The sequence below is a fragment of the Gossypium hirsutum genome, chromosome D10, assembly GCF_007990345.1.
Source record: "Gossypium hirsutum isolate 1008001.06 chromosome D10, Gossypium_hirsutum_v2.1, whole genome shotgun sequence".
Classification (NCBI taxonomy): domain Eukaryota; kingdom Viridiplantae; phylum Streptophyta; class Magnoliopsida; order Malvales; family Malvaceae; genus Gossypium; species Gossypium hirsutum.
This window is the reverse complement of record NC_053446.1, coordinates 24935662-25007750: the sequence shown is the minus strand read 5'-3', so window position 1 is coordinate 25007750 and position 72089 is coordinate 24935662. Positions and strand designations below refer to the sequence as shown.

The 72089-nt window shown below is 34.0% G+C and overlaps 5 protein-coding genes and 3 long non-coding RNA genes across 15 annotated transcripts; 3 read left to right on the top strand and 5 right to left on the bottom strand.

The window, feature by feature from the left end:
• Positions 1–373: 373 nt before the first annotated feature.
• On the top strand, positions 374–6235 carry LOC121222191 (uncharacterized). Of its 3 annotated transcripts, none has more exons than XR_005919284.1 (3): positions 374–604; positions 2441–2767; positions 4011–6235. It is a non-coding gene; the product is annotated as an uncharacterized lncRNA (long non-coding RNA). The 3 variants fall into 3 exon arrangements; XR_005919283.1 differs by lacking the exon at positions 374–604 and having other exon boundaries at positions 1635–2767; positions 4011–4192; positions 4302–6235; XR_005919282.1 differs by lacking the exon at positions 374–604 and having other exon boundaries at positions 1630–2767.
• Positions 6236–10720: 4485 nt separating this feature from the next.
• On the bottom strand, positions 10721–11514 carry LOC121222190 (uncharacterized). Its single transcript, XR_005919281.1, has 2 exons — positions 11058–11514; positions 10721–10943 (listed from the first exon to the last, which is right to left on the bottom strand). It is a non-coding gene; the product is annotated as an uncharacterized lncRNA (long non-coding RNA).
• A 2163-nt stretch (positions 11515–13677) lies between these two features.
• LOC121222189 (uncharacterized) lies at positions 13678–14605 on the bottom strand. Its single transcript, XR_005919280.1, has 2 exons — positions 14345–14605; positions 13678–14186 (listed from the first exon to the last, which is right to left on the bottom strand). It is a non-coding gene; the product is annotated as an uncharacterized lncRNA (long non-coding RNA).
• Positions 14606–18781: 4176 nt separating this feature from the next.
• LOC107914720 (phosphoglucan, water dikinase, chloroplastic) lies at positions 18782–30919 on the bottom strand. Its single transcript, XM_016843738.2, has 19 exons — positions 30504–30919; positions 29624–30236; positions 28759–28845; positions 28547–28678; positions 27145–27270; positions 26184–26362; positions 25597–25681; positions 25104–25253; positions 24934–24986; positions 23532–23740; positions 23297–23415; positions 22893–22963; positions 22627–22744; positions 21356–21442; positions 21130–21216; positions 20953–21029; positions 20642–20807; positions 20431–20542; positions 18782–20200 (listed from the first exon to the last, which is right to left on the bottom strand). Exons 1-19 carry the CDS (start codon positions 30686–30688, stop codon positions 19296–19298), a joined length of 3561 nt encoding a protein of 1186 aa, XP_016699227.2. The 5' UTR covers positions 30689–30919; the 3' UTR covers positions 18782–19295.
• Positions 30920–34671: 3752 nt separating this feature from the next.
• Positions 34672–36891, top strand: LOC107914719 (protein TRIGALACTOSYLDIACYLGLYCEROL 1, chloroplastic). Of its 6 annotated transcripts, none has more exons than XM_041102270.1 (4): positions 34672–34809; positions 35487–35557; positions 35638–35830; positions 35924–36891. In XM_041102270.1, the coding sequence occupies exons 2-4, from the start codon at positions 35511–35513 to the stop codon at positions 36641–36643; spliced, it is 960 nt and encodes a 319-aa protein (XP_040958204.1). In that variant the 5' UTR covers positions 34672–34809; positions 35487–35510; the 3' UTR covers positions 36644–36891. The 6 variants fall into 6 exon arrangements, with proteins under 6 accessions (XP_040958204.1, XP_016699225.2, XP_016699223.2 ...); XM_041102269.1 differs by having other exon boundaries at positions 34687–34809; positions 35394–35557; XM_016843736.2 differs by having other exon boundaries at positions 35641–36891.
• Positions 36892–39469: 2578 nt separating this feature from the next.
• Positions 39470–40377, top strand: LOC107915416 (probable xyloglucan galactosyltransferase GT14). The gene has a single exon (XM_041102268.1). It carries the CDS (start codon positions 39473–39475, stop codon positions 40013–40015), a length of 543 nt encoding a protein of 180 aa, XP_040958202.1. The 5' UTR covers positions 39470–39472; the 3' UTR covers positions 40016–40377.
• Positions 40378–47787: 7410 nt separating this feature from the next.
• LOC107914717 (probable aldo-keto reductase 2) lies at positions 47788–49934 on the bottom strand. Its single transcript, XM_016843732.2, has 4 exons — positions 49247–49934; positions 48987–49159; positions 48792–48894; positions 47788–48338 (listed from the first exon to the last, which is right to left on the bottom strand). Exons 1-4 carry the CDS (start codon positions 49664–49666, stop codon positions 48003–48005), a joined length of 1032 nt encoding a protein of 343 aa, XP_016699221.1. The 5' UTR covers positions 49667–49934; the 3' UTR covers positions 47788–48002.
• A 2479-nt stretch (positions 49935–52413) lies between these two features.
• Positions 52414–53302, bottom strand: LOC121222060 (protein MAINTENANCE OF MERISTEMS-like). Its single transcript, XM_041101952.1, has 2 exons — positions 53246–53302; positions 52414–53133 (listed from the first exon to the last, which is right to left on the bottom strand). The coding sequence occupies exons 1-2, from the start codon at positions 53300–53302 to the stop codon at positions 52414–52416; spliced, it is 777 nt and encodes a 258-aa protein (XP_040957886.1).
• Positions 53303–72089: the final 18787 nt, after the last annotated feature.

Here is a 72089-nt window from a genome sequence, read left to right as displayed (position 1 = left end):
GGAATTAATATTATATATTAGTTTATATGACATTTTTAAATGCTTTAATTTTTTTTAAAAAAAATTTGACCCCACACTCCAAATTGTTTGGCTCTGTCATTGTATTTGGGAGAATGATTTGTAACAATTTGAATTCGACTTTGGAGTTGCAATTATTTATTGAGATATGTATATTGGGTTTAAGTCAGTGTATTGGGTTAATTGTAGCATAAAATCATTCTTTAAGCATGACTTTGCGGAGTAGGATTATTGATCTGAATTACGTTAACAAATATTGCATGTTATTACTTTCCTTACTTTATTTCTTGTTTTAGTTTGTTATAAATTGTATTGTCCCAACATTTGTTCAACAAAAGTTGCAACAACAAAGTTAGAATGGAGTGCAAAAAGAAGGATTTTTCATTTTCTATTAATCAACCACCGAATGTTGGCCCTCCGGCACCTACTCTTGTTCCTGACCTTATGACTCCTACTCCGAAAAAGTCGTTGATCATTGAAGTTTATTCTAGACGAAAAGAGATGCATGATACATATCCTCTACCGATGTCTTCGTTTTAAATTCTGACCCCAGGTGATGTTGATCTTCCCATTGCCCTAGGCAAAGGTAAATGCCAATATATCTATCCCCTTTCCAATTTTGTTTCATACAACCATTTGTCTCATTTATCCTATTCCTTAATTGCATCTCTAAACTATGTTTCTATTCCTAAAATAGTCACCTTGAGGTTAAACTTAATTATCATAATTCAAAATTTAAATAGTTAATGATAATTGTATCAAACTATGTTTATGTTATTAAAATAAAATTTTCTTATCATTTATATTAATATTTTATATAAATTTTAAACTTATATAATTACTTTACTATATAACCCTTTACTATAATTTATATAAAAATAATTAAAATGATATTCATTATATTAAATTATATAAAATTTTAAATTTAAATTCAAAATATGAATAAATATAAAAATTATTAAAGCATAATATCAATTAAAGGAAATATTTTTTTTCTTTATTTGAAAACTTTCTATATGCATTTACATGTGAATTATTTAGAATATAATTATTATAATATTTTATAATAAAATATTATTAATTAATTTGATGTAATACGTTAAAAAACGTAAAATTTGTAGTTTAACTATAAGTTTATTTTTAAAATTAAAATTATAATATAAATAAATAATATAGTTTCAATTAGGTATTATAAAAATGATAACTTTTTTAGTAATAATTTTTTTTAAAAAAATCCAACATCTAAAACAACAGGAGTTGAAAATAATTATGAGTTAACATATTAATAATTTTTTAATCTAAAAAAATACAATTTAATGAATTGACCTATTAAATACTACATTACAAACCTTAAACTTTGGTATTAAAAAAATTATGGTATGTATTCAACAATTTATTTATATACTTTCAAATATCTACGATGTACAATTATACATTTTTACTACAATTTTATTTGTTACTATTGTGTTATTAATCATTTACTTCTATTTATCAATAATTTATTTTTTTATATTATTTATCCTATTTTACTATTTTATAATTATTTAATTTTAGTTAAGAAGTTTATTATATGTTATGAATAAATTATTTAGATAATTATACAATAAATTGATGAGCTTGGACTCGATTGCCCAACTATTAAAATATCAATTTGAGCGTTAATATTAAGAACATAAAAATTTTGGTCACCTAAGTATTAAAAACTAGGTATAATGCCAAAAATAATATTTAACGTTTGGCTACTTGGTCATTTTGGCCCTTTATATTTTTTTAAAGCATTTTAACCGCTAACATTTTTTTTGTCAAATTAATTTATTTTTAACAAACATGCTGACGTTGCCGTTAGTTAACTAACGGTCAACATTAACTGTTAATGTGGCAGTCCAAATGTAATTAAATTTTGACGTGACACTATTTTATTTTATATATCATGTCATGATTTTAAAATTATTAAAATTATTTTAAAATCATCATCATCATAATCGTTTCTTCTTCTCCTTTGCTTCTTCCCATCGTTCACCGTTTCTGCTTTTTCATTGCTGATTTTTTGGGTTTTATTTGTGAATAGATTTGGGGGGGGGCAACTTAGGATAAAAAAAAGCTTATTAAAGCTTGTTAGAATACAAAATAACAGTAGTTAATTTGTTAATTAGCAGTTAGGTGTTATCGTTTGTTAATCTGGTAGCGGCAGTTGTAAAAGCTAACTCATGTTCTATAAATGTACGATAGGAGAAGAAGAGAGGGTACCAGTTTTCTTGATTAAATATAGAATAATCTTGTTTTCATTAAGTGGTTCTTAACATGGTATCAGTCGTCATGGTCCTAGGGTTCTTTTTTTTTTCAATTTCTTTCTTTTGATTTCTCTTCTCGCTTCCATAACTACTTCTACTAAGGCTTCCTTTGGTTTGTCATTACATACCAGTGAGGTGCAGTTGGGGGGAAAAATGGTAGCAGCCTCACTGGTCAGCCATTTGGTTCAGCATGCCAGTCCGGTGAGAAGCCATCTCCACCACGCTGGTCAGCCCCAAATCAACTGGAGATTTTTGGTCTAGTAAAAATTTAGCAACTTCAGTTGCTTTTTCTTTTCCTCTTTTACCCATATATTATTTCGTTTGTTTCTTCTGTTTGATAACTTGTAAAAGCTTACGGCTTTTCTGATGTTTGGTTACCCTTCTTCTCCCCTTTCCCCTTCCCCTTGGGTTGCAAATCAGTTTGGTCAAGGACCTCTTCCGGTTCCTTCTTCATCCAGGTAAGGCTCCTTCTCCTTCTTCCGTTCTTCATCTTCTCTTCTCAGCATTAGATTTACAGTTAAGATCAATGGATGAAAAGGATCTCAACATGCTTCAAGATTTAAATCATTTCAAAGAACCAAATGGTAGATAGGTGGAATCTTTGGCCTATATTGAATGGAGACGGAACATTTATCTTTGAACTGTCACCAAATAGTATAAGAAAATGCAGTCTTGAATTAGATAATTCACACATGCTAATATGAGACTTCTTCAGTATGATGGCCAGAATGTTCGGAATTGTTTAATTCAAGAAGAAAAATGAGAGCCTGGGATGCATTACTAGCTCTCTAAAGAATCATTTCAATTTATACTTCCCTTTTCATTGTGCTTCGACTATACTATATTCTACAGCTACACATAGATTGGAACCTTGCCATACAAATTTTAATGTTGCTTCTTACGTGCAAAAACAGTTAGATCATGTATTCTTGTACCTTTTGTCTTGTTTTTCTTTTCCCCCTCTTAAATTTGGCTGCTTGCCTCTTTAATCATTACCAAAAAAGATAATTTTATATCATCTATGGTTGCTGAGATAGTAGAAAAGATAAACATTTTACTTTCTGCATAACTCATGGAACACTAGGTGTATTGGAGGCAGGGATTTGGTGCCCTGAGCTAGAAACCTTGGCTCTTACTAGTTACTGCTACCCTGCTATGTTTGTAGGGTCTCAAATTTATAGCCTATTTTATGGTTTGCATTTCTGTATTCTCATTTTCTTCGAAGGAATAGGCTTGTAATTCTTTGTTTCTTTATTATAATATTTGTTGTTTTGCATAAATGGAATATTTTATTTCATTGTATGTACGATATCTTTCCATTTTAATCTTTAAGGTGATACAATTATGCTTGTTGACTTCTTGTTACATGCTTTCATGTTAGAAGGGTTAAACTTTATAGCAATATTCATTATTGCAAAACTAACAGTTTTGGCATTAAAAACCATTGGCATGGTGTCATTCTACTCTTAATGTCCCTGGTTATGCTGTAAACTTAAAGGAGATCGGTTTCTACATATTATGCTAAAAGGAAATGAAATTGCTTGAAAATTTGTACAACATTCGTAAAAAAAAGAAAAGAAAAGAAAAGCTTGAATATGAAGGCTTTCTATTATCTACCACATGATTTGGCATATCTAAGGACACACGTTGATAGAGATACATGTAATGGAAAATCCAATCGAGTTGTAATTCTTTCTCCAGATCTCTGAGGCTCCCTTGCTCAGACCAGGTCAAATGATGCAAATCCGAAATCATCCACTGGTTCAAAAGTCTACGCACTACAAGGATTTCCACCAAGAGCAGAAGAGAGCAGTGATGATAACATGGTGTTTTGGTGGCAAGCGAGTAGCTATTACTGGATCATGGGAAAATTGGAAGACCATGTACTGGAATCTCTATTATGGTGTCTATGTTTGAAGTTCCATTCTTTAGCTTGAGTAGTTTTCTTTTCACAATCTAAGTTGCAGTAACTTTTATTTCTTCTCCTTTCAGAGAACCCTTGCACTCTTTGGGTAAAGATTTCATTATCATTAAGATGCTCCCATTTGGTGTTTACCACTACCAATTCATTGTAGATGAGCTAAGGAGATATGCTCCAAACTTACCATGCGAATTTGATGAGTCTGGGAATGCTTATAACATTTTGGATTTGCACGTATTTTTAAACTTCGTTTTTCATTTGGATTGCAGATTCATCAAGCAGAGATAGGCTATCCCTGAATCGGGAGCCTGTCAGTTGTTATATAACAAGAAGGATAGATATATACATATTATTAGTATGTGAGTCTATTTTTAGCAGCTCCAGCTGCTGGACTTCCTCTTATGTTGTATCAGTAGCTGAAGAGCTTAAATGATCCAACAAGATAAAGTAATGATCACTGGTATCTGATAAATCGGTATAAAGGAAGGGAAATTGCAGTTGTATCTGTAGTCTGGAAGTTACTTTCAGCAAGGACTCCATTTTTGCTATCACGCTTGTGTTTTCAATGGTTTGATATAAATCTGCTACTTACATATCAATGACATTAGCCTATATATGATGCATGCTAGTTGCTAAGACTTTATAATGCATAATTATGATTTGGAAGTGTTCATGGCATCTCTATTGCTATCTTCTCAGCTTTCAAGACTAGGAAGTTGAGAGTATTCTTCATATATTTAAGTAGCTATGGTGTAATGATACTTTGATGCATTACTTAATTTGTTGCTTGAATACCAACATTAATTTGATGCATTACTTAATTTGTTGTAACAGGAAACCAGCAGCAAACCAGCATGCAGACCAGCATCCTAGCTGAACCAGATAAGCAGCAGCATTTTGTTTATTTTGTTCATTTGTAACTTGATTTAGTTGCAATGTAATTTATACTTAAAGTTAATAGAAGTAGTTGTTGATTTATGTTTGATGTTATAGCTGGTATGCCAGCTACATTTTATTTGTAATTCTATCTAGGGTTTGGGAGCAGTTATACATTAGTTAACTGCCATATTTCATTGTAACATAAATGCTTCTCAAGTCAATGAAAAAGATCTGATTTTTTGAAATCAAATTCAGTTTTCTTCTTATTCAAACTTCTTTGCATTCGTTTTTCTTTTTCTCCTAAATTTTCTGCTAAAAAAACCAACACATGTAATCTGGACTACATGTAATTCGTTTTTCTCCTATAATTAAATATATGATTAATTTTGAAATATTAAATAAAATATTTTTTTGAATTTTTCTCTAGTTTTAATTCATTTTTAATTATTTATTATTGAAAATAAATATAATTGTAATAATTTTTCATCATTTATTAATTTTGTAATTCTTAAATAATTTTAAAAAACTTCTATTATATATCATTTTTAATCATTTTTAATCTAATGTCTTTAAAAAGTCATTTTCTATTTTCACCTCACCGCTACAGTTGCGTTTGAATCCAAATACACACTCCACCGCTAATCTCACTGCTACAGTACCCAATCTCATCGCTACAGTAACTAATCTCACTGCCACCGCTGTTTTTAACCTCACCGGAACTAAACACATCGTCCATCCAAATTAAGCCTGAGTCTACTTCAGTCGAGCCTGCTTGCGTAGCGTTTACTGGAGACAGAGTCATTCATACATTTCCTTGTCATGACACAATCAAGTTGGATAATAACAGTTTTGTTCAGTGGCAGCAACACATTAGATTGATTGTAGAAGGATATGAATTAACAGGTTTTTTGGATGGGACATTACCTTCTCCGCCACGGTTTGTGCCATCAATAGATGGTTCCTTGGTTCCGAATCCACGAGCGTCGATCTACACTCAACAAGATCATCTCCTCGCTTCCTGGTTGCACTCTCCTCGTTCACTGATGCCCGAACAGCGTGTGATGTTTGGATTACGGCTACCCGTTTGTTCGCGGTAGTTACCGATGCCAAACTTTCCCGAGTTCGTCACAAATTACACTCTCTCAAGAAAGGTAATCTTTCGATTACTGAATATGTAGCACGGATTCAAAATAATTGTGTTTTGCTGGATGCCTCGAGCTCACGGGTGTCAGAGCCAAAAAAAGTCAAAATTATTTTGGCAAGTCTTTCACTGGAATTTGATACGGTGGTTACTTTGGTGTCATTTCTAGCTAAACCATTGCCTCTTCAATGTCTTGTGAACGTGCTTCTAGAGTATGAAAATCGACAATCGTGGATGATTCAAGAAGTTTCAATTCAGGCTAACCTTACGAAATCTGTACCGTCACCGGTGGTGGTAGACTCAGCTCGAGGTGGTCGTTTACATGGTGGGCGCGATCGTGGGTTTCGCTCTCGAATCCAGTGTCAAATTTGCGGTCGGTTTGGGCACATAGCTCAACACTATTTTTATTGCTACAACTGCGATTTTGAAGGTCCATTTCTGTGGCTAAGTGGCGGCAGTCTGGTTGTGCTAATGGTTATTCGCCGTCACCTAACAAAGATGCAGTTGGTGACTTCGGTGTGGCGCCTCAGATGGGACGTGAATTTGGTAGGGTTTCTAATCAGTTTGCTGGTGATAATTTTGGGCAAGCTGGGTTTAATGTGCATCTTGGGACTGCAAGTAAACAAAATAGATATGGGCCCTACGCTGCTGAATTTGGGTCTGGTGCTAGCCGGTTGGCTGTACATGGACATTATCGCCATCCTTATGAGTTTGGGCCTCAAGCAAATCATGTTTATCATGGGCCAGCTTCCAAATTGGACCAGTTTAATAACTTGTTTATGGGTTAGCATGGTAATGGGTTTTTTGGAGCGACTGCGTGTCCTAAACATGGGATTTCTATTCCGTGGCAAACCAAACCTCGGGCTCGAGTATACATTGGGTCTGATCCTTATATTGGACTTCCTAGCCAACCTGATTTATTTTCCTCTGATGTGTCGAATTCCACTGGGTCTAATATTCATGCTGCTCAGATAGGGTCCAATCTTGATGGTTCTGATTCCTATGTCTCGTTACCTGTTGGCACTACGTCTTGGTGTCCAGACTCAGGAGCCACACATCATGTTTGCCATGATACTTCTGCGTTAAATGGGTCTACTCCTTATTTAGGTACATCCTCTCTGTTAATGGGTGATGGAACTTCAACTCGAATCTCTTCTATTGGAAGTTCGGTAATACCTACATCGCATAAATTACTTCGTTTATCTAATGTCTTGTGTGTTCCAGCTATACGTAAGAATTTTCTGTCTGTATCTCATTTTTCCACTGACAACAATGTATTTTTTGAATTTCATCCAACTTTTTGTGTTGTTAAGGACATCCAAACTTGGAACATCTTGCTGAGGGGCCACATTTGTGATGGGCTCTATCATTTTTCTCCGTTCGCTAAGTCTATCACGTCTAGTGTGGAACCAAGTCTTTCCAATGTTGGATTTCAAAATCAATATGATGGTTGCGAAGTTTTTACGTTATGGCACAATCGTCTTAGTCATCTTGCTGCCGCTGTTGTCAAGGATGTTTTACATAATTGCAATATTGCTTGTATTAAATTTTGTCTTGATAATGTTTGTATTGCCTGCAAAAAAGGAAAGTCTCATAAGCTGTCTTTTCTGAATTCTACTACTGAATATAGTAATTGCTTTGATTTGGTAGTTTCAGACTTATGGGGACCTGCCTCAATTGCATGTGGTCAAAATTGGTATTATGTCTCGTTTATTGATATGTGTAGTCAATTTACTTGGCTATATCTTATTCGGCAGAAGTCTCAGGCACTGGAGTGCTTTAATCAATTTCAGTAGTTGGTTAAAACTCAGTTTGAAAAGACATTTAGCTATATGACATGGATTGATTTTATGATATATGATTTATATGAATTGAGGAATGAATTTGGATGCTAAAAGAATGTTATATGTTTGGTTTCATCTTTATGAATGGATGAATATATGGATGTGAAATGACTAACTTGTGAATGGTGATGTGAATAGGCTTTGTGGACAAATGAGTTGGTTTTAATTGCTTTAATGCTTAATGTTAAATTGGTAAGTTTAATTCTATATTATACGGGCTTACTAAGCTTAATGCTTACTTCGTTCATTTTCTTATGTCCTATAGATTTCGGAAGCTAGCTCGATTTTGAACGAGGTCGAAGATTTGCTATCACACTATCTAGATGATATTTGGTACTTTTGAATCTTATGTAGATAATGTAAATATGGCATGTATAAGTTAGTTTATGGATTGAATTATATGGTCACTTATGTTGGTGAATGTGGTATGAATTTTGGGGTTTGATCAAGCTATGTGATATGGCTTGAGTTGGAAATGTTTGGTTTGGTATGGAAGCATTATGTGTTATGCTCATTTTGCGGTAAATTTGATAAATGGTATTTTGGCATAAATGAGGTATGATTAGGGTTATATTGGTATGAACGATGATATGTGATTGAATTGTAAAGGGATATTTTGAGGCATATGTGTGACCAACCAAAATGGTCATTTTGGTATGTGTTTACTTATGAATTTGGTAAGATTTTGATATGGTTTAACAATGTTTTGGTATGTTTTATAATGTATTGAAATGAGATATGAACATCTGTTTGGATATGAAATTGATATATGAAATTGACATTGAATTTGTTATGTTTGAGATGGTATTTAGTAAATGTTTAATGTTTTACTGTTCCGAACTGAATTAAAGGTCCTGTAATGCTCCTTACCTATTCCGGCGACGATTACGGGATAGGGGTGTTACATATTTAAACTCAATGCCCTCTTAACTGAAGCTCTCGAGCCTTACTCAATTGAGGAAGCTTTTTCTACCTCAGACTGGCATGCTGCTGCTCAGGCTGAATATGATGCTCTTATTAACAATTCCACATGGGAACTTGTTCCATTACCACATGGTCGAAAGGTCATTGGGTGTAAGTGGCTCTTCAAAGTAAAAAAAAATCCAGATGGTACGATTTTCCGTCGACAAGCTCGGTTAGTGGCTAAAGGATGTTCTCAGGTACCTAGATGTGATTTCAAAGAGACGTTTAGTCCAGTGATCAAGCCTGCAACTATTTGAGTCGTACTAACAGTTGTTGTCTCAAGAGGTTGGCAGCTTCGTCAAGTAGACGTTAATAATGCTTTTTTAAATGGTGAGTTGACTGATGAAGTGTTTATGCAGCAACCTCTAGAGTATGTTTAGTTTAATTCTGATGTTAAACCTTTGGTGTGTCGTCTCAAGAAGGCGTTGTATGGTCTGCGGCAGGCTCCACGAGCTTGTTTTAACAAGTTAAAGTGTTTCTTATTCTCAATTAGGTTTCATATGTCAAAATTGGGTTCATCCTTGTTTGTTCAAGTTACACCTTCATCCACTATGTATGTTCTTGTATATGTGGATGATATTATTATTACTGGAAGTGTGTCTACATGTATAAACAGTTTTGTTCAGCAATTGCATAAGGAGTTTTCTCTTAAAGACATGGGTGATCTTCATTACTTTCTTGGAGTTAAGGTGACTCGTTCCCCTAATGGATGTATACATTTATGTCAGCAAAAGTACGTTCGTGATCTACTTGATAGGTGTGGTATGACTACTGCAAAGAGCATTCATACTCCTATGATTAGCTCCTTTTCTTTGTCTAAGGATAACGGGGTACGACTTTCTAATCCCACTGAATATAGAAGTATTACAAGGGCCCTACAGTATGTGGTCTTAACTCGACCTGATATTACTTACGCCGTAAATCGTGTTTGTCAGTTTATGCATGCACCCACTACTATACATCTAATTACATTAAAACACATATTGTGGTATTTGTGTGGTACTTTAGACTATGGGATTGTGTTTTGCCCATCTACTTGGCTCTCTTTAGTTGGTTATGCCGATGCCAATTGGGGGATGAATTTTGATGATCGTCGCTCCACAACTGGCTATTGTGTATATTTTGGACACAACCCAGTGTCGTGGTGTTCCAAGAAACAACAAGTTGTATCTCGTTCCACAGCTGAAGCTGAATATCGGGGTCTTACTGTAGCAACAAGTGATGTACTTTGGCTGACTTCATTATTAAAAGAATTGCAACTTCAGTCTAACGATTCTCCTACTATATGGTGTGACAATACAAGTGATGTTGCAATTGCTGCAAATCCTTTTTTGTATTCTAAGTTTAAACATATGGAACTTGATTTGTTTTTTGTTCGTGAAAGAGTTGCTGATGGGTCTTTAGTTGTGGGTGAGGTACCTGCGTGTGATCAAGTTGCTGACATTCTTACTAAGTCATTGTTTGCTTTATCTTTCGCTCGTTTTCGAAGTCTTCTTCAGGTGTTACCCGTCGGGAAGATAGGTGAATGTTAGAATACAAAATAACAGTAGTTAGTTTGTTAAGTAGCAGTTAGTTGTTGCTGTTTGTTAATCTGTTAGCAGCAGTTGTAAAAGCTAACTCATGTTCTATAAATGTACGATAAGAGAAGAAGAGAGGGTACCAGTTTTCTTGATCAAATATAGAATAATGTTTTCATTAAGTGGTTCTTAACAAAGCTTAATTTAACTGTTGTATATATATATTTCTTGAATTGCTTTTGTGTCAGTTACTGTTCCGTGTTGTATTTTGCACCTGCATTTGTTGTGTTTTTTTTAATCTTCACCAAATTCCAAACCCTTAAAATTTGAAGCTCCGAGTTGAGTTCCGAAAACGCTCACGTTTAGATGCTGGAAGTAGATTTGGAAACAAAGAAAAATATCGGATTTTGAACTTTAAACTATGGGTGTTGATAATAAACCCTAGAACCCAAAAAGAAAACGAGGAAGGAAAAGAGATCTAACCTTGAAATTATGAAATCGGGCCTTGTAAGTAGCAAATCTAGAGGTCGTGAACACGGTGAGTCGAGAAATATCGGTCAATGAGTTTAAGGAAAAGAGGGACTGAAGGAAAACATGAACGAGGTTTAACCGGTCTAGCCTTGTAAGCATAAATTTGTAAGTTTCCTTTTGAGTGGCATATATGGTTGCTTGCTTGCTGATATGGGTGGACATCATCGTTTTGTTAATGAAAATTTGAAGTTATATTGACGATTGTCTCAAAAGATTGGGGGGGGAATATTGTTCCATCCAGAAGAAATGGTAGAGAGTGGCGAGCTTGAGGATAGACATTGAACTAGTGGCAAGCAATGGTGTTAAATTATCAGACAGTTGCGTTGTTGATAAAGCAACAACAAAGCTACAGATTTGAATGATTGGAGATGGAGAAGTAGGCAACTTAAGGGATACATTTTTGGCCTGGACGAACAACCTTTTTTTTTCTTTAAATAATTATTTTTTAATAATTTTAAAATTATTTGCTATGTAACATATAAAACAAAATAGGGTCACGTCAGCATTTAATTACATTTGGACTGCTACGTCAACGGTTAATGTTAATCATTAGTCAATTAACGACCACGTCAGCATGTCAGTTAAAAATAAATTAATTTGACAAAAAAAAACGTTTGGCATTAAAATACTCTTCAAAAAAAAAACATAAATGGCCAAAGTGACCAAACAACCGAAATTTAAGACTAATTTTGACATTATACCTAACCGAAAATTAAGACTAATTTTGACATTATGCCTAGAAACTAATGATTAGATAACATGGTAAACCTATAGATGATGCGTGGTATTATTATATACTTGAACATACTGCATAGTATTGTTCACTTGCTTTTATAATTTTTAAATTAAAAGAAAACAAATAATACTTTCGACCCATAATTTTTTGAAAATTTTTATTTAGTATAAATAAAAAGAACAAAATTACATCTATATAAATCAATTTATCGATGATATACCACAAATGTTTATAAAATCAAGATTTAATTTAATAAATAATGAAAATATTTACAAATAAAAAAATACTACTTTAAATTAATAATATTGTAAAAAAATAACGGGTGGTATAGTTATTAATAATTCAAAACAAAGTAGTAAATTATAGTAGATAAGAAAATAGTCATAAATGTCATCATTAAAATGTTAATATTTGCATAAGCTATTAATGAGCTTTTATATATTTATAAATGTCTATCATTAAAATTATATTGATTTTGCAAGTTAATTCACAAATCTTAGATCATTAAATTGCATGTTTCTAATATTGCAAAATATTTCAAAATAAAATTATTAGTTCGTTTAGCCATTAATAGAAAATATAATGAAAAATATTTATAGTAAACTTTGTAATTAAAAATTATTATTATTACAAAATGATAATGTATGATGAATGATATTAGTAGCAAACCATTAATAAATTAGTATACGTTGATAACAAAAAGAAGTAAATTATATATATATATATATATAACCACTCAATGATTTTTATTTCACATCAATTTATTTAAGCACCAAAAGTTACGGATGCTGAAAATTTTGATCATTTGGTTGTTAGTTACTAATGGTGTAACCTTCCTAATTTGGCTTAGATGTTAGATTCGAATTCAGAAGATTATATTAGTTACAGTTCAAAGATAACATATTATAGATCACGAATAATAAAATAAATCGAATAATAAGCCTAAAGTGAATGTATAATTAAAAACTAAGCCGAGACCCACCTGATGTCTTGCCCGCACCCTAACCTAATGGATTATCTAAAAAGATGGAAATTAAAAGGGAGTGAGCTATGAAACTCAGTGTGAGTTCCATCACAAGATAATTGGTGTAATCGATTAGCATACAAAATCACACCTCATATAATAACTTGCAATAACAGTTTCGAAATATTGAATTAACATGTTGACATCATACACATATACACATATATATCATCTCAGAAGTCTCAAAATCGTTTGCACATACTTAGTGAATGCAACACAGTTTTGAAATTAACAAAAAATATCTTACCCCATGCTACACACCATAATAAGAGTTCCCTAGAACTCGTCCATCCCTACACACCGGGTTGTGGTTAAACCACATAAGTTGCAAGCTAATACGTTGTCAAATGGTTGTGAATACACAACATAATTGCAGATAAGAGCTGGCAGATAATGAGTAGGTGAACCACCAATGTTGTAGGTTAATACGCTGCCAGATGGTTGTGAGTTCACAACATAATTGTATATGAAAGCTGCCAAATGTATGTGGATAAACCACCAGAGTTGCAAATCAATAATCTATTAAAACTTCCTCCTCAAATCTTCCCGCCCCATGCAATGCAATATGGCATATTTATAACAGATCAAAATGGAAGTGAATAATATGCTTATGATAAACCGATAAGGCAGCTATAACATACCCCTAACTAATCATTACAATAACATATGGCATACTTATAATGGTTTTGATTTAATGGTATCATAAGGCATGCTGTACATACATTCACAAATTTCGATACAATAAATTTATATATATTGTTCACATATCATGCATATAGGTATAATAATAATTCAATCATTCAGACCTTGGATTCTAACATTAATCATATTATTATGGACTCAATTGAATACAATAAAACACTAAAAATAGTTCGGGAACCATTCAGGGACTATATTGCACAAAACATAAAATTTTAGGTAAAATTATTAAATCTGAGAATCAAAGGACACACGATTGTATGACCGGACCATGTAGGAAGCCCTGAACCATGTGGAGGGGTTACACGATCGTGTGGCTAGGCCGTGCAATAAATTGAAGTCATGTGAAAATTGCAAAATTAAGCTATAAGGGAGACAGCTGTGTGGAGGGCCCTAGGCCGTATGAGAATCAAATTTCCTAGGGGTTTTAGAGGAAACATGGTCGTGTGAGGGGGTCATGTGGTCCACATGTGTGGCCCACACGCCCATATGGCTAGCTATGTGGCCTTATCCCGAGGCACGATTTGCCTCGATTCGCTTGTAAAGAAACACACACTTGTCTCTGGGATCTCGAGCGACGTTCCTTATGTTCAAGCTTGATTCGGGATACCTAAATCGAGTCCTTCAAATGCAAGAATTAATAATGATTTTCAAGATTTACCACGATTTTCAAGAATTCGAAAAGAAAAAGTAAAAGATTTTATTAATCTGGTGGAAGATCAGTGTTGGGACCATGATATTACAAAATACGAAATTCAATTGACGAAACAAGGCACTTACCAATTATTGTCAAGGTTAGAGATGAAATTGAAAGCGTTACGCTAAACTGATAAGAAGAACGAGTTGAACGGAGATTGGTTTCAGATTTAAGATGCAAAAATATTTTCAGTAATGTAAAGAAAATATTTGCAAAGGAGAAGATGGGAAAGAATAGAGAGAAGAAATAGGAAAAAGAAAGTAAAATTTTATTTTAATTGGAAAAGAAAACTAGGTTGTTGACAACGAAAAGAAAAGATATGGCAAGAGTGTGAATAAAACCTAGAACTTCTAGAATATGAGGGTGGTAATTAACCATCAAATCTAATTAACTTATTAGTTATTTATTTCATCCAATCCTATATATTTTGGAGTGTTACAAATAGTTTAATGATGTGATAATATAACATCATCTATCAAATATTAAATGACATTGTCATAATGTTTTACATGCCACGTGGCAAGACCCACGTAGTATAAGTTTTTTTTAATTTAAATAACACTTTTATCACTTATTTTTCAAAGTTTTCTATTCAGGTAATCTAATGTTGAGAAGTTTACAATTTGGTCATTAAAATTTATAAAATTATTGATATACTTTTTTGAGATTATGACATTTTCAATTTCGATTAGAATTTCTTGATTGATTAAACACTTAAATATTTTATATTTTGGATATCAAATATTTCAAGAAATTAATTTTAACAGTTTGGATAATTAGATTTATTCAACATGCATTATAGTTTACAATTGTTAATATTTATAATTACAAAGTTTACTACCAATATTTTCAATTGTTTACTAATCATAAAAAATTAAAAAAATTAAAATTAAATCAATATAAAAAAAATATGTAAACAATAAACCACTAATAATGAAATACATGACATGATCACATAAATTCCATCTTATTCTCTTTTCATGAATTTATTTATTATCAATTAGTTAATTTAATCTATTTTTTCAGTTTATCCCATGTCAACTTAAAGTTCAGCTCTTATCTAATTGCAAGAATTAAAAAAATAATTAAACTTAAATTTCAAGGATTCTAGTGATATATAAAATTAAATTAAAATTATAAGAGAATTTATATAATTAAATAAAATTAAATAATTTTAATAAAAAAATTTCCATATAAAAAAAAGTAATATACTTTAAAGTTAAAAGGATATTTTAATCAACCACTTTAATAGTTTTTAGAGTTGGCTTGTCGTAAATATGAAGAAACAACAATTTTTTCTCTCCTCTTCGATTTCTCTTCATCCTTCCTACCGTTTTCAGAAGGTTTAAATATGTTAAAAGATTCATCTTAGGGTCATTTACCAATAAAAGCTTAATTTTTTATAAATTTACCGAAATGGACCTGATATTTTATTATTTACCCGAATGGACCATTTTCCGGCAAATTGCGTCCACGTCAGCGCGATGTCAGGGGACGTGCCAGGAAATCGCGGCCACGTCAGCGCGCTTTGCTGATGTGGCAACAAATCGCGTCCTCGAGGGGGCAATTTGTTGCCACGTCAGCAAAGCACGCTGACGTGGCCGCGATTTCCTGACTTGTAGGTTTTTGGATTTTAGGGTTTAAGATTTTAGGAATTTTAGGATTTTTAGGGTTTTGGAGAAAAAAGTAAACAGATAAGTCGCGCCCACGTGCACGCGCTTCTTTATGGAAACATCTGCCCTTGAATTTACAAATGTTGAGCATGCATTCACTGAAATACTAACTCAAATACATTATGTGATCAGTCGAAAAGCACTCGAAGGAGGGAATGATCAAACAACATTGCCCAAGGGACAAACCATCAATGTCGGCTCTCGGGATGATGTTTCAGCTGCGAAGAAAGACGGCTGCTGTTCTGCATAATTGTTAGATGATTCCGAGTGTCCAAATTTGCTTCCTCATTAAGCACAAGCTTTCCTCACCGTGATCTTTCTCGAGATCTTTCGTTGAAGACGAAGAAATCACAGCATTCCAGGGATTTTCTTATAGTTTGTTCAGACAAATCTAGTTTTAGCATTTTAAATGATTTTCATTAGTTGTGGAGAATAAATTTTAAATTAGCTATCATAATGTTTTGTATTTTCAAAGGAGTATTTTATGTAATATAACAAAAAAAATAGGGATAATTTAGGTATTATAAATAATTTAAATAATTTAGTGTAACTATATACATGAAATTTCATTAGATGGGTAAGTCGCAGCCACGTCAGCTCGCTTTGCTGATGTGGCAACAAATCGCCCTCTTGAGGACGCGATTTGTTGCCATGTCAGCAAAGCGATCTGACGTGGCCGCAATTTCCTGGCACGTCCCCTGACATCGCGATGACGTGGACGCAATTTGCTAGAAAAGGCCCATTCCGCTAAATAATAAAATACCGGGCCCATTTTGGTAATTTAAAAAAATAGGCTTTTTTTGATAAATTGCCCTCCATCTTACCCTTTTAAATTTTAATTTTTATCTCTATATTTTTTCTGATTTAAAAATATTAGTCTGTCTCTCCAATTTTTCCCATTAAAATTAATAATATCAAAGTAAAAATAATAATTTGGTCCTTACCCTTTAAAATTACATAATAAATTTTTAAATTTTTTTTATATTTTAAATAAAAACATAAAAAATTATATTTTTTAAAAATTCAAAAAATTATAATTTTTTAAATAAAATAAAAAACATGAAAAATTAAAAAAACTCTAAAATTAAAAAAAATAAAAATTTCCAAAAACTCATAATTGTTATCTAAATCGGACCGGTTGGACTGAGAACCAGTTGGGATATCAGTCTGATGAGAGGCAAAAGAATCAGTTGACCCGCAAACATGGTATAGACTGGTAGAATCGAACTAAAAATTTTTTGAATCTACAGTTGAACCAATTTTAAACTGGTCTGACCAATTGATTTCCAAAACGACTGATCTAACCGGTTCAAAACAAATAAATTATTAAAAATAAAAAAAATATTAAAAAATTATAAAAGTCGATTCAACTAGTTTTTAGCCCGGTTCAACCAATCCGTACTGGTTCGAGGGTTAATTGTTTTTAAAATTTTAAAACTATTTTACCTCCAAACATTTAGAGTTTTTTGTCAATTTGGTCATTACCCTTTAAAAGTACAAAAAAAAAATTAAAATTTTTTAAAAATTATTTTTTTTTCTTTTTTAAATAAAACATAAAAATTTATATTTTAAAAAAATCAAAATTTTATATTTTTAAAAATAAAAAATACATAAAAATAAAAATAAAAAAATCTTTAAAATTCAAAATAAAAAAACTTAAAAATATAAAAAAAAACTCCAAAGTTCATTGTTATCTAAATTGGACTAGTTCAACAAAGAACTAGTTGGGATATCAATCCGATGAGAGGCAAAAAATTGGTTGACCCGCAAACATGGTATGGACTGGTTGAACCAAGCTAAAAAAATCGATTGAATCGACAGTTAAACCGATTTCAAGCTAGCCTGATTAATTGGTTCCGAAAATGACCGATCCAACCAATCCAATGCAAATAAATTATTAAAAAATTTATAAAAATCGGTTCAACTAGTTTTTAGCCCGATTCAACTAGTCCGTACCGGTTCACGTGTTAACTAGCTTTTAAAATTTTAAAATTATTTTAGCCGTCAACATTTATAATTTTTGTTGTCAATTTGGTCCTTACTATTTAAAAGTATGTAATTTTTTTAAAAAAAATTAAACATTTTTTCATATTTAAAAAAATTAACAAATTATAATTTTCTAAAAATAAAAAATATATGAAAAATTTTAAAAAATATATAAAAATTCAATATTATTTAAACCGAATCGGATAGGTTGGATCAAGAACCCAGCTGGGGTATCGATCCAATGAGAGGTAAAAAATTAGCTAACCCGCGAACTGATACAAACTTGTTGAACCGAGTTAAAAAATTAGTTGAAATAATTTTTATAATTTTAATTTTTAATATTTTATTTGCTTTGAGTCAGTCGGACTAGTTGTCATAGGAATCAATTGGTCAGACCAATTCGAAATCGGTTCAAGTAGTTTTTAGCTCGGTTCAACTAATTTGTATTGGTTCGCGAGTCAACAATTTTTTTACTTCTCATTGGATCGATACCCGAGCCGATTCCTGATCCAATTGGCCCGATTTAGATAATAATGAATTTTGGAATTTTTTATTTTTTGAATTTTAAAGAGTTTTCATTTTTTTCATAATTTTTTTAAAAAATTATAGATTTGTAAAGTTTTATGATTTTATTTAAAATATGAAAATTTTTAAAAGGTAAAAATTAAATTAACAAAAAACAGTTAATGTTAAGTGCTAAAAACGTTATTCAATAAGTCAAAATCTCTTTGCATTGTGGTTTTTCTCTTTTTAATCTTAAACAAACAGTCTTGAAGTGTCAGAATGAGTAAAAAAAAACAATAAATAGAAAGTCGAATCAATGACGTATCGATTCAATCTGCAATAGAAGAGACGATGCAATGAATATGAAATCTTGTTTTATTTCTAGAGTTCATACAAAATACAATAACGATCCCAGATTTTATTTTAAACAGGATTCAAATCCAAAGCTGTTTATTCCAACATAACTTAAACAGAAGTAGGGATATTAATACAATCTGAATGGAAGAGATCTTTTTGCTCTCAATTGCAAACATCTTATATTTCATATGAACAAATTTAAGATAAAACAACATAGAGATTTCTAACACTGGATGGCCATGCACTGCTTTATATTTTCATACAAACTATTCTATGGTCTTCCACTAACAAAACATAGATTACTCAACATATTTGTAGCAGCATTTCCATCCCTTGTCTATCGGACTCCAAGTACAAGTTTTGCAATCTATGCCGGTTATTCAAACATAGGTAGCTCCAAACTGCATCTATATTGGGTATGTGGGGCTTAGAGAGCTTGAAAAACTGCAACAAATGCTTGGGGTGGCAACGATCAAATGCGTATAAGATAGCTTATCTTCTCGGGTAAAAGCTGTTACAGGGGTTGGGGACGTGTCTGAACCACATAAATATCTTTTCCAAGAACACATCCTTCCACATCCTGCGGGCAGCCAAACTTCCTCTCCAGGAAAAATCCAACTGCAGATAGACGCTGACTAAGCTGTTGACGAAATACCGGATCAACCGTCAAGGGTTTTTTGCTGTAGTCTACTGTCAAACGGATTACTTCCCCATCGGCAGGACTTGCACCTGATACCACCATCTCCTCACTAAAATTTGCAAATGCTACTGTTTTCACAAGCCCATCAAACTTCCCAGAAGATAAACGCCATGGTGTGCCCCTAGTTCCTGAAGCGAGGGTTTCACCCAGCCCTGGCGCAATCTCAGCCTCAACATAGTTATGGTCATGATCTGTTGGGCTGAGTGTGTGGAGTACGAATGAAAGATCAGGTGCAAGCATTTCCTGAACCAGGACTGCCATTGTAGCATCTTTCTGGGACACACCAGCAGCTCGCCGACTTAGTACTGCTCTTCGTGTATAGAGCGAGGCCCATACTTGGCTAACAGCACTGGCAAAAACAGTTGGATTTGAAGGACTGACATTTGGGATGGATTCATAAAGTCCAGCAGCTGACATCCCCGCCAAATCCTCAACATTGGCACTTGAACGAACAATTAAGCGTACATTGCCTGGAAATACTCTCATTATGCTATCAATTATGTCTTGTGGGGGCTGTACGGAAGAGACCAGCTGCTGGAGTTGGTGGCATAAATTATCAAGTTCACCATCCTCCAGACGTGCTGTTTCAATCTTTTCTCGAAGAGACATGAATGTTTCCATGGATTTGTTTTGCTCTAAAGCCCATTCCATGGAGCCAAATGGAATAACTACTCCAGCAGGAACACGAAATGACGCTGGCACCCCTAGGTCACTGTAGGCTGCAATAAAGAAACAAAAGAAAAAGATGAAAAAGAAAATCATGCAGAACAACATATAGATGTACAATTATAACACAGAAGATGAAGGTCCATACAATGATAACAAATGAATTTATCAAAAAATTAGGTGGTTTATTAAACAAAAAAAAAAATCATTGATTCTTATTCATATATAAATACTTCTTATGATCAAAGACTAATGAAGTTAGCTGCCAAGAACAAAAAGTTACCCTTATCAGAAACTGCTGCCAAGGAAGCTAAACGGCCACAAGCAGCTGCCTTTGCTCCTGAAGTTTGTGCATCTGCATCAGCAAGCAGTATAAGTCCAGCTGAAGAACTACCCTGTATAAAGAACCATTATCAGTTTGATTACTAACATAAAAAAATAACTGTGAGATTGCTAGTTTCTTGCAACCTAAGATAGAAGAGAGAAAACCTTGCCTTATTGGAGTAAGAGGCTTTAGGAGACAACCCTGTCAAATCAGGAGGACCACGCATATCAACAGCAGATGAACCATTAGTTGAAAGATTTTTGGCAACAGAATCAGCATCACGATCATCTAAAGAAGATGGACTTATGCTCACACCACTTGACGATGCCTCCAATCTTCAAAGAATTTACAAATCAAGAAGCAAACAAAACAAACCACTCAACTGTCAGACTCAATGGTATATAGAGCTTAGAGCTAGCTATTGTTAGTTGATTGATGAGAACAAACATTGACTATACTGCAGAAAAGTTCAGAAACAACCTCACACATTTTCCTTCAAGCTTTTGTATATAAGAAACTTTTTCTTCATCTTCACATGTAACAAAGATGACCTTTTCCTGAACAAAAATATGTACTTTATCAGTATGTCATCTACTAATCAATGTTTCCATCACAAATTCTATGGTAAAATTAATATCATAAGAGGAAAGAACTTGCTTGTCTGGCCCTAACACCAAGATGAGATAAGTGAGGCAGCTCCTGCAAAAGTACAACTCCTGCAATATTAGATCCAGCTGCTGTCACCTGCAACATATAAATGAGATTACATGATCACTTTGCTTGTAAACAAGAAAATGGTAATAATATTCAAGGATCAAACAAATAGCTAACCGGATGGCCCAAAACAACAACAAAAAATAGCTAACTGAAAACTATCTCAAACCTCCTCATCTCCATCAGCTTTATTAACCACAAGAATAACAGGTCCTTCTAAAGATGATGGCAGCGATCCAGGGACAATGTTCTCAACCTGAAGCAAAAGTAATTTAGCATCACATGGAACTCAAAAATTTGCAGAGGTACACACGTAATAAAGGGGCACAATTTCACATGCATTTATTGGAATTTGGAACAATTAAAGTTGACATCAGATTATCAGATGACAAAGTTTAATGTCATACAATGTTGATAGTCTTACTGTGAGGAGCTTGGTGCAACACCTGCTAGTGACATTGTTAGGGATTTAGTTCTTATTTGATTCAGATTTTAGCAGGATTTGATTTATCAGAATTTACTTATTAGTTTAAACAAAAATTTCCTGATAAACAAGGATTTCTTGCTGACATATTTTAGCTTGAATGAAACTAGGGTTTTGGATCTTATTTCCTAAATTTAAACCTCTATTTAAGAGGAAAATTATTAATGAATAAAGAAAGTTAAAACTTAAAAGTTCCAATAAATTATAGGAAACTCCCTTGGAGTTCCAAGGTAGGCAACTCCCTCACAGTTCCACAACTATAGGCAAAAATAGGAGTTGGAATAAGGGCAAAGACCCTTTCTTCGGATCTAATTTTGTGTTAATTCTCAGGTAACTCAATCAATAACTCGGGAACTTAACATATGTATTTGACCCCTCTTTTTTGATTGAGTACAGGTTGTGCCAGTGGTTCTTTTCTAGTGGCTAAAAAACATTAAAAAACATCATCGAAAAAGAAAATTTGAAATCCTGGAATTTTGAATTATTTATATTTTTTAAACTCTAAAGCCAAGATCTAAGTAAACATCCTTAAGTCTCGTCAATACCAAATAATATTTACTTTTGGTTAGCCCCGAAAGATATTATTATAGCCTGTAGGACCATTACCAAATATTGCTATATTTTGAGAGACTAAAAGAACCATGTTGCATCAGGAATCAACCGTAACTGGACATCACCATTCTATTACTTCTCTATTTTTAAAATCCAACTAAGAATTTTTTAGATAGAAGTTAAATATTTTTGTGCACCCAACTCAGGGATAGTTGCAATTAGGACAATGCATGTTGTCTTATTTCACTAACTTATTTTCAATTGCAAAAACATAACTAGGATTTACTTCCTAATGTAATGTGCCTCTTTGATGCGACAATGTTATGGACTCAGAAAGAACGGATTGAGCGAGACAAGGTGTAATAATAATATCCTCGTCAGTTGCATTAAAGTGATTGAGGTACCTGAACCAATGTTCCGGACACCACTCCTGGAACAAGGACATCCCACCCTTCAGAACCAAGTGCTGCTCTAACAGCTTTCAGGAGAAGGGAACAAAGTTTTGAAACCTGAAAAATCACCCTACAAATGAAAATTTCAAGTTAGGAAAATAGAAAATAGTAAACTACACACAAGTAATATGATTTTCTCCCTGCAGCTTAACTAGCAAAATCTCACAAACATAAAGAGCAACATTATCAGGGAAGTCATAAGATAAATGTTACCATACCCAGCTCGGATCTCAGCTTCAGCATATGTCCTTATGCTGTTCTCTGGAATTCCAAGAGCTTTCCCTAGCATCTTCAAGATTGACCAAACAATTTCTTAGGATTCCAGTTCATCTATAAGCCTTAAATTAAGTTACTGATGATATAAAGCTGCACCAGTGGAGGTTGGAACATTGAGGAACAAACTGATCTATATATTTAAAATTGCTTATTCTTCCAGAGTTTATCTGACATTGCCTCTAAAGGTTGCAATATAAACAATTCATTAACTTTAGCAGTAAACGAATTTAAACATTTGGTTCCGTAGAAAACATTTGTTAAGCTTACATCAATCTCAAGTATTTACATTCACAAAAGTTTCATCATATAGCACAAAACTTTGCTTTTCACAAGAACATTTCTTTACCTGCACTTTTTGAGGGAATAATTGGAGAAGGACTTCAGAATATTCCTCAGTCAGCCTCCTTGATCTGTCAAGTGTAGCTTTGAGTCTTAATGCCCAGATTCTTTTGCCATCTTCACTTCCTTTATAATAAACAAAAGGGGCCCAGAAAATGAAATAAAGCAATATAAGGAGAGCTATTCTACTAAACATGAAATATTTTTTCCAGAGTTAAGAGATAAAAGGATAATAAAGGTACCTTCCTTCTCAAAGAGACCTTTCTCTTGCCAGGCAGTAAGCTCATTTTGAATAGCAGCACATTCTTCAGGTTTCCAACCAGATAAACTAAGCTGATGAACACCCACAATTAAGGCACCAAGTGGATCATTCCAAGAGCTTATGTTCTTTGATTCCAGATTATCTGCAAACCAATTGGCCCCTCCCACAGCTTCAAGCATGTTGAGTAGCCTAATTCAATGCAAGTCAGAACTGCATGAATGAGAAAAACGGAGAAAGAAGAGCATAAAACTAAAAGTAAAACCTATTGCTTGCAGCATCTAACTAGAAACATGGGAAACCAGAACGTGCAGTGTTTCTGTTTCCACAGAAATCTTGAATAATTTTTCACTAGAAATGCAACAAAGGCTTTCTGTTGAGGCTGAATAAATATGAAGCATCCACTATCTGCAGGTTTGGTTGCAAGGTAGAGCATATCTCTAGCTTTTTGCATGATTTGCAGATTTGATGTATGAATACCAAGAAGCTAATGTCTATTATGTGATAAAAAATGAGCAACAGTAACTTTCAGGTCTGAAATTAGAAACTCAGTTTAACAACCCAACCAGCCCAATAAAAACATGAAATAGCTTTTTCTAGCTTCAGTTTATTGCCCTTAAGATTGTCAAAACTCATTCATGTGACATCACTCCATCCTATTAATATGATTTCTGATATCAAACGTGAATATCTACTAAAATTATTCAAGGAAAATAATATAGACAAGTGACATAGGACATCAAGAGGCACTGCCTCAAACTGACAAGAATTTGGCAAGTAAAATGATAGGTTAATTAGAATTTGGGCAAAAATACTAAGATTGGAGGTTAAAACAACAAGGACGCTAAAAGAAAAGTTATGGTTTACAAGTGGAATGTTCAGAATTTAAGAAGAAATGAAGAAATTAAAATGCTATCCAGTGGCTGTTTTGATCCTGTGAAGGTACAGTTGAGCAACAAATTAAGAGTTTTAGCTTTAGTGTTGGCAGTTGAAGTTATTACGGTTGGGGTTAGTTTCTAGTAGAGCAGATAGAGAATAATGTAGTAAATTAACAGACAAGAAAGAAGAGAAAAGATATAGGACTCAGAACGACACCCTAAAGCCACATAAAACAATGTCCACACTCAAAATCTTCTTGGAAATTAATCTTGACTTTTCCTAACCGCTTTGTTTTCAGCATGAGGAAGTTCTGTTGTATTGGTTGGAGTCATCCCATGTAAACACAATCTTACAGTAAACAAGTGGATAAGATGCCAATGGTTCATTTGAACTAAGTATGACATAACTCATTCACCATATATCTGGAATATTTCTAAAGAGTTGTCTGTCTTTACAAGTTCAAGCACATTAAGTGTCAAAAGCAGACCAAAATTTTAGATATGTACCTGCTTAAGAGGACAAAGGAATAGTCCTCAAGACCAATCTCACATAGTCGCCACTGATAGTTGCACACAACAGGACCAGTTAAAACAAGCCACGAGTGCAAAAGAGAAAACTTCAAGCTAAATTTCTGTTTATTTGAAGCTTGCTGAAAATTTAAAAAGAATGGACTGACCTTTTGGCGCATTGCTATTGCAGCATCAGGAGCATCATTTCTAAGACCACTTTCAAGACCCCTCACAATTACTTCTCTCAAAGCACCCAAAGATCGCATTGTCTTGATTAAACCCAAAATGCTACTCGATCCTTCTGCAGCATCCAGACTCTGGAAATATAAAAATGCCTCTTAGAAAAATGACTGCAACAAAAATTCATCGTCTAAAAATAAATAATTAGAACAAAGACTTTTCAACTATGAACTTCTTCTACGGGTTCTCAGTTGTATAACGAGCTTTTTTTCCAACTAAATGGGACTGGCTGCATGGATCAGAATCTGCTATCATATTCTATTTGGAAACATATCCAAGTAAAAATATTAAAGGAACTAAATGCATGTTTTTTATTCAACGATGAACTTTCTGTCAAACTCCATTAATCACTAGATAAAAACTCTAACTACAAAACCATAGCAATAAATAAAAAACAAGAGCAAACAATTACAAAGATACCTTTTTGCACTCCAGAAACATTACAAGAGCTGCAATGCCCCGTTCATCTAACGATTCTCTAATTGACTCAAGTTGCTCAGTGAGGCTGCAATAACATAAAATCTTAGATAGATGAATAAATGTCTAGCAAGGAGTTTTAAGAATCGAGACATAGCATCAAAAGAAGAATTGGACCACTTCATGAACTGGAAAACACAAAGTAATATGCATAGATAATACAAAAAGTTCAAAAGGTCAGCTACATTTATGCATAACTAAAGACAGCAAGTAGGAAATCCACTCTTTTTGTTGCAGGCAACTTTACATGGTAAATTACAGAGATGAGTTAATAACTGATAGAGTGGGAGCTAAATTCAGATCTTGTAGCAGTAATCCAAGAATTTAATGGAAGTTTCAACAAGAACCATTAGAATTTCTAGAAGTTTACTTACAAAGCAAAAAGTCAATTTATTGTATCAGGATCATAGAGGACTTTATGCTACTGTAATGTTGCTTAATATTATCTTCAATGAGACTTTTTCATTAATGTATAACCCATGAAGGAAAGGAAAAGTAAAAGCAAGAAATACTAATCATTCAAATTGAACCTTCCAGCATTGAAAAAATCTTTGAGTTCCAGATGGAATATCTTGAATTGTTCCACAAATGCTTCACTATATTGTCCAGGATCCCTGGTGATTCTTGCAAGCATTGCTTCTGTTGCAACTAAGTCTTCAGGGCCAGCATTTCGATGAAGCTTGTTCTGTATTGTATGCTTTATTTCTTGCTGGAACATATAAATTGAAATTTTAGTTAGTAATTTGAATTTCAAATTAAAAAAAGGGCAAACTACACTTGTAGTCATCCAACTATTGGTAAGTTTCTTTTTCGGTCACCGAACTATGAAAGTTTACAAAATGGTCACCCAACTATTTGATTTTTTCTTTTTTGGTCACCAGTTGTTAAATGACTGATGGAAAGATGACGTGGCAGCTTTTAAAATTGGCATAATAGTAATTTTAACCCTCAACATTTATACATTGTATCAATTTAGTCTTGATTGTAAAAAACTTAAACCCACAACGTTTACACATTGTGTAATTTGGTCCTTTTTTTTTTTTTCAATTTTGCTTTTCTTTGTGACCCTTTTACCCAGAAAGCTAAAAAAATCTATCAACTAAATTTGATCAAAAATATACAAAAATGGAAACACCCGAAAACCCAAGATAATAATTTTCATCTTTTCTCATTCTTTTAAAATTAACCCTCAATGTCACAAATATAAGTAAAACTACAAAAAAAAGGACCAAATAACACAATGTGTAAATGTTGAGGGTTAATTTTTTTGAAATCAAGACTAAATTGACACAAGGTATAAATGTTGAGGGTTAAAGTTGCTATTATGCCAATTTTAAAAGCTGCCAAGTTATCTTTCCATCAGTACTTGAACGGTTGGTGACCAAAAATGAAAATTTTGAATAGTTGGGTGACCAAAAATGAAATTTACTAATAGTTGGGTGACTACCAGTGTAATTTACCCACAAAATCGAGATGCCTGTGAAATCTGACCTTGAGGTCGTGAGGGATATCATTCCGGTGAGCAATGTCTCTAATTCGAGTAAGTGGGACAGATGCTGTAAATTCTGCCTTAAAAGATGGCAAACAAGGATGGATCTTGCGAATAACAAGCAATTCCTAGCATTTGGGAAGAAAAAGGTAACTGAGAAAATTATACAACATGATAGTCTGATATGCATAAATCATATGATAAACAAATGTTGCCATTTAAAGTGCATGAGATGCGTCTTGTTTGTTCCTTTCCTCAAAATTTGGTGCTTGCAGCTAGAATAGTTACATATTCTAATTTCCTAAAATAAAAAGATTTAAGAAACAAACAAAAATCAAGAGCAGACCAATCTGTAAAATAGGCTAATTTTAGAACAGAGGTATACACTCACGAAGATGTGCAAACTCAATTATTTAAGAAACTAAGAGCAGCACTTTCTGTAAAACCGTACAAGGTCCAATCAAAGTACTCCTCCCAATTTTTTATTGAATCAACATAGGTGCCAGTGATTTTCAAATTTCAAAATACCATAAGCTTCAGCTACACCAGCTCTTTAGTCCATTAAAGCCTGAGACCAAGTAATTGGTGATAAGAAAAAAATTTAAGGACTACCAGACAACTTAGTGACAATTACAAAGAGCAACACACACATTTTTTATTCATTAGATAACACAATGTTTGTTAAGCTACTTGAATACGAACACTGAACATATTGTCTACAGACACAGGTGTCAGCAGCTACTGTACCTTAAGTTCCTTAGGAACACTGAACATACTGTCTACCGATAAACTAAACAAGGAATCTTTTGTTTGGATTATCCATGTTTTGCTTTGATTCTGACAAATTCAAAGACAAAGATAAGCACTACCTTATTCTCTTTTCTGCCAGAATGCACCTTACTCTCACTTTGCCAAAGTTCTTATAGTGATCCACCATAGAAAAAGTAAAAGAAAATGCCTAAATAACATCTAACACGCCAGTTTCTATCATCCTGTGCTAAATGCCAATTTATCATCTAGATTGTCAAAAATGGTTACAAGCAAAAGTCTTTCGACCATGCTAAAAGGATGGATAAATCACAAGTTAACATAAATTTGCCAAGCAAGATAAGTAGGGAAATAAACAAAGAGCAACGATGATATCAATCCTGATACATGAAAAGAAACATATAACCTATACTAGAGTGTATTTTTATTAATCTTGTTCAAAATGTAGTTTAAATTGGGCGAACCAGAATCCATGGAATTGAACCAAAGAACTGGAAAAGGTTATATTTTTTCACTAACACAGTTGAGAACTAGAGTAGGATACATGACATCAAGCAATCCCATCCTGTGCAAAGCAAAGGACTAAAAAAAATTAATAACCATGAATAAAGACAGCAAACTGCAGCAATAGAGCACCTGAGGTGAAGAATCTTTCCTACTAGAGATTCGCTCTAATTCACGAAATATAAGCCTGGAAATCTCAGCATGTCTGTTTGGCCGGTGATGACCCCCATCTTCAAAACAAGGAATTTGCCCTGTGTTTATCCACTGTATAAAAAGAATATTTAAGAACAGTGTGGAAGAATATAAACACCAAAACATGCTGTCATAAAAGAAATGTAAATAACCTTCAGATAGATAGCAGAGCATATTAGAGCTTCCAACCGTTCCTCACTTTGCAAACTTCCAACTAATAGCTCACGAACCACTTCAAGCTTTCATAATAGGAAAAATAAATACAGAAAAATGTTATGGGCTGAAGAAGAAATATAAATCAAAATCATGATAATCGACCACAAAGATAGAGTTTAAAAGCTAAGTCATGATTTAAAATAATAGATGAACAACATTTGCATAAACAAGCGTTTTTATTTTTTAATTTTTTTTGTTCAGAAGATAGGCCAAGGAAGATAAGACATATGTGCAAACTCCCATGCCTCCAACTGCCACCACCCCAATGCCCGAAGAAAAAGAAATTCAAAAACTTTATGAAACAGGGAAGAATACTATTAGCAATATCCTAGTTCTTCAATTTTGAAATTATATTTAAATACATTCAAACTATCAGTGTCAGTTCATGGAAAGAAAATAATAATTCATGGTTTTTTCATTTCCTTATCCCCACAATTTGACACCTTCACAACTTCTATTGACCTGGCTTGAGGCATGACAACACCAACCACAGAACCACTGGTGCATGATGCATGTACTATGATGAAGTGCCAGCATGTGAGCTAGATAGATTGAATGGAACTTCATACTCAGAGCTCATGAAAAAGGGTTTCAGCTAATATAAGGTTCAATGAAATTGGTATTCAACTAAATGCATTAACACTATCAAGCTACACATGTCCATAATGCTAAACATCATAAAATTATACTGTATGTGAAGTAAATTTCAAATTCAAGTGCGTGTATATATATTGATTATGACATTTCTAGAAATTTTTCTATGAACATGAATTTTGCAATCAACAAAATGACTATGTGCACCTTTCTCCACCAATTCCTTGCACTTTTATCACCTTCAACTAATTTCAAAGCCAACCCTTCAAGACCAGTCGTATCCCATCTCCTCTCCAATTCTCTGTTGTGATGTTCATTTGACCGCATGAAGGAAGCAGGCCTCCCTTGCCATTGTCCAACAAAAGGACTTGCCTCAACCTCCAAGGCATCAGTAGTAGATGTCGATTCACTATGACCAGCATCATCCACACTGTCATCATATTCTTCCGAACTTAAAGGCAATAATTCCAGCGTCTCCTCTGTGGAATTCCAGTGACATATCATCCCAAAACTTCCTCCCTGAGGCAGTTTCAGAACACGGTTATTTCCACCTTCCCATGCTACACTCTTGTCCTTACTAACAACCACGAATTTGAACTCAACAGACTCGCCCCCTTTCAACTCCAAGTCACATATCCATCCATCCTCACTCCAGTTCATAGGCACCTGCTTCTTCCAGGATCCCAATTCTTTTGTGGACCCCAAGATCACTACATGCTCACCAAATTGAACTTGGTGGTCTAAACAAATATTAAGCCCTACTTTGCCACTTCCAGACTTTGGTTTCACTTTCGTCCTCTTCTTCTTCTTTTCCTCTTCTCTGCTCCCAAAAAAAGAAACCCATTTTAGCAATCTCCAACCTCAAGAGGATTCGATACCATTTCATACAACCAATCAGGAAAAAACTATGTCATTAGATTTTTCAATCATAATAAAAATAAAACTCAAACAACCTTTCCATTTGCAGACATTTCTCATCAGCAAAAGTTAAGTATAATTAAATATCAATAATGATAAGAAGGAGAAGGAGAGGCCTAGACACGAAGGTTGTAAAAAGAAGAAGAAAGGAGAAAGGCGAAAAGGGTACCTAGTGGGAGTAGAGGAAACGGCGAAAACAAGAGAATGAGAGTGTTTATGGTGGCGGTTGATTCCCGGCGGAAACGGGAAAGGAAAGGAAATCCTGGGGCTGAAAATAGCAGCGTCGGGGAGGAATTTGAGTTGCTTCCGAGCTGGAATTTGAAAATGGAGTGAGCGTAGAGAAATAGAATCCATTGCTTCTTTTCCTTTTTTCTCCTTTGTACGTCTTGGGATTGAGATCTTGTGCTTGTATAGGCAGAGAACAAAGAAATGAATCACTGAATCATGGATTGGGATTTCTGGTCTCAATTGCTGGGTTTGCGCCACGTGGGATGCTCCACCCAATTGTCTATTTGTAAATTCCTACTCACGCATTTTTTCTATAATTAAATTAAAATATGACCAAGATCCAAGATATTTATACTTGAAATATGAGAATCCTTGGAAGATATTTATAGTCATATAATTTAACTGTCTATTTTTATTATATAATTTTTTTATTTTCAAGATGATGAATAAAATAAATTATATAAGTCAATTTCCATAATTAAATATGTTTATTGAATAAAATAAAGTTTAATCGTTACTAGGATCTGTTTAGTTTTAAGAAATAATTTATTAAATTTATTTTAAAATAAATATAATTTTGTCTTTATAATAATCTCATTCGATTGCCGAGATTTTATTTATTATAGAGAGATAGTTGTTATGCACCTAAAACAACATACTATTATAAAGAAATGATCATTGTAAACTTACCTTAAAATAAACAAAATCAAAATATATATAACAAGTGCATGCATTATTACTTTTGTGTATCTTTTATTTTACATTTTTGCACATGATTAATTATGAAGTTCTTAAATCTAACAAATTTAATTAATCAATTAATTAGTTATTAGCTATTAAATTCAAGTAATCAATTGATAAGGTTATGATGTTCCAAATTCATATTAGAATATTTAATTATGGAACTTAATAGTTTATTGAATTGATATCTTTAACTCCATTTGTTGAAGATTATTTCATTTAATAAAGTATAATTAATAGATTTTTTCATGTGAAATTTAAATATTTTATTGAAATAATATTTTAGTTAAGATTATTTTTATTTAATAAATTGTAATTAATAGGTTTGCTTAAATGAAATAGTTATACTTTTACTTTTTAGACAGTATGTTGTTATAGAGAACTGATTTAATAAAAAATGTCCTTCACAACTTTGACGGTTGCTTTTATAAGTGGATATAGAGAATTAAAATAAAAAAAATTATTTTTACTAGAAACTTGGTTCTTATAACAAATATAAAGAATTTTATTTAATATTTTTATTTATTTCATAAATATCATTGTTCCGAGATTGTTTTTTAAAACTATCTTGATACTCATTAGTGTTAAGGTATTCCTTAAATAATCAAGATTGTTTCGCTCTTGAAATTATGGAGGGGATTAAGAGATAACACCCAATTAAATACTCTAATGGACCCCTAAATCTAAATGATTTTTTAAAAATTTAATAAGAGTTCAATATCAATGGGCTTCAAGGACCATTTAGATTTCCCAATAGAATCCTAAGTTTAAACATTTCTTTAATATAAATAAATATTAACACCTATAATCCTGGAATACCTATTTAAATACAATATTAAAACTCTAATCCTAAACTCTTAAAATTCCAAACATTTACTATTTTAAAATTTAAATGAATCCCAACATCAATGAGTGTCAAGGCCATTTAACAAACCATTAACCTTAAACTCTATAAATAATCTATTCCATTAGTTGATTTTTATAGAAAACTCAAAGGACCCTAGTATATACTCTATAATGTCCTACCTTATTATCTTTATTGAGATTACAAGGACATATTGTTTATGTTGCAACAAGAACAAATAAACTGCGAGTGCTATAAGCTCGAAAAAATTAGAAAATAAAAATGTTAGACAAGCAATTCTATAGTTACTTACATACTATTGGTTTCTTTACAATTAATTAATTTAGTAAGATGAGTTGTGTGTTGCACTTTCTTTCTGCTCCAGTTTAGCGTTAGAAACTTAAAGCTCATGTGTTTCATTTCTCATGCAACGAATCAACGATAGCACTAGAAGATATAGCACAACTAATGGCCTTTATGTCGAGGGTTTTGCAATAACAAGAACTACTGAATTTGATTTACCAATAATACTCATTGAATCATTAGACACTTTCTCGAATAAGAAGGATTATAATGGTGTTGGGCTTGGTGGAATAGATTTAAACTAGTACTTGTTATACTTCCATCCCTCAGACACACCTTTTGGGTGTCCACACCTCCGAATCATGTTTCAAAAGTCTCTTTGAAAACAATTCCTTGAACACACTCCTCACATTCACCTTTTGACTCCACACCACATAAGCCTCGCGCATTAACCGCCACTTTTGACACCAACTACCATATCCCATCTAAACTGATTGACATCGAGTCTAATCACCACCCTAACTAGACCTACCGTGACAGACCACTTGACCAACTTGCTTGAGGTTCATCTATGAGAAGATGACACGTAGCACCTTAGAATCATATCCAAGGGTACATAAACCTTTAGTCTTGACCAAAGGCAGGATCTCTCTCTCTTTCTCTTTAATACACTCATTTTCCATCTTCAGTTAACCTCATAACCACTATTATTGAACCACCATACACAATGGCTCTTCGCCTTACCCTAAGCAAGGTGAACTACCTTACATGATCGTCATATTCATCTTGTGTGATCCTTGTATCCATAATTGGTGTAGTGAACATAAACCACTTCCACCCTCATTTCTTTTTTCTTTTTTTTTTTTTTTGATGGCAAACCCAAAATTAACATCCACACCCATTGAACTCAAGACCAAACTCAAAACACGAACCAAATCCAAACAAATAAAAACTTTGGAAATTATTACTATGATCCTTACAATTATGACACCCTGCCTTACCCATATCAGCAATACTACGAACCTTATCCAAGTTATCAAAGCCAAGCCTATGTTTCCCAAAACCCAAATGTCAACTATCAAAAACTGTCAATGTTGTAACAACAATTCAAAGCTTTCCAAGAACAATTCCAACAATCTTAAAAGCCCCAACAACACTAACAACAAATGTATAAACAACAAAAAGAGCAACACTAACAGGCAGAAATTATAATAAAATATTCTAACCAATCATGTTTTAATATCATTTCTCATTAATTATTGTCACGATAACTTATTATAGTTATTTTGATTGAGAAATGACCATTTTGTCCTTTTAATAGCTCAATATTTATTTTTGGGTCATTTCTCACTTTTGGTAAAATTATAATTTAATCCCTCCCATTTCCCCATTTATTCAATTTGATCCTTACTTACCTAATTTATTTTTCGCTTTGGTCCTTTCACCGTCAGGATATTTGCACTTTTAATCTCTCAACTTTTCCATATTTATATTTTAACCTCAAAAATTTCAATATTATCACCAAAAAAAATATTTAGGCACATCACTTTTCACGTCATTGCAATTTAGTCCTACCTTAAATTAATAGTTTAATACATCCAGCCCTACTTTTCACTCAATTTCTTTTGGTATTCATTAGCTTTCTCTTTAGTGATAAATTTCTATTTTATTTATCATCGAGAATCTATCACATATTTTCTTTGAAATTACACTACTTACGACTAAAGGGTTTTGGATGTTACCGTTTTTCTTTCTTTAATTTTATTTTTTAATGTTATTTGATTTGAGATTATTTAAGAAATGTTAAACTACACCCAATATTACTCTAAAATATGGTTTGTCGTATTTTGATCACTCTAAAATTCTTGATCTCAATTTAGTCACTCTAATTAAGATAATTGATCGAACTAGTCACTCTGTTAATAATTTCGTTAATCTAATAATAGATTGTTGACGTAACACCTTAGCCAATTGAATGACTACAAGTGGCAATTTTTTTTTTACTTTTTGACAAAAATGTTTGGAATAATTACAAAGAAGTCCCTAAGGTTCAGTCAAAAGTAAAAAAAAAGTGTCACATGTCTTCATTTAATTGGATAATGTGCTAAATCAGTAATCTATTAATGAATTAATGAGAATTTTATCTGCCGTGACTAGTTTAATCAATTATCTTAATTATAGTGATCAAATTGAGAAAAAAAATTAAAGTGACCAAATAGGACAAAACTATTTTACAGTGAGCTTGAATGCATTTTACCCTTTAAGAAATTAGAAGACCCCACGCAGGTATTGTGGACGATAACAGGAAAGCCAGCCATCTATCACCACAGCCATCGTTACCTCCCATCTTTAATCAGAGGTATTATATATTTTTATATTATTTCCGGCAAATATTCTTCTTTTCTGTTCATGATTTTTAGGGGTTTTATCTGCTGCTTTCATTTTGAACTTGTTACTTTTAAGTGTTATTTGCGGAAACGTATCTGGGTTTCTTTTTGTTGCTGAGCTTTATGATTAAGTTTCCCCCATAAATTTTGAGGCGATTGCTTAGTAGAACTTTTAGCCGTTCTTGAGATAAACTTGAAAATTTTGCTTCTGGGTATTTCAATAACTGCCTATATCTACAATTTTGCCTAAATTTGAGCAATAACTTGGATATTTGAAGGGGGGGGTCAATCCAATCTCACACTAATGTTCTTAGTTCATTACCAAAAAAAAAAAACCTCTCAAAGCAGTTAACACTTAACAAAGATTAGTACTTCGAAATTTTCAACTTAAATATGAATAATGCCAAAATATACTTTTAATTGATTCTTTGTGTAGTCATTGCGTCTTCCTATAGCATATGGAAAAAAAAACCTGATTCTTTTTCTTGTAAAGGTACTAGACAAATCCTTTTTTATTTTTTTTACTAATTTTTTGGGTGAAAATGCTATTTCTCAGGGAACCAAAAAGATTCATTTTTGTGTAATTCTTTAGCTTGTTTGGAGCAATCTTCAAACTTTTTAAGGTTTTATTTGAAATTTCATACTCTAGAAGTTCAAGGAAGAGGGGCCAAAGATGCAAACAACTTCTCAACTTCATCCAACATATTACTTTTCTAGTAGGTCAGTTTCTCTCTCGCTCCTAAATTCATTCTTTGAACTTCATCTGTGAGATTTAATATCTTTAAACACATTGATTGTAGAAGGAGCTCTATCAGATCCAACAGCAGCATGAAACTCGGAGGTTGGAATTCAAGTCAACTTGGCTTCACTGGAAGAGGTCAGAGTCTTAGATTTCTAACACCAATTCACAAAACTAGATTGTTTGTGATTTCCGACGCAGATGATGGCCATGCATATGCCCCTGTGCTAGAAGAAGACAGCAATACGAACCATGTACCCTCCTCAGAACCTGAAACATTCTTTAGCAAATGGTCTCCTCCAAAGTACTTATGGAGAGGATTATCTGTTCTTGTCCTTGCTGGACAGGTTATCATTCAAACTCTAAAGGGTAAAGTCCACTGGAGGAATACCCTCCAACAACTGGAGAGAGTTGGACCTAAATCAGTTGGAGTTTGTCTTCTAACTTCAGCATTTGTTGGCATGGCCTTTACCATTCAGTTTGTAAGAGAATTTACCCGATTGGGTTTGAACCAATCAGTTGGTGGGGTATTGGCCTTAGCGTTCTCAAGGGAGCTAAGTCCTGTGGTTACATCAATTGTGGTTGCTGGGCGTATTGGCAGTGCATTTGCCGCAGAATTAGGAACGATGCAGGTCTCCGAGCAAACAGACACGCTGAGAGTTCTTGGATCAAACCCTGTTGATTATTTGGTGACACCCAGAGTCATTGCTTCCTCTTTAGCTTTACCATTTTTGACTCTAATGTGTTTCACAGTAGGGATGGCATCAAGTGCGCTGCTGGCTGATAGTGTTTATGGGATTAGCATTAATATCATCTTAGATTCTGCGCAAAGGGCTCTTCGATCATGGGATATAATTAGTGCAATGATTAAGTCTCAAGTGTTTGGTATGATCATATCTATTGTGAGCTGTGCTTGGGGAGTTACCACCATGGGAGGAGCCAAAGGTGTCGGCGAATCAACAACATCAGCTGTGGTTATTTCTCTTGTTGGTATTTTCATGGCTGATTTTGCACTCTCATATTGCTTCTTCCAAGGAGCCGGAGATTCGTTGAAGAACTGTGTATAACCAGGTTGGCCTCTTTGTCAGCATCTAACTCTTTACAGCTTTCTCAATGTTCAATGGATGGCTCCTAGAGGACAGATAACATAGAGGGGAACTATATAGGTTCTGTATAAAGTCTTGCAATCTTTGGCTAGTTTGTCCCTCCCTTTTCTGTTGTCAGTGACTCAACATTACTCTATGTTACTCGGATTTGGGTGTATAAGATATTAATATGCATCCAAGATGGTATGTTGAAATGTTTTAAAGCTTAATTTTTTCACGTAGCTGGAGGGTCCTTAAAGGGTTATAGTTTCACATCCACATCCACATATACATTGAAATACGAGTATTTTAAAAGAATTGTTGCCTGAAGTGATTTTAATTTTATTAGAATGATAAGACATTTTCTTATTTGGAAATCAATGATTGCCACTTTGTGTAAAATGGTTTTATTCACATGCAACATAGTGGCAACTTTTCTGTTTGAAAGAAAGAAATCGGAGGGAAGATCTGTTTTTAGTTTGTTTTATTCATTCAACTTTGAACTTCAAGGATGGAAGTTGCAGTTATACCATTTTCTTTCAATCTTTTTATAATTATTATACAATATTTTTATTTTAAAATCTTGAATTATTTAAATATATATTTACATTTTATTAAGTATAATATAAAAGTGTATATATATAAGATAAATAGTTAACTAATTAAAAATACTTAAATAACTATATAAAATAATAAGTATTAAAATTTTAAATATTTATAAAATATATAAATAATTTATCAATTCAATCTTACATTTCATTAATATTCATTTTCACAAACTAGTTGAATACTTGTGTCAAACATAGTATAAATTTTATTTTATTATTTAATTCAAATATACTTTTTAATAAGTTTTAATAACTTATTATATACATTCTTCCATAAAAAATAATATATACATATATTTTAATTGGTTGTCCTTAATGGTTATTTTTTATTTTAATCTTATCGCTACCGTTGAGTTTGAATTCAAACATACATCTTATCACCACTATTAATGTTTTTAATCTCATCGCCCATCCAAATGGACCATTTAATCACAGATAGAGTGACTAAATATTTGTATTCAAGTCTTCTATTGGCATCAATCTTAATCACAAAAGGACTTATAGTCCAATCTTCAATTAACATCGTTACTAAATTTAATCCTTGAATAACTCGAGACGCTACCATTTATAAGAAAAATAAACCTATACCATCTAATGGAAATATTCCATATGAAATTACAACTTGAACCAAAACAAAATATCATGACTCCTTGAGATTGTTTTTATCCATAACAACATATCTTCATTCATACAATAATTATTTTCTTAATCCTACTGAAATTAATCCCATAGCAAATTTGCTAGACTGAATCATTTTGTTCAAGGGAAAAAGAAAAACAGTAAAATGGAATTACCCTCACCATAGTAGTTATTTAGTCCGCAAAATTAAATTATGAAATCCTAAGTGATAAAAGATCAAAATAAATGGTGGTGAGTCCTTTAATTTAACTTTACAGAAAGTGTAAAGAAACATATCAATTGTTAATAAAACTCACAATATGCAATATGATTACACTACATAAATATAATATGAAATAATAATAATAAGAAAAAAATAAAAGCATGAGATGTCATTAATATTCTTTTTTTTTATTTTACAAAATTGAGAAATTCTTTTTAAAAGAAGAACCCAGAAGTTGCTATATTTTAAATTTATCAAAATTTGGTTATTGGATTTTATAAAATCTAATAACTTATTGTTAAAATTTTACTTTTTTAACTTATTGACATGAAAATAATCAACACTTTATATCCACGAAATAAAAAAAATTCAAATTTATGAATTTATTAAAAAATGGTTAAAGTTTTTTTTAAATACAAGGTTCAAATTTTAATAAATTAAAATAAAAGCATTAATTTTTTTAATTTTTGTGAAGCAGTGATATTCAAAATTTATATAATACATAGTAACTTAAATACAATTACCACAAATAGAAATATATGAACACGAATTACAAGTTGTAAATTGTAATAACTACTCTGGTATATGCAATCAAAAGGATATTCATATGTGGGGTTTGAAGTTTCCATCAATGGAATCAACCTTGCTATGGAGTTTAACCTTTTAATGTCTTCCTTAGATCATAAGTAATATATAGACCACTGACTGATATCCTGTTACATTTTTTCTTTCTCGTTTCACAAGCAATCTATTTCAGCTTTGTTTTTGTTTATGGCTGTGAGCAAAAAATGGTGAAGCAAAGCCACAATTAACTCTGGTTTGCTATTCTTGTTTCCATTGTTTTCTGTTTTGTTTTGTTTTGTTTTGCTTGGATTATTCAGCTCTATCTTATGTCAACAATGAAGTCCCCTTTTTACTTCATAGCTTTACCATGGACAAAGATTCCCAGAATTTTCCCATTGATGGGAAAAGAGATAATCCATGTTCAGGTAAATACATATAAGTTCATCGTCTTCCGAGTAGATTCAATTCTGATTCGCTAAAAGATTGTCGAACACTTAATAAGTGGTTCGATATGTGTTCATCTATCATGAATTAGGGGTTTGGCCCTAGGATTGAAACCCCACAAGGTGCTTTATCTGATATGAATTAGTTTGAAACAAACCAGTTCTTGCTTGAAGTTATTTTCCATAAGAGGATGAAACAATACAAGTGTTTAACCAATAATTCATCGATGGCTTCAGCTGTTTCCGTACCCTTCTATGCTGGCCTCGATGTTGGTCGATATCTTTGGAACTATAACACATCTGTAAGAGATTCTTTGCCTTATGATATCGTCGACTGGCTTCGAAACCGAGCTGAATGGAAACAGTTATGGGGTCGAGACCATTTCTTCGTTGCAGGGAGGATTGCGTCTATTTGCGTAGACCAACCGGAAATCAACCGAATTGGGGGAATAAGCTTATGCCACTACCTGAATCAATGAATATGTCAATGTTATCTATAGAAACAAGCTCTTATTGCAATGAATTTGCCGTACCATATCCGACCTACTTTCATCCATCAACCTACATCGACGTAATCCATTGGCAGAAACAAGTGAGGAGTCGGAAAAGGCGATACCTGTTCTCTTTTGCCGGTGCTCCACATCCAACCATGAATTACTCGATCCGTGTCCAGATTATCAACCAATGTTTAACCTCAAAAAACACATGCAAGTTCCTCGATTGCAACTCCCGTGCAAACAAGTGTGGCACTCCGGTTCAAGTAATCAAGGTGTTTCGCAACTCGATCTTCTGTTTGCAGCCTCCGGGGGACTCATACACTAGGTGTTTGATGTTCGATTCAATCCTGGCAGGCTGCATTCCCGTATTTTTCCATCCTTATTCTGCATATGCACAATAGATATGGTACTTCCCAAAGATTACACCAGCTACTCGGTGTACATTCCTGCAAATGACATCAAACATGGCAGTGTGAGCATAAATGAGAGCCTGTCTCGATTTTCAGAGATCGAGTGGTAGCTATGAGAAAAGAAGTTGTAAAGCTAATCCCAAAGGTGATATGGAGGTCCCAAGTCTGGAATTGAGGATGCATTTGAGATTGCAGTTAAGGGAGTTATTAAGAGAGTGGAGAAAGTTAAGAAATATGCTAAGGAAGAAAAGGATCCCAGTGTCGGATTTGCAGCATGGAACTGTTGGAAGTTGAAATTATCTGTAATAATGGGAGACCCTCCATTGGAGCAATTATTTTAAAGAACAAAGATCAGCTTACAAATACAAAACTTAGACAAACATTAATACATTGCTTATTTATAATCTCCTGATAAGATTTCCCATTGTTTTATATCTTTTCCTTCTAAGTCCGAACCTATGTATCCACCTAACACTAGTTGATTAGGTAAATGGATTCTTCTTTATATTCATTATCAGCCTAAGTAAAACTAATGATGATTGCATGGATTTTATATTAAAGTTGGAAGTTAAAATCTCCGCTGAAGATAATATATACAACGTGTCGAGGGGTTTATCGATTTCAAGTAGATTATAGTTTAAATATTTCTTTCAAAATAAACGGAAATCCCTCAACAATTATAATTTTCGTTTTTAGCACACGCAGATAATACTCGTATTATTTGAATACATCTTATTTTTCTTTTGCTGATGATAGATTCAAATATCCAAACATGCTTTACCTTTTAACATTATTTTTAAAATAAATATGTTGATGTATTACATTTGAATATTTAATCGATTTGCCAGGCAATTGAGAAGGTATTGGCAACCATCCAAATTTAGAAAAGTCAAAGATATGGGTATTAAAATGTTGGCACTGGAAATAAGAGATTTAAGACACTGAAAGTGGGGTTGAAATTTGGCATGAGATATTTGCAATTTTTGGTCCCTAATTGTATGGTGACTTTGCAAGTTGATCCCTGAATCTCAACTATAAATAGGCCTAACTATTTATCATTTTCGATCATCCCCGACATTTGCCATTCTCTCCTTAAGGCATTGTTCTATCTCTTTATTTGTAAATTTTCACTTGTATTTTGGAGTGAAATATATTTGTTAGTGCCTGATAGGTGTCGAATCCACCAATATAAGCCTACGCCTAATTTGAAATTTAAGCAGTATAGGGAGTAGGGTCGATCCCTCAGAGACTGGGTTTACTGCAAATTGTTGTTCTCTTGACCAGATTTATGCCGGGGCAGTTGTTGTGCCCAAGATATTAGGGGAGGATAAAATCGAAAACCTGGAACCTGAAATAAATAAATAAAACGCGTAAAAAGTAAAAGTTGAAAATGAAATAATAAAAAAAACAGTTAAATAAATTTGAAGAAAAATTAATTAGAATAAGCTCAGCTTTAGGCACGGATTTTTCCTCGTCTTTAAACCGATCCTCGAAATTAGATGAACTCCTCTTTTCCAATAAGCTAGTTATAGCTACCAAGGACGCCTCGGACACCAACTCTTCCTTGTGTAAATTAGTTATGGAACGTCTAATAACTAACCCTTACCGGTCGAACAACCACGAAACGTTCGTGATTTAAAACTCCGGCAGCCTTGCGTTCTAGAAGAGCCTAGCCCGAACCAATGTCCTCAACCGCGTGGGGCATTTAAATCCGATTACTACTTCCCTTGACGGAACCAAACAGCTATCTCCACTTGGCACGCCAATGTGTTCACAGAAAACCGATTAGAAACGTTCCTTTCGGAATTCCAACTGCACGTCTAACCACACTAACTCAAACGACGTCTTTTTTGACTTAGTGTTGATTTGACTTTATGATCTGACAAAATCACACTCTTAATCTGGAGAAATAATAAGTACTGGAATTTAGGAATTAATTTGCTCGGGTTCGTAACTCACGGGTTTTGACAAGGCTAATTCCGACCTAAAGCTGAAAATGAATTTAGTTGGCTAAGGTTTGGGGCATGTTGGTATTGGATAAATTAAATAAGGTAAAATGGGTGAAAGGAATGAGTGGCGTGATTTAGTTTAGGGGGCTGGAATTTTGGTGGTGTAATAAAGTGAATTAGCTACTGGAGATGGAAAGAAAGTTTGAAAAGGAAATTGAAAATGGTTTAAGTGGTAACAAGCTGGAAATTAATGGATTGAAAGTAAAGGAAACTAAAAACAACAAACAAATTCGTGAGTAGAAAAGAGAGAATGTATTGAAAGATGAAAGCTTGATATTTCAATTGATTGATCATTAAAATGAACAATGTAGCCTCTATTTATACTAGTGACCTTGCTAAATTAAGAGCCAACTAGTATAGAAAATCAAGGAAAAATATTCCATGATATAAAAAATATCCCAAAATAATCTCCCACTAAGTCAACAATTTCAGCTAATTATTCTTGGAAAAATTCTACTTTGGCCCTCCTTCTTTACTTCTTTCTTCAATCTAGCCCAATTGTTTTCTTTTTCTTCTATTTAGCCCCAAATTGCACCCCTGCACAAAATTCAACAAAAACATGGAAAAATTAGTGGTGCACTCTCATAAATTAACCAATTTAATTACATAAAATATGTAACTTTGGCATTTAATCAGTGCCCGAGGACGTAGGCAAAATTTGCTGAACCTCGTTAAAATTCTTGTGTTCTTTATTGTTTATTTTGCATATTTTGTGAGAGTGATTGTAGTGATTTATTGTGCGGTTAAATTACGATAGAGGGATATTCTGGCTAGGAAAGACTTGGTACTTAAGTGATCCACGTGATCCACCTCTCTTTCCTGGGAATTGAACTTAGTGTGATTTTTCAGTACAATAATTTTACTCTTTTACACGCTTCCGCACAACAATTGGTATCAGCGTCAAGTTCATACTTGGGGAATACAACCGTTTACGATACTTTGTGTATACGGTATTGCTCATCCATGGCACTATTCACGTCGACGGTACTGATCACATATACAGTAGTTGAGATTGAGGAGAAAAATGGCATAGGCATCGTCATCAGCAAAGACTACTATGACCAATGCAAAATTTAAAGTAGAGAAATTTGATGGTACCAATAATTTTGGTATGTGGCAATGTGAGATCCTGGATGTCTTATGTCAGCAAGAGCTGGATATAGCCTTTGAAGAAAAACCTTACAAGATGGATGACAAAGAGTGGGCTAAGATCAATAGACATGCGTGTGGTACAATCCGCCTATGTTTGGCCAAAGAGCAGAAGTACTCTGTCATGAGGGAGACATAAGCGAAAAAGTTGTGGAAGAAAAGTTTCTAACAAAAAGTCTTGAAAATAGGCTTTATATGAAAAAAAAACTTTATCGATTCACGTATGCACCTGGTATGTCGATAAATGACCATGTGAACTAATTCAATAAAATTTTAGCAAACTTGCTAAATTTGGATGAGAAATTTGAAGATGAAGACAATGCATTATTGTTGTTGAATTCTCTTCCTGATGAATATGATCATCTTACCACCACATTGCTTCATGGGAAGGATACGATCACATTTTCTGCAGTCTGTAGTGCATTGTATAGATCTGAGACTCGAAAGAAAGATAAAAGAGATCATAGAGATACAACTGTTGAAGTCTTAACAGTAAGAGGTTGTTCGCACAGCTACAAACCTGGTAGAATGAGTAAGTCCAAAGAAAGACCTGCCAAAGATGAATGTGCTTTTTGTTGTGAGAAAGGGTATTGAAAAAAGAATTATCCTAAGTTAAAAAAGGGCAAGGCTATTTCTGATGCATGTGTAGCGGAGCATGATGAGGAGTCAGACTTTAGCTTGGTTGGCATGTCAATGGTATGTCATACAGATGAGTGGATTTTGGATTCGGGATGTACTTACCATATGTGTCGTAATAAGGACTAGTTTTCTAGTCTTAAAGAACTAGAATGTGGAGTTGTTTTTATGGGCAATGACAGTGCTTGTAAGACAATGGGAGTACGTAAAATCCAATTGAAGAATCACGACGGCTTAATCCAAGTCTTGACAGATTTTTGCTACGTACCTAGCTTGAAGAAAAATATCATCTCATTAGGGGTCCTAAAATCTAAATGGCTCACAATCACTTTGAGAGATGGATTACTAAAGGTAGTAGCTGGGGTATTGACGGTGATGAAAGGCACAAGAAGAAATAACATGTACTATTTAAATAGAAGTACAGTTATTGGATCAGCATCAACAGCTTCTATGAAAGATGCAGATTCAGAGGCTACCAGGTTATGGCATATGCGATTGGGACATGCTGGTGAAAAAGATTTGCAAAATTTGGCGAAGCAAGGCTTGTTAAAAGGTGCAAATTCTTGCAAATTGGAATTCTGTGAACATTGTGTTCTGGGCAAGTAGGCAAGGGTAAAATTTGGTTCAGCAAGTCACAATACGAAAGGAATTCTGGACTACGTTCACAGTGATGTGTGGGGACCTACCAAAGTGGCTTCTTTGGGAGGTATGCATTATTTTGTTACTTTTGTCGATGATTATTCAAGAAAAGTATGGGTGTATCTAATGAAAAGAAAAAGTGAGGTTTTGGATGCATTCTGAAATGGAAGAAGATGGTGGAGACTCAAATTGGTCGAAAGGTCAAACGACTTCGATCAGACAATGGTACTGAGTACAGGAATGATTCATTTCTACAAGTATGTCAAGATGAGGGCATTGTGCGACACTTCACTGTTCGGGATACACCACAACAGAATGGGGTGGCAGAATGTATGAATCGGACTATACAGGAGAAATTTCGATGTATGTTGTCCAATGCTGGATTGGGTAAGGAATTTTGGGCCGAGGCAGTTACATATGCATGCCATCTAATTAACCGGTTGCCATCAGCTACAATAAATGGAAAAACTCCTATAGAGATGTGGACTAGTAAACTTGCTACTGATTATGATTCTTTACATGTTTTTTGTTCCACTGCATATTATCATGTAAAAGAGTCTAAGTTAGAGCCAAGAGCAAATAAAACATTATTCGTAGGTATAACTGGTGGAGTAAAAGGATACCGTCTCTGGTGTCCTGATACAAGGAAGATTGTTTTCAGTAGAGATGTGACTTTTAATGAATCAACCATGATGAAGAACAAGGATTCACAAAAGGATGACAAAACCAGTAGTACTTTGCAGCAGGTGGAGCTTGAAAAGGTTAATGATGATCCAGCTAATATTGAAGGAACAAATGATGATGAAGTTTCGACCTAAGAACTTCTACAGAAACAAGATTCAATTACATATAGGAGGAAAAGAAGAGAGATTCGTATGCCTACTCGCTTTGATGATATGGTGACCTATGCACTTCCAATTGCAGATGATGATGTTCTTTCTATTTACACAGAAGCAATAAGTAACCTTGATGGTGTAAAGTGGAAGCAAGCTATGAATGAAGAAATGCAGTCTCTTAATAAAAATAGAACTTGGGAGTAGGTGACACTGCCCAAAGGAAAGAAGGCAATTGGATGTAAATGGGTATATGCAAAGAATGAAGGATTTCCTAGTAAAAATGAAATTCGATACAAGGCTAGATTGGTAGCAAAGGGTTACGTTCAGAAAGAAGGAATAGATTACAATGAAGTGTTTTCTCTAGTTGTGAAGTATTCATCTATTCGGATTTTGCTAGCCTTGGTTGAACAATATAATCTTGAACTAGTTCAGCTTGATGTGAAGACCGCGTTTTTACACGGTGATTTGGAAGAGGAAATCTATATGACTCAGTCAGATGGATTCAAGGTTGCTAATAAAGAAAATTAGGTTTGCAAACTGACAAAGTCGCTTTATGGATTAAAACAATCTCCGAGGCAGTGGTACAAGCAATTTGATCAGTTCATGAAAGGGTAAAGGTACACAATAAGTAAATTTGATTATTGTGTGTATTTTCAGAAGCTACAAGAAGGAATTTTCATATATTTTCTCTTATATATTGATGATATGTTGATAGCATCTAAGAGCAAAGTTGAAATTAAGAGATTGAAGACTCAACTCAACCTTGAGTTTGAGATGAAAGATCTAGGTGAAGCTAAAAAGATTTTTGGCATGAAAATATGTAAAGATAGAGCTCAGGGCAGAGTTAGCTTGTCTCAGAAGCAATATTTGAAGAAGGTACTACAGCAGTTTGAGATGAACGAGCAGACAAAACCTGTAAATACCCCGTTGGCTTCTCATTTTAAGCTTTCTGCACAACTATCTCCTTTGACGAATACAGAACAAGAATACATGTTACAAGTTTCGTATTCTAATGCAGTAGGTAGCTTGATGTATGTAATGGTGTGTACAAGGCCCGACATTTCACAGGCAGTTAGTATAGTGAGCAGGTATATGCATAATCCTGAAAAAGGACATTGGCAAGCTATGAAATGGATTCTAAGGTATATTCAGAAGACCATGGATTTTCGATTACTGTTCAAGCAAGATACTACACTTGGTAAAAGTGTTATTGGGTACGTTGATTCTGACTATGCCGGTGATTTGGACAAACGAAGATCAACCACCAGTTATGTGTTTACACTTGCTGGAGGACCAATAAGTTGGAAGTCTACACTGCTGTCTACAGTTGCGTTGTCAACCATAGAAGTCGAATACATGACTGTAACAGAGGTTGTATAGGAAACTATTTGGTTACAAGGTATGGTTAAAACCTTGGGACTGATTCAGGAGCATATTAACATGTATTGTGATAGTCAAAGTGCTATTCATTTAGCAAAAAATCAAATCTATCATGCACGTACAAAGCATATCGACGTAAGATTCCATTTTGTGCGAGAAATTATTGATGAGGGAAAAATTTATCTTCAGAATATTAAGACTGCAGATAATCCCGCAAATATGATGACCAAGGTGGTAACAACAACCAAGTTCGAATATTGTTTGAACTTGGTCAATATCCTGCAAGTTTAACAGTTGAAGAAGGCACTATCAAGTATTGTTGTCAAAGGCAGAAAGAATTGTGTGAAGATACGATTATCCTAATCAAATCTTCAAGATGGAGATTATTGGAAACCATCCATATTTAGAAAAGTCAAAGATATGGGTATCAAAATGTTGGCACTGGAAATAAGAGATTTAAGGCACTGAAAGTGGGATTAAATTTGGCATGAGATATTTGCAATTTTTGGTCCCTAATTGTATGGTGACTTTGCAAGTTGTTCCCTGAATCTCAACTATAAATAGGCCTAACCATTTATCATTTTCGATCATCCCCGACATTTGCCATTCTCTCCTTAAGGCATTGTTCTCTCTCTTTATTTGTAAATTTTCACTTGTATTTTGGAGTGAAATATATTTGTTAGTACCCGAGGACGTAGGCAAAATTTGCTGAACCTCGTTAAAATTCTTATGTTCTTTATTGTTCATTTTACATATTTTGTAAGAGTGATTGTAATAATTTATTGTGCGGTTAAATTACGATAGAATGATATTCTAGCTAGGAAAGACCTAGTACTTAAGTGATCCACGTGATCCACCTCTCTTTCCTGAGAATTAAACTTAATGTGATTTTTCAGTACAATAATTTTACTCTTTTACACACTTCCACACAACAGAAGGGTTATTAGGGGAAAAATCATCATTTGTATTATCCACATGAACATTGAATATTGATATTTATGTATTTAAAGGATTATATCTCAATACTATTTTTTAAATGATTTCAAACAGAAATGCTAGACATGTGTAAAAGAACAAAAAATACGAGTAATATATGTAAATATTATCATGCAACTTGATAGAAACTTTTTCTTTATTAACCTGGAATCGACATTCTGAACATATTACAAACGTGGATATAGCTACAACCAAGCTTGCACAATCTATCACCAAAAGCCGTTTTATTATTAAATCTCACAGAAAATTTATTCTAAAAACAAAGTAGAGGCCTTACATTAGGTCCATAACTCATCTTGAAGATTGTATTGATTTGAACAAGTATGCTCTCATTTAAGGTTTCCATGAAGACAAGGGAGGAGTATCCGATTCATAGTAGGTTGCGACAGTGCCACCATATCGGTCTCCCTTCACTGAATCTGCTGAAGCAATGGATTCTAGCTCTGCCATCTCTTCGGGTGTTAATTTCACGGACAAAGCTCCAATGTTCTGATTGAAGTTTTCGATCTTGGTAGTTCCAGGAATGGGACAGACATCGTTCCCTTGGTGATGGACCCAGGCCAATGCAAGCTGTGATGGGGTGCATCCCTTCTTCACTGCTATCTCATTAACTCGCTCGTACAGGCGTTTGTTATGCTCCATATTTTCTGGCTGGAACCTTGGGAGATACTGCAACAAATGAAAATTCATTCAAATGATTATCTTATACCAGCACCAGCCCTTTCTCTGTAAATAATATAGATTCATATTTCAAGACATTTTAGAAAGCCTTCACTCAAATTTTGTTTTAAACTTATAAAAGAACCACTAAAGAGATATTTGCAGCCTAGCAAAACTCAAGGGAGGGACCATATTTAGGGACAAAAATATTATGGTTAGCCCTCTGCCTGGAAAGAGGAGAATATTGCAGAACAATTTAAGCATTAAGAAAAATAGTAGCCATCATGCCTGGAAGCTCTTAAACATAGTTATGTCAGTATTCCTGTAGATTCTATCTGATTCACATGTATCATTTAGGACAATCTACCAAGAACATGAAATTAGATATGCCAAAAAGTAACAGATAAATCATTTTCTTATGAACAAATATGCAATTGTGAAACACAGTTACAAAGAACAAACCTTTCTAAAGTCACCTTCGGACAAAGTTTCCATCATTTTGGGGCCAGATGAAAAGAACCCTCTTCCCAGAGGACTGTAAGCAACAATCCCAATCCCAAGTTCCCTGAGAAATTCAAAAGAATCACATCAAAATAAAGAAACCCAAATCAGTAACTTTTTCAACAAAATTGGTCAAGTCCCTTATTGATAAACAACCTGCAAGTAGGAATTATGTCAGCCTCAACATCTCTAGACCACAATGACCACTCCAATTGCACAGCAGTTATTGGATGAACCGCATGAGCCCTCCTAATGGTCGATGCAGAAGCCTCGGATAAACCTATGTACTTCACTTTACCTTCTTCAACTAGTTTCTTCAGTTCTCCAATCTGGGTATTTAAAAACAATCCATAATACAGATCAGAATAAAGAAGAAAACGTAAGGCAAAGGACAAAAGTTAAACACAAAAACAAACCGTGACTTCAATGGGAACCCTTGTATCCACCCGATGCTGATAATAAAGATCAATGCAATCAACACCAAGACGTTTCAAGCTACCTTCACAAGCAGCCCTTACATAAACAGGGTCACCTCGGATTTCCCTTTTTCCATCAGTATAATCTATACCGAACTTAGTAGCCAACTCAACCTTGTTTCTTACACCATCTTTTAGGGCCTTACCAAGAAGGATTTCATTGGTATGTGGACCGTAAACATCAGAGGTGTCAAGAAAGGTAACTCCAGAGTTGATAGCATGGTGGATGAGAGCTATCATGTCGGGTTCAGGCTTTGGAGGACCATAGAAAGCTGACATCCCCATGCATCCAAGGCCTTGTGCCGACACTTCCAGGCCCTGAGAACCCAACTTGATCCTCCCAACGTTTGTGGCGGCCATGTTTTCAGTGGTGGCTCTGGTGAATAGTTTTGAGTATGTGAGGGTGATTGAGGAAGGATGGAATGGATGGTTAAGTGAGGGGTAGAGACTTAAAAGGACGATGAAATTCGAAATCGATGGCGTAACGCTCAATGTTATAGTGGCTCAAATGACGTAAGGACCTATGCAACACTTTGACCTATCCTGCCAAGCTCATTCTAGGTTCCGTGCCGTCTTTACCAACCGCTCATTAGATTTTTATGGTAAAGACTAAAGTGTTAATGTCGTTAGATTGTGTACAGTAAATTCTAGGGTTTTTTATAAAAATATTATAAAAAAATAAAAATTTACTAAAATATTATAACTTTTTTTATTTACTAATATATATATTTTTATTTACTAAAATGTATAAAAAACCAAAAAAAACACAAAAAAAAGGAGACTGATGTGACGGTTTACTGGTATCGACTTACTAGAACTTATTTTTCGTATGCAGCGTACGAGTTAGAGCCACATATTTTCCGGCAAAGAATGATCCGACTTGAGAGTGACATGGAGGGGCAGACAAACACATCTTTCCGACAATGGTTGCGCACAATGGAGCCGTGGCAGTAGGCTCAAAGTTTTGACGAGGGCTTTCGTTATGGCCACATGACCACAAACTTAGTGGAGGGGATCAACGCTATCTTGTTGAAAACACGTCATCTTCCGATTGCATCGGTATTTTCTGCTACTTTCTACAGGCTGGCTACTTTGATGCCAAGAATGGGTCAGAGCAAGTCGACCAGATTCAGGCGGGACATGTGTTTGTCGAACATGTCCGGGATGCAATGGTCGTAAACCGTCGGTTGGCGAGGTCAATGAATGTGGAAATATATTCACGACGACTGGAAACGTTTCGAGTTACTGAGAACATCGATCGTCGACCTAGGTCCTACGGAGTTGATCTTCGGAACAGACGGTGCGAGTGCAGGAAGTTCGAAACACTTCATTATCCCTGTGCGCATGTCATCGCAGCGTGTGCTAAAGTCAACCTTGATGCTGAACAATATGTCGATGATGTGTACACGCTAGAGCGCACATTGCGTGTCTGGGAGAATGAGTTCCCCGTCCTGCCGGACCTATCTACGTGGGAGGTGCCGCCGATCACTTTCGAGCTTGTCCCAGATAGAGGGCTACGGAGGAATCCAAGGGGTCGTCCGCAGTCAAGTAGAATCCGTAATGAGATGGACATTAGGGAGAAATCTGACGGAAAGCGTTGTGGAATATGCAGGTTAAGTGGTCATAGCCGGAACAAATGCCCTAACCGAAACTTTCATGTTGGGCAGTCGTCGGGATCGGGTCGAAATTGAGCTAATGCTATAAAATTTTTAGGTATATTGTTATAAAAGGTAATTTTATTAATAGTAAACTTTTTTATTCGGTTAATGCTTACGCTTAAATTGTATCCAAATTGTTTGCAGATTAAGTTATAAAATACCATGTGCGCATTTGGAATTATTAAAATTATATCGAAAATAGAGGCATTCATAATTCGATTGAGCTTTAATATAATGAAAAAAATAGAATAATGGATATTTATACATAAAATTCAGAAGTAAGCAAAAACTAAAATACAAATATTAAATTTATACAAAAAGTACCCTAAACCCCTAAAATTGATGGTTCGATGGTGTTGTCCGGGGGGTATACCTACGCGGAGGTCAACGCTCACGGCCTGGGCGACGACTAACATCCTCATCGTCCGTAGGTGGGGGTGTGAAAAACATAGAGGAAAGGTCCTGTTGCTCGTTTGCCGCCGACGAACTTGAACCATCATGAGTCCCATAATGCTGCGGATACTGTCGGACGGGCCGGGCATGCCGTACTGCGGCCGGGGGGATCCAAACAGTTCAAACTCGTAGGCGTATTCGCCCTCTACGAAGCTCGGATAATATTCACCGTCCACCAAATCCGGACGATAGCCATGCGAATCCACATTTGACTGTGATTTTCCGGGATCAGGCTGGGGGTCCTGCTCGGGCTCTGCCTGTTGCGGAGAATAATATGCCGTCGGATCCGGATCCAGCGCGCTCGCTGCGTTCGATCCCCAAACTTGCTGCACGTAGGGAGGGATTACAGTCGACTGCCCTCCAAGTAAATACGGCTTCCCGCAGCTATGGTACCATTGTGTATACTCCAATGATGGTTGCAGGTCGGTAGTCATAACCATCTGAGGAATTCGGCGCAATCGATCGTTCCACAGTGCGACATATTTCCGGTGCTTAATTCCCCAGTCCAATTGAACTCTTCCTCTCTTTGTCAAGCCGTGATCATCCCCCAACTGGCACGGCAGATCCGGGATAGGTTGGATGCAGCCAAACTGCCGAAGCACCCGATCGCCGTGATACCACTCGACGACGTTGAAATTTATAATTGGTGTGTTGGTACACCATATGTGGGAACCAACGAGTGCGAACGAGGGTACAACTTTGTAATTTCTGGCCTCCGGTATGTCATCCATATAAACTGCATGAGTAATAACATTGTAACGAGTTCAACTGATAACATGTGAATAAGATATAGAAATAGAATAGATGTCAGAAATATTAGAATAGCAGCTTACCCCTTCCCGGGCATGCTGTTCAATCCTGAGGTGGTATATCGGGACATCACTCGACTTCCCGATGCCTGAATGGGTCGTCCACCTACAAAAAATAGTATAGGGTTTAGGGTTGGTAACATTACCATATATATTATGACTACAAATAATGACAATTTATATTTTATCACCTGAGTGGCAGTGGATACAAATAGGGTTGGTGACTAACGTGTGCCAAAAACGACATCCGATAAAGCGCCCATGATTGCAGTAGTATGAGGCATCCGCCGATGTCTTTAACTTGCGGCTCTGTCGCCCGACAAAGCTCCCGGTACAGCGTTGCTAGAACGGCGGAACCCCAGCTATACGACCTAGCAAAGGAGAAATCAGCTAGCAGGGGCAAGTACGACAAATGCACACTGTCTCCATTTGCATCAGGCATGAGTACTGCCCCTATCATATGCATGATGTACGCTCGAGCAGCGCACATCAACTCACCTTCAGTGGCGGTCGCTGATAATCCACATATTTTGGCTTTTAGCCATGTAAATTTTATGCCGGAAAAATATTTATCACCATCCTCTGGTGACTCTCCAAGGAGTTGATAGCAAACTGCAGCCGGATCGGTGAATGAAGATACTCCCGTTACAGGACTCCCGTCAATTGGGAGCCCAAGCTGTAGTGCAACGTCCTCCAAGGTCACCGTGCACTCCCCGCACGGAAAATGGAAAGTATGGGTCTCCGGACGCCACCGCTCCACAAGCGCAGATAATAAATCAAACCGCAAGTCGGAGGACCGGATCAATGCTACTGACGCAAATCCGGCTAGCTCCAGGTACGACATAAATCGTGCATCCAGAGTTATCTTTAAAACACTCACACGACCCCTTAATACTCGGAACGAGTCCTGATAGTGTAAAATTACAGAAAAATATTACGATAACATAATTTATTTGTATATACTGCTAATATCGTTTTTAAATAAATAGAACTTCTGATTAACAAATAATGAATCATACCTCGTTATTAGCCGCATCAGATATGTGTCTAATATCGCTTCGTATCAATCTAGCCATTGCGATGCCTGCAAGTTGAACAAAAAATTAGTAAAAAAATCTTACTTCAGCCATTTATTCATATTTTTTTCTCCGCATTTTATTACTTTAAAAAATATCATAATTTCTAATTTTATAATTTTACATTATTTTAGTGCATAATGACTGAAATTTATTACTCTAGTGTGCTATTTAAATTAATTTGGTGTAAAAAATAATCCTTACCCCTGCCCTTTACTCGTATTATTTTCTCGATTTTTATTACTTTAAATAAAAATATATTATTCTCGTATTTTATTGTTTTATATTATTTCAGTACATTTTCTTTGAAATATTTTGTATTAATTATTTCTGAATTACTTTAAAAAATATCATAAACTTAGTCTTTTATAATTTTACATTATTTCAGTGCATCATGTTTGAAATTTATTAATTTAGTGTGTTAAGTGGGAATAAAAGAAAATAATAAATAAGGAGGGATTAAAAGGTAATTAGCCACATATTTGTGCCGCCTTTTTTTCCCTCCATCACCCTTTTTTTTCCTCTATTATTTTGGTAAATAAAGAAAAAATTTATAATATTTTGGTATTTTTTTTGTAATATTTTGCTAAAAAACCCGCAATAAACCCTTTCCCCTGCGCTTTGGTCGTATTATTATTTTCCCGATTTTTATTACTTTCAATAAAACTATATTATTTCCGTATTTTATTATTTTATATTATTTCAGTACATTTTGTTTCAATTATTTGTATAAATTATTTTTGAATTTTTTAAAAAAATTTACTAATACACTCTTACATCGGCCATTTGTTTGTATTTTTTTATCCGCATTTTATTTTTTTTTTTTAAATATTGTAATTTTTTATTTTATAATTTTACATTATTTCAATTTATTATGTTTTAAATCTATTACATGTGCATTTTTCGTATTTTTCCCGCATTTTATTATTTTCGATAAATATACAATTCCCTTTTTTCTTTTCGGATTTTATGTTTTCTTAAATATATTTCTTTGTCATTTTACTTTTAATGCTATTTTCCTAAAATTTTAATTTCAAATTCCTAAGTAAATTTCATAAAAAAATCTCTAATCAACATACAATGTACATACCATTATTTTTTCATTCTAAATATATTTCATAAAATATATATGCTAAATAAAATAATAAAATAACTATAATGTACATAACATAAATTTTAAATACACAAATATTACAAAAAAAATTAAATTTATAAATAAAATTACCTTCTTCTTTTTTCTTTTTTTTCCTTCCTTCCCTCTTCTTTTTCTTTTTTTTTCTCTTCTCCTTTCCTTTTCTTTCCTTCTTTCTTTCTTTTTTCTTCTCTTTTCCTTTTCTTCTTCTTCTTTCGTTCTTTTTTTCTCTTCTCCTTTCCTTTTCTGTCCTTCTTTTTCTTTCTTTCCTCTCCTTTCTTTCTTTCTTTCTTTCTCCTTCTGCCCCCCACCATCGACCCCCTATTATTAACTGGTGCCGCCAATGGTATTGGCACCATTGGTGCCGCCAATCCCATTGGCGTGACTAGTAAACCGTCACATCGATCTGATTTTTTTGCAGGTTTTTGTTTTAGTTTTTTTGATATATTTTGACAAATAAAAAAATATATATTTTGGTAAATAAAAAAAGTTATAATATTTTGGTAAATTTTTATTTTTTTATAATATTTTTGTAAAAAACTCTAAATTCTAAACATAATATTAATATATTTATGTTTGTTTAAGTTGTTCTCAACTTTAAATAAGAATTTAAAATTTTACTTAAATATGTTCATATTTATAAAAGATTAATTCAAACTCATTTTAGATTCATTAATATTATTTTTATTTTTAAAAATATTTATATTATATTATATTATATTATATTATATTATATTAATATTTAATAATTATATATATTTAAAGTTTTTAAAGTTTATATTTAAGTAGTATTATATATTTAGTACAAGTTTATTTTTGTAATGTGTTTTAAATTACATAATATATAAAAAGAACATAATATAAAATATTAGAAACTTAAAAATGGGTTGGGTCGTGCTTGGGCCTTAAATGTTCAAGTCCGAGCTTGACCCATATTTTAAACGGGCCTAATTGTTTTGTCCAAATCCATTTATTAGGACTAATATTTTTATCCAAATCCTCTTAAATTTCGGGCGGGCTTTCGGGCCTAAACGAGTAGTCCGAACCATGAATAGCTCTAATAGTCACCCAAATTTCTAAGCATTTTTTTTGGTCTCCTACTTTAAAATTTTGTTATTTTAGTCATAATTTCATTTTGTAGTCACCTCACTTTTAAAATACTTTTTGTCATTAGATGAAATGTTAGCATTTCTTATTTTGATTATTATAATAGCAACATGATCTTTAACATTTTACACAATTCATTAATTTGGTCATAATTTTAAAAAATTCAATAAAATTTTATCTCGATGTTTGCATATTCAATTAATTTAGTCATAATCTTAAAATTCAAAAAAATTATAATTATAAAAATTTCAAAATAAAAAGTACATAAAATTCAATTTTTTTATTATAAAAGTTCAAAAATATTTAAAAAATAATATATAAACAAAAATATATCTTGTAAAATATTTAAACATATTAAAAATTTAAAAAAAAGTGTTGAATATTTTTAATATTTTATAGTATATTATTTTTATATAAAAAGTTACAAATTTATTTCTCCTCATAGTTTTCTCTTTGGACTTTTTTATTTTAACCCACAACCACCATATTTAGAGCGGTCGTTTTAGGCGCTTGTTTCATCTTTGCCCACAGGCACCACCGATGCGTTATGAGCAAAATAATTGAATAAACAAAATAGTAGCATTTTGCTTTTGTTGTTATTTTTTGTTAAGTTTTGTTATCTTTTTGTTATAGAATTGTTTAAGTGAAACAATACGTTTCCCTTTAGCGATTGGTTGTAAAGGTATTAATAGATATGAAATGCGGTGATTGGGTATTAAAGATAGGAGTAGTTACTTTGTTACCCACTAAAGAAATCATTCCAAAACTCTCATATCTCTTTCTCACACACACAATTGTTTTCGCTATTCTTTTCCTCCTTCCTTCTTTGTGAATTACTTTGAGTTGCATCATTTGGGTATCAGAGCCAGGTTATGGTTGGTGGTGATAATGCTTCTCACACTTCAAAGGAAAACTAAGAATTAGAGAAACAAATTGATGCTCGAATGCAAGTGTTGCATGATGAAATCTTGATTGAGATCAAGTTTGAGTTGCAAATGGAGATCAAAGGGTTATTTGAAAATTATTTGAGTAAGTTAGAGCCTTCTATGGAGGGTATGGAGATAGTGATTCACCCTATGAAAGCAAAGGCATTTTAGGTGCTCTTCTAGAGCTGCCTGTTAAGGAGAGCTGCCTGTTAAGGAGGTTGTCTAGGATGCTAGTGGACGCGTGGTTGTTGAAGATGTTGGTTTTGGACCTAGTTGAGGGGGTGAAGCTGTCAATAAAAATCATAAGTTGAAGTGTCCTCGCTTTGATGGGACTTGTTTAAGAGGGTGGTAGTATAAAATGAAGTAGTATTTGAGGGAGAATTTGTGCTTGAGTCTACTAAAATTAGGACAGTGATACTTCAACTACAAGGGAAAGTTTTATATTGGCATCACTTCTATTACCAACAGAAGAAAGGGTTTCATTGTTGGAATAGGACTCTTACCTCAAGTAAATGAAGGAAAGGTTTGCCCCTAATACGTTCCAAGATCCAATTGTTGAGTTAGTTTCCTTGAAGTATAAAGGAACATTAGATAAATACTATGAATCTTTTGTAAGTATTCTCAACCAGTTGCAATTGTCAGAATTGTATGCCCGTAGTATTTTTATTAACAATTTGAAGTTGGAGATAGGTTAGTATGTTAGATTTTTCAAACCTAAGGACTTAATTGAGAGTTTGCATATGGCCAAGAAAGTCGATTCTATTTTGTTGGCTAATCAGAGGAGCGGGCTGCTTCTTCTTGGTCTTTTTCACCCTTTACGATTAGTTAATTGTTTCCTAGTACAGGGATTGCTAAGAATTCTTCTCCAATAGTAGCAAGTTAGGTTTCCAGTTAAGGATCGACATTAGCTAAAACTTTTCGTGTGAGTGGTGGATCGAGGGCTAAGCTACCTTCTCTCGCTGAAATTGAAGATAGGAAAAAGAAGGGGCTCTACTATTGGTGTGGGGCTAAGTTCATGCCTAGCCATAGGCAATAGGTGATTGTATGGATGAAAGAGAGTATCTTTGCCATCTGATTCTGTGGTGCTCCTACTATTTCTCTTCATGCTATGTAGGGCACTACTAGGGGCAGTACCATGAGGGTGAAAACCAAGTTTGTTGACCATTCAGTAGCGGTACTCATTGATTGAGGGAGTACTAGCAATTTCTTGAATGTGAAATTGGCTAAGATGTTGGACATACATGTTTGGAAGCAATATAGTTTAAAGGTGACTGTGGCTAATTGAGGTCTTTTGTTTACCAATAGAATATTTAGGGGGTCCAATGGGAATCTCAAGGCAATGAATTTGTTGTTGGCTTTGAAAGGGTATGATGTGGTGCTTGGGGCTCACTTGCTTATGGAGTTAGGCTTCATTACATGGAACTTTACTTCCCTTTAATAACTCTAGAATATAGATTTATTTCAATAGTTTTAAGCTTATATTTTAATTTCAAGTTCAGGGTGGTTGAAACAATTCTTGTTGTAATTATTCTAATTTCTGTTAAGTAAGACTAATTGGAAATTGTTATTGGAATAATGAACTTTGGTTGATTTATATGCTAAAACATGAGTCTTTCGTCCATAAAGGTGGTTGATGGATTTGAAGGGAAGAAAGAGTTGAAGTTCACATGCTAATGCTCAATGTTGCAACAATATTGTAGCATTGGGACGATGAGGTCAAGCCCAATAGTGTACATCTTTTGGATGCCCAAATTAGTTTCATCGAGCTTCATAACACTTCTTAACCCAATAATGGAGAGAACTAACCAACTTCGATAGCCCAAAATGTCTAGGAGAGTTCAACCGTGTAACGCTCTCTACTCGACCCGAACCACCAGATCCATATATTGGATGTTACAACACAAAATAGAAATTTTATATAACAGGCGTAAACTATATCTAAACATACTTCATAATACTTTGTATTATTATTTAATATAAAAGAGAATATCAAATAATTAAATTAAGGTATTAAACAGTGTACAACGTTACAACATAAAATTTTATTAAAAATAGACTCTTTAAGGCATGGTATACTATACACCATACTCCTAAAATGTCTTCTGTATGCATAATAACCCAACTTGCCGTTTCACTGGCTCATTTTTAGCTTGGTCCCTGCTAGCAACCCCACTCTCACAATAGGACCTGAAGCATGAACAAACACTTGTAAGTTCATGAGAATTTCTCAAGTTTTAACACATAATACCTTGGATCCTTTCTAGTTGAACTTCTCATCTTGAAAATTTCGAATTACATCATTATCTTTGGCAAATACTTTCCTAATATCAGATATATACTTATACGCCAACTTTCATACTTAACGTATCAACTCTCGCTTCACTCCTTGGCTTAATTCATATCTTACTAGATGGTATATATCTTACTCATTCTTAGAAGAATATCTATACAAAGCCCACTTTCAACAGATTCTTCTTCAAAAAAATATTGAATGTTTTTCCTAAAGATTTTTATTCACAGATATTATTCTTTAGTGGATAAGTAAACTAACTGATCTTTTAAGATGAACTCCCTACTGATATTACATTTGGTGGATTCTCATACTGAATTTGATAGCTATCAGACTACCAATCAACTCATATCTTGAATCAACCCTAAATCAAACTTATACTGATGATGAAATTTTCTAGATCATCCAGAAGAATTCCAAACGACTTAGATTCTAGATGGCCTCTAAACGAGACATGAAAACCATTCAAATATGGCGGATACCAGATAACTCAATTTTCATCTGTACATAGTGTAGAAAAACTCAGTTTAGCAAACACTTAGACCTTTCATAAATACGAATACTCCAATATCCAGTACTAATAGACTACTATGGCAGATTCCCTCTTTAGAAATACAGATGCATACTCTCTTTCAACAAACGCCCCTTAAAGCTCATTCAATTTTATCCTAAGACTAAACAAACCAAATTAACTTTAGACTTATCAGATCTTTATCATAGAATTAGCTATCGAAGAAATCTCAAAACTTACCCAGATCTTGCGACAAAGGCAGTTAACCAGATTCTGCTACACAGACATCATCGGTTACGCCACATAGACGTTACAAGATTCACCACAAAGGCAATACAGAATACGCTACAAAGGCTTATAGATCATACCACACAGGCATCACATAGAGTTGCTTGTTTACTGTCTCCACATGCTTTCTAAGAATGTGCTATGGGTTTCTCCCTCATGGTCTTATGCATATCTTCATGTCATGAGTTGTCAGTCCGGTTTACATCTCAGCGTAGGCATTACAATGAATATTCTCATTATCATATTATGCCATGGGTCTCAACCACATAGACTTACACATATTCATGTCGTGATATGTCAGTCCAGTCTTCATCTCATTGGAGGCATCACAATGATTATTCTTGTTATCATTGTGATCTTCCAGTTTAGTTAGCAATGTACCTACCTTACTGGAGGCATCACAAAGAATGTTTGTTCTTCCCACACAGAATACACTTACCCATATTCATGTTTATACTTGAATTGTTCATATTATCTTAACAAAATTCATCTTTCCATACTTGGTACTCACATGAATTTACATCACACATCTTTTATTCATACAATAACTCATTTACCTCGAATGTGAACATGCAACAACATTACTATGCTTCACACACTTACCAGTTATCTATGGTGATATTAACATGCAAATTTTTAATACAAATTAACTTATATGAGTCAGGATAAAGACTCACTTGATACTCACTTATACTGTAGCTTGGAGTTCAAAACTCGAACATCCTTCTCGAACCAGCAACAACAACAAGAGGTGGGACATCCACTGCGTAATTTTAAAACCTTAGCTTCCAACTTAATAAAAGAGAAGAGAAAATATATGTTTAAGAAGAAGAAAAATAGAGTAATATTGAAGAAAGTAAAATCATCCAGATGATCCATCCTCACCATATATATACACCGAGTACCTCTTAATGGCCCTTGACAAGTGTCAAATGCATACAAAAGTTGTCATCTTAATGTCTTACAAAAATTGGAGAAAATATAAAAGATAATTTGATGTAGATATTATTTGACCGGTCAATGTTGGAAAAAAACCCAGTTTGAAAACAGTTTTCTTGGACAGTGAAAAATTAAAATTTTGAAAATCAACCCAGTTTGTGATATTTATAGCAATAAACCTTAACCGAATTCGTACTTGTGTTTTCGGATAAGCGAATCCTTGATTTTTTTTTACTTTCAACCAAATGATCTTCTCCATTATTCTCGTACCAAGAACTATTTCGATTGTGGGCTTGAACCAATTGAGTTGAAACACAAAGTTAGAAAAAAATTCCTTTTGGGGTGAAAACGAAAATTCTCTCTTCCTTAATAGAAACTGATAAAATTTTTATTATGAAAAATATGTTTATAAGTTGAGAATAAATTCTCTCTATTTTTTATCAGAATAACAATCTCTCAAGAAGTTCTGTTAATAACTCTATCGGTGTCATCTATTTATAAGAAAAGAAGGTAGAACCTTGTAGAGTTGTAGATGTTTATTTTAAATAGAAAAAGAACATCCTACTTAGATTAGGAGAGGGGTGAATGACTCACCCTTGTATTTCTACTATGTTTACCACCGTTTTCATGTTATATGAGGGGTTTTATGCTTCTCTCACATCGAGTCCAATTATGAGTACTTCTTGGGCCTTTTTGACCTAGTACTCTATAAAATGATCCTACATGATTCAGTTTTTCTATTTCTCAAAATAAAATTTAATATTTCTATATTAAATAATTTTCTCACCAAAATTTTGACAATTTTACCCTCGATAAAATTATAACAATTTTCCCTTGAAAAAATTCGAGAAAATGCGTTCAATATGTCACAACTCAACATGTTCACTAAGAATGAATGATTTAATTTCATTTTCAGGCTTTAAAATAGTCCAAAAACATAAACTTATTTTTCCATCATTTTTAAGTAATCCTATATAGGATTGTAAATTTACATTTTCATTTCCATTTCCATTTTTGAAAACCTACATTCATTTCCAAATGATTCTAGTTCTCCATTTCAGAGAAAACCATAATCATTCATTAATGTTTCCCATTTCTCTTTTTCTATTCATTCCATTCATTTTTGTTCAATCACGTAATTCATTTATGGTTTGAACGAGCTAGTGGAAGGACCGATTGGACATATGTAGTTGAGGCTCAAATGATTTATAATTAAGTTTTAGATTTCTGCCTATTTATTATAAACTCATTTAGTCACGAAGTCATTCCACTATAGTATCGTGAATGAGGTCTCCTTAACGACATACCATTACGAAAGTTATTACTCAGTGCTTGTCCAATCAACTTGTCATAAGTGTGTAACCCTCATAGGATATCATTGATCTCTTTGGGATAATATCCGCTCTCCTAATATTATCCTATTTTATCTCATGGTAACCATTACATCTTCGTTCATGAAAAGTAAATCACTATCAAATAATGATCAAGTAATCTATCACAAAGACGGATGACCCATGACCGCATTTACTTTTCATCAACCATGTAATGCCAATGAGAGGATATCATTTACCCATGCTTTGGACTATGAATTCCACTGTTGTGAGTGATGCTACATACTATAGAAGTCATACACCCAACACACCAGTTTTTCTCCTTATCTATTTGAATTTAGGTTTTTACTTACATCAAAGTGTAAGAGTCACACATACATAGGTCGCCATCCAATCAAGATTTAGATATGCCACATTATGAACTTCACAAGTAAATAAATTCAAAAATAGATTTAGGATCTATTCTGCTTGGGTCCTGTCCGATGTAATATCAGTCCAATCAATCACATCTATGTCTTTATCTTATAAAAGTCATCCGCTTTGATGCCCAAGACAAGGCATCTCCCTCATTGGACTTGATAGATGACATATTAGTCTTTTAATCAGTTTGCTCATTTCTGATTAGACTAAGGACATGTTTAGGTTCATCTACTAATATAGGCTATCTTTCTATACTACAATCCGACCACGTAATACTGCTTAGTATTAGTTAAACATTTAGACAACCAATGAGCAACATTTTCTTCAATTTTGTTTTACGTGCAAAAACCATGTGAGAAAAACTATACAAAGTATATTAATGTAATTAATGAATTTGTTTTATTAACCAAACAGTTCAAAAAAATTACAAGTGTATATTGGCGAAAATACTATACTTAGGGCACTAGATACTTAGGGCACTATATCCAATGGTCAAACCATTTAGTTGACCCTCAATGAATCACGTTACAGAAGCCCACATACATATTTGTAATATCCCAAAAATTGGAGGTTAGTAGAATCGAGTTTGTGAATCGAGAGAGAGTGGTCATGCCTTAATTTTTGAGATTTTCTATTCATTTTTAGAAAATAAATAAGGTATTAGTTTGTTGGTTAAGAGTTAGTGAAACGTTTTTTGAAACTCAAGTACAAATCCCTTCTTTTGCATCATTTTTATTGTTTTGCAAATTTTGCCTTAAACCCTAGTATGTGACATGCATTGTTTTTAAAATAAATATTGAAAAATTATTTCAAGAACTAGAAAAAATCCCAATGGTTAAAAGAAATATGAGAAAGCATGGAAATTAGATGAGGTCCTGAGTTTGAATCATTTCCCTTGTGAAATAATTAAATTTTGCAAAATTCCTTATTTTTTTAATGTGTGTGCCATCCATACCCTTGAACCCTAAGTATAAATACAACTTTTGATTGTATTTTTAGCCTTTAATTCAAAATTTCCCTACCCCAGCCGTTCACCCTCTTCCTCTCCTCTTTTCTCTTCAATTTTCTTTCTTTCTCCCATTGTTGTCGTCATTTACAATTCCCATTTTACAATATCTTTCTCTTTCTTTTTGCATTAAGATTTTGCATCATCTTCTTTATTATATTGCTTCAATTTATCCTCATCTAAATCAGTCCCAAATCTAAAATCTTGAACCCCAAGATCGATCCCGAATATTGCCAAGAAAGTGTCATTACCGTTTCTCTCAACTAGCTTGAGTAAGATCTCTTTTCTCTTCAATTTCTTCATTAATATTGTCAATTAAAAACCAAAATTTCCAGATATGTAATTTGGAAGATTTTAAATGATTTCAAAGGTATTTTTTTTCTAGATTTTTATGAGATTTCAAACCGTTTTAAAATCAGCCCCAATTTTGGCCGCCATGGGTGGTAGTGTGTGCGCCTATGTGCAAGAAAGGGGGTTGTTTTGTTTCTTGGGTCTTGCCCATATTTTTCTAGCATTAAATTGTGTTATTTAAGCCTCCTAATCAGAATTTAATCACATGTTAATTAGGGAGAGATGTTCTTGATCAATTAGCCAATCAGATCCCACAAATCATGAATTGTAAGTGCAATTAAGGATAACTAGTTTGTTATTTCGACATAGTTGTTGGGTAAAGGTTATGAATTAATTAAATTAATAAATTTAATAATTAAATAACTATTGATTTTTTAGTATATTATTGAATTAGGTGCTAACCCTAACACCACAAATCATCCGTAATGGTGAAGAATGATTGTACGTACGGTTTGTATCGATACAGTGTAAGGAATCTAACTAGTTTGGATTCATAAAATATTTATAATTTCAATGATTGGTTTGAAATCATAAGTGGGTGTTTGGGGACTGATTTAATGGTAAATTGATTAAATTTATATTGAATTTTGGTTTAGGTTCGTTTAAGGAATTATTAAGGAAAATTGGTAAATTCGTTAGTGTGCTGCAAAGAAGCGAAAAATAAGGTGTGGGTCTTAATGTAACACCCCCAACTCGGCCTGGACGTTATGGGTGAATCTGGCGGTGTCATATGGTAGTTTTTTTTGAAAAATGAGTTGTCTTCGAAAACCTCTTATCTTTACCACCTCTTTACACTCTCTTATGTTTAATTCCAAGACGTGTCGATCAATTTCAATGTGATTCATATTCAAAAGTTATTCTCTTTCAAAACGTTATTAATTTTCAAAACATCACTTATTGCGGAAGCTTTTCAAAATAGTTTGCATGTTTGTGCGAATTTTGTTAAAATGTTTGATCTGTTTTGAAAACTCGATTATCTCTACTGCTAGTAGTTGTAAATCAAAACAATAAAACCCCCAAATTAAAAATAAAACCCAAAGAGGCCATTATTACAGTAAAATACCCAAAATAAAATCAAAATTATAATTAATTACTAAGTCGAACTAAATAGGTCGTGTGGCCACCGTTGAGACCTCCGTCGCATCGATCTTCCTATGTCTGGGATTTCCTGTACAGTCAAATCAAAAGGGTGAGTTTACGAAAACTCAGTGTGTAATCCCATATAAAGCAAACAGTCAGAAGGCAATCTCAATCTGGGCCTAAGCCCATTTCAGTGCAATTTTAGTTTCAAATAGGGCCATAGTCCATTACAATACAGAAGCAGTCATGCATTTGGGCCTTGGCCCATTACAGTATCAATAATCGATGCAGTAACAAACATACAGTTTCAAATCCTACTCAGCCAGCCTCTACACTCCAACTCCGTCCAACCTTATACTCCATGTGGGGATATAATCAACCCACCCAACCCTACACTCCAAAAAGTACCGAATGCGGCACTAAACAATAGTTCACAGCAGAGCTGCCAGTAACTTAGGCTCAAGGCCTTTCAGTACACTTCCTCTGAACATTGTAATTCCCCAACCCAATGTAATGCAATATACAGATATGGCATGCTGTAACATAATATCATGCATGTAAATAGAGCATACAGTATCAAATCATGGGGACATCATCAGGCTTAATCATATCAGTCATACAATCATTTCAGTCAATTACCGTCCCTACAGTAGGTCCACAGTTAACTTGGACGACCCGTGCAACCTTATCAGTCAAATAATGAAATTGGGCCTACGAGCCTATGAAGTTCACCCGTGTGGCCCACATGGCCCAAATTGGACTTGGCCTCTTGATCCATTTTAGTGTAACCCATGCTAGATAACTATTCATATGTGTTTCCACTATTTACTTATATAATCCTTCAAAACTGTCTACTTGAGTCACTATTACTAAATTATTTGTATCTTAAGCTAAAAGATTCTAAATTTTGATCAGATTGGGGCATGAGGTGATTAGAGCAGTTCAAATTTTGATCAGATTGGGGCATATGATGATCTTGAATCAACAGGAAAGGGCAGACAACATCTTGGGACATCGACAGAGTACTGTAGATCTAATAAACACATCTCAAACTCAGAAAGTTTGTATAGAGAAGTTCAAGCTGCGATATCTGGGGCATCCAATTTTTATATTGAATTTGCTATTCTTGGAATACTTCATTCTTTTCCAAGATACACATTCCCAATAAATTTCTTTGTTATCCTTATTTACTATTTTTTGATAATCTATTCCTTTCGAGCTATGCTCAGAACCAATTGTATTCTCATCCATTTTTATACCCTTTTTGCAAGCATGTTGCATTGGAATAATGATGAATGGACTAATAAAACTTTCACAAAGGAAGTTTTGCATATTACTCTAGAAGTTTTTAAATAATACAGGAACCTGAAACAGGACTATTGTTTATAAAGCACCATGTGTAAAGGTTGGAAATCTGAAAAGGAAGAGTCTAAATTAGGACTTTCTCTTTGGATTTTGTTGTTAAAAACATTGATTGAACAAAATGACAAAGCTTAAATAAACAAGTAAGCAATGATCACCAGATAGTAGGAAGAGGTTTCCTCGGAGAATAAAGCCTTCATTTATGCATGAGCCTTTAGTACGATACCCTGGGAATGGTGTAAGGGACCAGAGAGATTTAGATCTTGTATCCTTGAATTGTGATAGAAGAGGATCGAGAAAAAGCCATATATTCCTACCTTTGGGTTATAGTGGGAGAATGATGGTACAAATTTTGCACCCCAATGGATTGAACTTTGAGGTTTACAGTGGGGGGCAACCTGACTAAATGTTTCTTCAGAAAAGCCTGCCAAGTAAGAAGGCGTTGTAGCACATCAGTGTTAAAGCCTTAATAAACTTCGAGCAATGACAACCTAAGTGGGATCATTCTCGAAAAAAATATTAAAAAATTATGCATTCGTGCAAACACCATTCACACATGTCTAGTTAGGAGCATTTGATTCATTTTATGCCATCCTAATCATTAGGCATAATTAGGTTCATTATACAGGTCATGTTCCCCAGAGAGTAGATCAGTGAAGACAACAGATCTTGCCTTCCTACACCGACAGCGAAGCAGATCGAAGACACCAACCTTGCCTCCCTGGGTTGTAGCGGAGCAGGTTAAAAATAGCAGATCTTGCCTTCCTGCACCGACAGTGAAGGAGATCGAGGACACTAGCCTTGCCTCCCTAGGTTGTAGCGGAGTAGGTTAAAAATAGCAGATCTTGCCTTCCTGCACCGACAGCGAAGCAGATCGAAGACACCAGCCTTGCCTCCCTAGGTTGCAGCGGTGCAGGTTAAAAATTGCAGATCTTGCCTTCCTGCACCGACAGAGAAGCAGATCGAAGACACCAGCCTTGCCTCTCTGGGTTGTAGGGGAGCAGGTTAAAAATAGTAGATCTTGCCTTCCTGCACCGACAGTGAAGCAGATCGAAGACACCAACCTTGCCTCCCTGGGTTGTAGCGGAGCAGGTTAAAAATAGCAGATCTTGCCTTCCTGCACCGACAGCGAAGCAGATTGAAGACACCAACCTTGCCTCCCTGGGTTGCAGCGAAGTAGGTTAAAAATAGCATATCTTACCTTCCTGCATCGACAGCGAAGCAGATCGATGACCTTAGCCCTATCTCCTTGAACAACAGTGGAATAGGTTGAAGATTGTAAGTCCTATCTCCCTGGTCAACAATGGAATAGGTTGAAGATTGTGAATCCTATTTACCTGAGCAACAGTGGAGTAGGTTGAAAATAGCAGATCTTGCCTTCCTGTACTGGCAGTGAAGTAGATCGAAGACATCAGTCTTATCGCATTGACATTGCAATGGAAAAGATTGAGGCCACAACGGCTAATCTTATTTCCCTGGCATTGTAGCGAAGCAGATTGAAGCCACGACGGCGAATCTTATCTCCCTGGCGTTAAGGCTTAGATTAGCTGAAATGGAGCGGATTGAAGCTGTGGGCAGCGAATCCTATCTCTTTGGCATTACAGTGGAGCAGATTGAAACCATGATGGTGAATCTTACTCCCCTGGCGGTGTAGTGGAACAAATTGAAGCTATGACGGTTAATCTTGTTTCCCCAACATTGCAATTTAAAAGACCAAAGATGGCGAATCTTATCTCCCTGAAGTTGCAGTGGAGCAGATTAAAGCCAACAATCCTATCTCCCTGAAGTCGCAGTGGAGCGGATTAAAATCACAGATCTTATCTCTCTGAAGTTGCAAAGAGTAGATTGCATCTAGTCTTATCTCCCTGAAGTTGCAGTGGCGCAGACTAAGTAAGCAAGCCTTATCCTCCTGAAGTTGTAGTAAGGCAGACTGAAGATGGCGAATCTTATCTCCCTGAAGTTACACTGGAGCAGATTAAAGCCAATAATCCTATCTCCCTGAAGTTACAGTGGAGTAGATTAAAATCACAGATCTTATCTCTCTGAAGTTGCAGAGAGCAGATCGCATCGGGTCTTATCTCCCTGAAGTTGCAGTGGAGCAGACCCAAGAAAGCGAGTCTTATCTCCCTGAAGTTGCAGTGGAGCAGACTCAAGAAATCAAGTCTTATCCCCCTGAAACTGCAGTAGGGCAGACTAAATAAACAAATCCCATCTCCCTAAAGTTGTAGTGGAGTGGATTAGAATCTCTCTGAAATTACAGTAGAGCAGATCGCATCAAATTCATATTTAAAGTTGTAGCAGATCAAGTTGAAGCTATAAGTCTTATCTCCCTGGAGTTGCAGTGGAGCAGATTAAAGATAACAAATTTTGAAAAACTACAACGTGCAAATCCTATCTCCCTGGTATTGCAGTGGAGTAGGTTGAAGCACCAGTTCCTATACCTCTGGAGATGCAGTAGGAAGGAATGGGGCTACTTGAAGGGAAAAGAGCCCTGAAGTTTAGCATAGCCAGGCAAAATTGGCCATTTTTAAAGTCTTTGCTTCGTTCTCATTACACAATAACGAGCAAATAGGGGCAGCTGTAATAGGCCAATTTTGCCCTGGCTAAAACACCATTTACATAGCCTAAACAATTCGGCCCAATAAGGCCCAAATTACTAACCCTAATTTGCTAGCCCAAAAAAACACAAAGGGTATAGCAGAAACCCTAGTAGCCGCCGCAGTAATCTCACCCTCGCATGCCGCCGCAAATGGCGCGCATGCGCTCCTCCAAGCATGTACCTGCAAAAGGCAACAAGCAGTATAGGCAAGAAAATCAGAAAATCGCAAATCAAACAGATAATAGAATGATTTTTTCCCTTTATTTTCTTGTTTCATTACGGCTATAAAAAGCCAATTAAAATCTGTAAAAAAAGGGGAGGGGAATACAGAGTTTTGAGAATACAAAAAGTAATAAAATCAAAGGTGATTGCGATTCCATTCTTTTTTCTTGGGTATGTTTATTATATTTTTTAACAAAAATAGCAATAGAAAAGGGGGATTCACGAATCAAATCGAAAAACAGTAAAGAAATTGATATCAAGTAGAGATTTTAGATTGAAGGTAGATATTTGTTTTTTTCTTTTTTTTTGTTTCGAATTTTAAAAAAATAAAACAGTAAGTAACAAGAAAAAGAAAGGAAAGGGTTTACCAGAGGTCCGTGGTCTCCTCGTCAGCTAGAGATCACCGTTCTTGGCAGATCAGTGGCTAAGGAGCGGCGGCACGGCGACACAAAGATGCTAGGGTCGAAACCCTAGCAGAGCAAAATGGGGTAGCATTTTGTTTTTGTTTTAAAAAAGTGGGCTATCAAAATTTTTAAAAGAGAAAATTTTTAAATAATAAGGCAATACGCCGGCATTTCATTAGGCCCCCTGGACGCCCAAAATGGCATCGTTTTGGGGGCCAACCCGCGCACCGACCCGATCTGGTCCCAGATCCGCATGTTTTGTAGTGTGGGGGAATTTGCACAATGGTCCCCCTATTTTTCAATGTGTTTAAATTAAATTACTGATTTCTTTTAAATTTCGCTGCAATTTTATTTTTTTTTTAATTTGGTCCGTCGCTGCGCAGTGTTTTGGAGGGCGGGATTAATTTCCCTTTTGGTCCTCCATTGTTGTTCGCGCATTCAAATTAGTCCTGTCCTTTAATTTATTTCGAATCTGCCCCATTTTTTTTTGTTTCTCTCCATTTAGTACATTTTTCTTAGCTATTTTATTATTATTATTTTTAATGTTATTATCATTATTATATTATATCATTATTATTATTATTATTATTATTATTATTTCTATATTTATACACACGCATTTTTAGTATAGATATGCATATTTTTTATATATATTTTAAAACTTTTATAAACACATGCATATATTTTATACACATTATATTTATTATTATTATTTTATTTTCGTAACTTTTATATGCATATATATATCTATTTTTACATTTTATATATACATATACATTTTATAACACATGCACACTTTTCACATTTTATAATTTAAAATACCCATATATTTTCTATGATATATTTATGTACACGATTTTATATTTTTAACTCATTATAAATATCTTTTATTATTTTATATATTCCATTATTTTATGTACATATTGTACATATATATAAGTATTTTAATATATACATATACGTCTTTTCATGATTTACCAATACATATATACTTACACACTTTTATTTCGTAAATATATACACATATGCATACTTTTATATTTTTTATCTTATTTTCATAATTCTCACATGTACATATATATGTATTTTTATAATATACACATGCATATATTTAGAAATTATTATAGGTTTTTTTTGTTTTATATATTTCACTCCTTTCCTTTTTTATATGTATACTTATATATGCGTTTTAATATATGCATACACATATTTTCAAATTTACCTATACATTGTACTTATATATATTTTAAATATGTATATATAATTCATATTAAAGTGTTTTTTTATGTTGTATATTAACATTTCATCATTTATTTTTAAACAAGAAGATATACTTGGTTTCGTCAAAACATAAAAATCGTTTTCGTTCAAAGGTTTTCAAAATTGAGATAATACTCGTATTTAGGATTTTCAAGGAAATTGAGTCCTAACGTATTGGGTTCCAATTTTCTTCGTTAAATCTAACAATCGAGAATTGCTCATTAATCAAAAAATAAAATGAAAAGCTTGTTTCGGGAATTTAATATGTTGTATCCTAATGTATTGGATGTGACGTATTGATTTCTCGAGACAAAGATTTTTTTTTAAAAAATAATAACAAAGGAAATATTCCAAGTTTAGGATTTTGAGAAATTGTGCCCTAACGTATCGGGCCGCGATTTCTTTATAAATCTTAAACAAATGAATATTCTTTTAAATTTTATTACACGAGTATTTTGGACTAATTCATTTTTGAGGAATTAGAATGTCGTGCCCTAACGCATTGGGTGTGACATTTTCTTTCTCCGAAATGATAAGAGTCTTAATAAGTAACATTTTTAAGTTTTTATTAAGGATCATATTTTTAAATTTTTGACATTAAGACACTAATTAATTAACTAGGTACCAATTTTGGGCGTTACGAGGGTGCTAATCCTTCCTCGTACGTAACCGACTCCCGGATCCATTTTTCTAAAACTCGTAGACCAAAGCTATTTTTTAGGTGATCCAATCACACCTCAATAAAAGATTGGTGGCGACTCCCAATTTTTGTTTTTTTTAAAGTCGACAACTAATTTTTATTTTTTTCCAAAATAGAAATGGTTTCGACAACAGATACTCAATTGTGTCACATTTTCACAATAACAAAAATAATAATTTTGGGGCGTTACACTTAAACTCATAAAATTGTTTGAAAATGTTAAATATCATGTTATATTTGATAAATTATCTTGCTGACTGGATTGGCTTAATAGCCAAATTATTGATTTTGTGAGTGGTCGAACCAGGTATGTTTCGAGCCTTAAAAGATTGACCTATTGACAAAATTGCTAGTTTGATAGTATGAATGTTTGATTCAGTTTCTAATTGCATATTTGAGTTACGGGATATGAGAATGTTTGAATGAATGATATAATTTGTTGAGATATTAAGCTTATGTATGATTTAAACGCATGAGATATTTGTTATATTGTTTACTAAAAAGGGTGCCATTTATGCGCAATGAAAATCTGTAATGTATGTGAAATTGAATGATATTGATTGACACCAACACAATGGTAATTTTAAAGATTGGAACACTATTTCTGTTTACTGAAAGTATGTGATTATTGAGGACATGCTAAGCATGTCAAATGAATGTGAAAAATATTGAGATATGATTATGTATGAGATTGTGTGACATATTGCATATGCATTGGGTTGGGATTTTTTGGTTGATGAAGGAGTTTTGTGGAGTACCGGTGACATATTAAGTCCACATTATTCATAGTCAGTGCACTACACCTAGAGTACCAAGGGGAATGGCGATTTATCGCATTTTTACTAGCAACTTGTTTGCT

What these genes read in the sequence shown, in the direction of transcription:
- LOC107914720 (XM_016843738.2), bottom strand. Translation starts at nt 30,688, where the DNA reads ATGGATTCTATTTCTCTACGCTCACTCCATTTTCAAATTCCAGCTCGG. An exon ending in ATATCCCTCACGACCTCAAG is followed by an intron (nt 26,363 to 27,144) that starts GTCAGATTTCAC and finishes TATATGTTCCAG; the next exon opens with CAAGAAATAAAGCATACAAT. An exon ending in AAGCCTCTTACTCCAATAAG is followed by an intron (nt 20,543 to 20,641) that starts GCAAGGTTTTCT and finishes TTCTTTATACAG; the next exon opens with GGTAGTTCTTCAGCTGGACT.
- LOC107914719 (XM_016843734.2), top strand. Translation starts at nt 35,511, where the DNA reads ATGCAAACAACTTCTCAACTTCATCCAACATATTACTTTTCTAGTAG. An exon ending in ACATATTACTTTTCTAGTAG is followed by an intron (nt 35,558 to 35,637) that starts GTCAGTTTCTCT and finishes CATTGATTGTAG; the next exon opens with AAGGAGCTCTATCAGATCCA.
- LOC107915416 (XM_041102268.1), top strand. Translation starts at nt 39,473, where the DNA reads ATGGAAACAGTTATGGGGTCGAGACCATTTCTTCGTTGCAGGGAGGAT.
- LOC107914717 (XM_016843732.2), bottom strand. Translation starts at nt 49,666, where the DNA reads ATGGCCGCCACAAACGTTGGGAGGATCAAGTTGGGTTCTCAGGGCCTG. An exon ending in GACATAATTCCTACTTGCAG is followed by an intron (nt 48,895 to 48,986) that starts GTTGTTTATCAA and finishes TGAATTTCTCAG; the next exon opens with GGAACTTGGGATTGGGATTG. An exon ending in CCGAAGGTGACTTTAGAAAG is followed by an intron (nt 48,339 to 48,791) that starts GTTTGTTCTTTG and finishes CATTTGTTGCAG; the next exon opens with TATCTCCCAAGGTTCCAGCC.
- LOC121222060 (XM_041101952.1), bottom strand. Translation starts at nt 53,302, where the DNA reads ATGGCTAGATTGATACGAAGCGATATTAGACACATATCTGATGCGGCT. An exon ending in CTGATGCGGCTAATAACGAG is followed by an intron (nt 53,134 to 53,245) that starts GTATGATTCATT and finishes TTACACTATCAG; the next exon opens with GACTCGTTCCGAGTATTAAG.